Raw genomic sequence first — 70,754 nt, forward strand, 5'->3', positions numbered from 1 at the left:
TTTTTAAATGCAGCTGGACTCAGTCGAGACCAGGTGGAGTATTTGGGGAGACCAATGGTTAAGACCGAGTACTAAGGAATCCAAGAATCCAAGACAAGTCCAAAACAATAAAAAAGACTGGACTCAAGTACTACAGCCCTGGCAATAATCATGTGAATTAAAGGGCTCCTCAATGTAAACATTTCTGTTATCATCATAAATAAAGAGTAAGTATGGACACCATTCACCCCGCAACCTTCATTTCAAAGTCAGTTCAGTCAATTGTTTATTTGCCACACGACCAAGGCAGGTGGAATTTGTTTCTGGTACAGTGTATTATATTATTCCTTATACAATATATAAATGGACCACAGCAGACTCTTCACATATTAAGTGCAAACTCAGTCCTATTATAGAGCTGGTTTTCCTTAAAAGGTTCTCCAGCCTCCCAGTATCCTCAAGAAAACAGCCCTGGTGGCAGCTATCAACAGCTCTTTTCTTCACCTGAAGACCAACTCATTTGTCATTCAGACATTGAGCTGAGATGTTTCTCCTTACACCACCAAACTAATATTTCCACCAGACTTCAATGCTCTTCTCTTCCTCTACTGGGACATCTTATAGTCACCGAGTCATCGAAGAACTTTTGAAGATGGCATGAGCTCGAGTCGTACAAAGTTAACGGGAAGGGTGGCAGTTCTGTCCATTGATGTACCTTCATGTTAATAAAAGCCACATCAGATGTGCCGTCACTGATACAGGTGACAATGTCCAGGTATGAGCCAGTTCTTTGAAGCAGGTAGTAGATGGCATCTTACACACTTTTGTGGGTAATGCTTTACAGTAACTATACCTTCATTATGAATTCATTGAATATTATAAGCAACATGTAAGTATACCTTAACAGCTTTAATATACATTAAGAAGAAACATGATATGATAATAAACAACATTATAATTGTATAATGTTTGTTTTTAATATATAGTAAAGGTGTTAAGGTATGATAGGATGTTACGGTATGCTGCTTATGAATGTTCTATGAATGCCTTATGAAGGTGCACTGAATGTTCCATGAATGCATTATGAAGGTGCAGTTCATGTAGATTGCTACCCTTATGTGTGCCTAGTACATGAACTGTAATACATCTAGGAAAAGCCTCATGAGATTTTGGAGAACGAGCTTTCTCTTCCAAAGTCCTCTGGTAGCTCGCCGTGATCGTATAGTGGTTAGTACTCTGCGTTGTGGCCGCAGCAACCCCGGTTCGAGTCCGGGTCACGGCAGGGATAAATGTGGCAGGGAGGACTGATGTTTTGTGGTGGTTTGATGGTTAGGGAAGCGCCCTTGTAATTGAAAGATTGCAGGTTCAAATCCCCGACCAGCAAGGCACCACTGATGTACCCTGAGCAAGGTACTGCTCCCCGGGTGCTGAATTAGCTGCCCCCTGCTATGTCACATTGTCACATATGGGTTAAATGCAGAGGACAGATTTTGTTGTTGTGCACTGTGTGCTGTGGTGTGTCAACAATGACAATTAAACACTTTAGAAAAAAAAACGTCTTCATTATATGAGATAACACTGATGTGCAGGCATTATGGACTTTGAAGCTTCCCTTCTTTGGCACAGGGATGAAATATGACATTTTACAGAGAGGAATATGAACTTTTCATAGGGACAGATTAAACATACTTTACAGAAAGCTTGTAGCGTGCGTGGAGATTACAAGATATTTACTATTTCAACTAGGAGGACAAATGAAAATATTGTTAACATGCAGCATTTTGTTTTGCAATGGAGTCTTACTAAACCATAAAAATACTTAATAACACATTGAAATGACAAGGAAATTTAAATATTACAGAGCAAAATACAACAAGGGTATTTTACCCAGTAAAATATATGTAAAGCTGTTGATATAAAAGAGTCCAATTTGTCACTATTTGGTAATTTGATTTTTAAAGATCATTCAGCATTAAAGTAGCAAAGGAATTTCAAGGTATTGGTTTTCACAAGGTTTGCTGCTTCAGTGTTTGTAGATCTTTTTGTCAGATGTTTCTATGGTATACTGAAGTATAATTGCAAGCATTTCGTAAGTGTCAAAGGCTTTTATTGACAATTATATTAAGTTTAAGCAAAGAGACAATATTTGCAGTATTGGTCCTTCTTTTTCAAGACCTCTGCAATTCACCCTGGCATGCTGTTAATCAACTTCTAAGCTAAATCCTGACTGATGGCAGCCCAGTCTTGCATAATCAATGCTTGGAGTTTGTCAGAATTTATGGGTTTTTTGGTTGTCCACCTGCCTTTTCCTGGCTATGGACCCAAAATGTCAATGTTTTGATCCCCGAGCCACTTAGTTATCACTTTTGCCTTATGACACAGGGCTGGAAAAGACATTGTTTGTCACCAAACTGTTCTTGGATGGTTGGGAGAAGTTCCTCTTGGGGGATGTTTTGGTACCATTCTTCATTCATGGCTGTGTTCTTAGGCAAAATTGTGAGTGAGCTCACTCCCTTGGCTGAGAAGCAACCCCACACATGAATGGTCTCAGGATGCTTTACTGTTGGCATAACACAGGACTGATGGTAGTGCTCACCTTTTCTTCTCTGGACAATCTTTTTTTCTGGATGCCCCAAATAATCGGAAAGGGGATTCATCATCAAAATGACTTTACCCCAGTCATCAGCGGTCCAATCCCTGTACCTTTTGCAGAATATCAGTCTGTCCCTGATGTTTTTCTTGGAGAGAAGTGGCTTCTTTGCTGCCCTTCTTGACACTCACTGAACTTTCATCTGCCTGCTGCCATTCCTAAGCAAGCTCTGCACTGGTGGTGCCCCGATTCCGCAGCTGAATCAACTTTAGGAGAAGGTTCTGGCACTTGCTGGACGTTCTTGGGCACCCTGAAGCCTTCTTCACAACAACTGAGCCTCTCTCCGTGAAGTTCTTAGGTTCAATCTTACTAGCAGCAATATCCTTGCCTGTGAAGCCCTTTTTGTGCAAAGCAGTGATGACTGCACATGTTTCCTTGTGGGTAACCATGGTTACAGAGGAAGAACAATGATTTCAAGCATCACCTTCCTTTTAAAGAATCCAGTCTGCTATTGTAACTCAATCAGCATGACAGAGTGAACTCCAGCCTTATCCTCATCAACACTCTCACCTGTGTTAATGGGAGAATCACTGAAATTATGTCAGCAGGTCCTTTTGTGGCAAAGCTGAAATGTAGTGGAAATGGGTTTTTTGGGATTAAGTTCATTTTCATGGCAAAGAGAGACTTTGCTATTAATTGCAATTCATCTGATCACTCTTCATAACATTCTGGAGTATATGCAAATTGGCATCATAAAAATTGAGGCAAAAACTGAGACAACTAACAAGGCATACAACTCCACTTAAGCTCTTTTACTGAAACTAACTTACTATAGTTCACTAGAGTTAGCTGCTGCTCATGTTCTCAAATTTAAGTACAGATTGGACTAATAATACCATACATCCATCCATTCATCGTTCTTACCTGCTTGTCCTACCCAAGTCTATCCTGAAAGCTATTAGTACAAGGCAAGGAATAACCCAGGACACTGCAAGGCACACACGCACATGTCGAGTAAACATATCCTTATGGGGACCCCTCATTCATTTCTATAGGAAAAATGCTAACGCTAACTATGACAACCTTAACCCCTACCCAGCCCTAACCATAACCATAAGTAACCAAGCAAAATACAAGAGTTTTTGCATTTTTAGCTTTTTCACTGCAGTCACAGATTTTTTTTAAATTGAGTAAGGTAAGGTATACCCACTCACGTGCGTGCATGCACACACACACACACACACACACACACCATTCACACACACATTCACACCTATGAACAATTTGGCAACTCCATTTCACCTGTGCATGCTTTTTGACTGTGGGGGCACCCCCACAAAATTACATGGGGAGTACATGCAATCTCCATACATGTACAGCAGGGGCCAGTGTATGAAAATTCATATCCTTGATGACATGGTTAAATCTAACTACATTTTATGGAATGTAAGCAAATTATACCTATGCTTCAGATATTAAAACTGTCAAGATCCATACACAGGTATCATTCTAGAACATAGTTAAACTTTCTAAACTTTATGGTGGGAGATTGAGGTTTCATATGAGTTCATGTGAGTTCATGTTATGTTTTGAAGTACGCATTGTTTTCAATATTTATTTTTCGCCTGACGTAGTGCTATGACCCCAAAAGAGTGGCTCTTCTGTAAAGCAAACAAAAAACCAATGGATTCTTATTTGCCTTTTACAAATGGCAAATAAAAACTCCAAAATAGCCTCCACCTTCTTATAAAACATTTAAGTTTTCTCATTACACCAATCACTCCATCATAGTATCACACTCAAACGTCACAAAAACACACAAATTTTATGCTGCATTTACACAAGATCTTTTGAAGGTCTTTGAAGGTAAATCCTAGAATCTCCTGCCGTTTGTTACCTCAGAATTTTATCATCAATCTAATTGAAAGCTGTTTTCTTATCCTGCTGATAAAGAGCTAGACTGAATAAACCAGGAGCCTGTATATAAAAGCTGAACCTTCAGTTTTTCCAACAGCTTTCCTTTGAGTGGAGACAAGTATTCACAGCCATGATGAAGCTAGCCTTTCTGCTGTTCGCCCTGGTGGCCCTCTCCGAGTGCCTGCACAAGTAAGACCTTCATTCAATTGCTTACCATGCTTTCTTTTAAATTCTGAAAAGACTACAAACAGGAAACCAGAGTTGATGAAGGGTTATCAGTTGGTTAAGGGTTTATCTGAAAGACTCTGTCTGTGATGCTCCTACAGGATTCCCCTGATAAAGGGGAAGACCGTGAGGCAAAAAATGAAGGAGAATGGTCTATGGGAACTCTTCAGGCAATTGTATCCCTACAACCCCATGGCCAAGTTTGACAGCAGCTTTGCAGTTGGCACTGAATCTATGACTAATGATGCTGATGTAAGTAAAACTGAGATTCCCTTCTGGCAATCTTTGTATAAATGCTATGACACAAAGTGTATTTCTGGTTAAATTTTGGAGATTCAAAATGCAATGTTCAATGTATTCTGCATTTTACCTCTCTGTGAACATTCTGTCCATGGATTTCAAAGGCATTTAACTTATGTTCTGCTAAACACATCTGCCATATTCCTTTGCTAATGCAGCTGTCATATTATGGTGAGATCTCCATTGGAACTCCAGCCCAGTCCTTCAAAGTCATTTTTGATACTGGCTCTGCTAACCTGTGGGTTCCCTCCACCTACTGTTCCAGCCAAGCCTGCAGTGAGTGAGGGCCATTGCACTTGTTGGGAGTCGGGGTTAATGTTATAGCTAAGCTTCAGTATTCAAGACATGGAGGGTCAGTTCTTTATCAGAGGCTGTATGGCCAGCAGATTATCTTACAGGGGTATTAGACATCAGGCATGGATTCAGCAAAAGCACAACCCAACAATTTAGAATTTGGTGGTCAGTGATCATTGTTGACACTACAACAAAATGTGTCCTTTGCATTTAACCCATATGTGACATCATGACATAGTAGGGGCAGCTAATTCAGCACCAGGGGAGCAGTGATTGGGGGTGGTACCTTGCTGATTGGGGATTCAAACCAGCAATTTTTCAATTACAAGTGCATATTCCTAACCATTAGGCCACCACTGCCCGCATTTTAGGTGTCTCTAAGTGCTAAATAGAGCCTATGGACAGTGGGCATGATTTTATTTATGAAATGTGGAAATGCATTCTGCTAAATTTGGAGCTCCTATTCCTTTTTTGGTAGTTATCGCCTCTTAAAGGGAATTGATCCTTAGAAATACAACAGTTACATTAGAAATGACACCTCGAGGATATAAGTGTTCAAGTGTTGAATTGAAACCCCCTCGAGAATTTGAACTGTAGGTTAGAAACCCCACTCTCTAATGATCATTCACTGACTTCCGTTGAATGTTCCTTCTAGCCACCCACACAAAATTTGATCCTGAGCAGTCTTCTACCTATGAGTCCACCAACCAGACGCTGTCAATTGAATACGGCACTGGAAGCATGACAGGGGTCCTGGGATACGATACAGTTCAGGTGAGACTTGCAGGAATTATACCACAATCCATCTCATATACCACTGTCCCTTTGTTAAATGAATACCGGCATACCATAAAAAGGTTTGCTGGTACCTTTTTTGTCATTTTAGCTACCTTTTTCATTTTTAACAAGACCTAAAGCAAGCCAGTCATCTGAAACTTGATCGTTGTTGTGACAGATCAGGGCAAAATTGGTATATCAGACCTGCAACAATGATGCCATGTGCATGGAGCCTGGTATATTTCTATATTAATATTACACAGTAAGTAAATTCCCCCACGATGATAATATTCTGGTTTTTTTTTCTGCCATAGGTTGGCGGGATCTCCATTAGCCAGCAGATCTTTGGTCTGAGTGAGACGGAGGCCGACTTTATGAACTACATGACAGCTGATGGGATCCTGGGTCTCGCATACCCCGAATGTGCTGCCTCAGACGCCACCCCGGTCTTTGACAACATGATGACCCAGGAGCTGGTTTCTCAGGACCTGTTCTCCATCTACCTGAGCAGGTGGGGCCAGACCATCCATCGATTATCCATGAACTTATGCTGCCAAGTTACCAAGTCACTAAAGCTGATGTCACTCTTTCAGTAATTCCGAAGAAGGCAGCGTGGTGATTTTTGGAGGCATTGACTCGTCATATTACACGGGTTCCATCTCATGGATTCCAGTGTCCTCTGAGTACTACTGGCAAGTCAACATGACCAGGTCAGTGCCTGGCTGCTCCTTGAAATCACATTGTTAAATGGAAAGAAGTAAAAGGAGACTAATTTAATGAATGTTCTTGTCACAAGCCTTTCCACATCCATGCCCCCATACAATATTCATGTAATGACAAATCCAATCAGGAATCTTCAACTAAGCTGCAAATCATTCTGGCATCTGAAAATGGTTAAGGTTACAAATTATGTGAAGCTCATGTAGCTTCCCGCTAGAGCTTTGTCCCGCTAAAACAAAGGTCACAGGTTCAAGTGTCAGGAAGTGCATGTAAATTGCAACCTTCTGCTGTAATTATTTTTGGATGAACATGTCTAGTAAATAGTCAGCTTACCAAGAAATCATGCAATGCTAGGACAATCAGAATTATCTGTGCTAAAAGTTTACTTTAATTCCACATTATTAAAATTAAACGTCAAATGACCCTGTCCCCAGTAAAGAAGACGATTGTGTAAAATTCCTGGAAAACAGTTGAAAGGAGAAATGCAAGAGTAAGTAACATAGAGAAGAATCTCTCTCAGGTATGGCAGCAGCTGGGGAAGAGCAACCCTGCTGATGACTGAATCATTACTAAAGACCATTCTCTCTACAGTCTTGGAAGATAGATATCTGTCAACAGCTGAGCTGGCCTCATCAATGGCTGTTATGTCTTCATCTACGGTCAACTAGCCTTTTTCCCCATTGCAGTGTGACTAGCAATGGAGAGACTGTCGCTTGCGCTGGTGGTTGCCAGACTATTGTGGATACAGGCACCTCCAGCATCGTTGGACCAAGCAGTGACATTCAAAACCTCCTGTCCTATTTGGGAGCTTCTGAGGATCAAAACGGAGATGTAAGTAGCTTTATTTGTTCTGTTTTGACCTTCAGACAGTGCAGAATGCATAGAACTAACACGAGGAATTGTGTCCCAAAGGCATTTGTGAACTGCAGCAGTGTTGAATCTATGCCTGACCTGACCTTTGTCCTCAATGGACAATCCTTCACCATCCCCCCATCTGCTTATGTTTCTGAGGTATGAGTCACATGACTAGAGTTTCGCTTCACTGTCTCATTTTTATATAACTGTGATGTGAGTGATAGTGGAACATCTGCAAACTGCATACTGCCAGGTTTGCAATAGAAATCTCGGTGTGTCACAACTGATGCAATACAACAGTTACTTTGCACGCAAATATGTTTTATATGCTATTCAAGCATCAGCACAAGGAACAGAGATCAGAAAAGTCTATTACCTTTCTTCTGCATGTTTTTTCCTACAAGAATATTTTTCCATGTTATATTGTGTCGTTCCACTAATCACACATTAGTTAGTGATGTAATTCAGATGGAGAGCAGAGCTGATTGGCTGAACAGGGAAGGAATTTCCCTCATTACTCCCACATTTCTGCTACAGCAATATGACATTTTTCTCCTTTTTCATCTCATAATATGCATTAAATTAAAGATAATAATGAAGAACCGAGTCACACAAAGCTGGATGAATAATTAATGCTGACTTTTCCGTTCTAGTCTGATGGTTGCACCCTTGGCCTTGAGGATGGTGGCAGCAGCCAGCTCTGGATCCTGGGTGACGTCTTCATCAGAGAGTTCTACACCATCTTTGACAGGGGCAACAATCAAGTGGGTCTTGCTACAGTTGTGTGATGCACATGAAGAGGTGTGGAAACAGCATAATAAATCTACAATAAATCTACAATGCATGCTATTCAATAAATGCATATAGTGATTCATTTAAATGTCTCCGAGTGGACCTCAAATTGATTGGACACTTTGTGTTTTGTTCGCAACACTGCAGCCTGTCTGGGTTTCAACATACAGTATAAGACAAAAATTAGCCGACCACCTTTTCATTATTATGGGAATTATTCGAATCTCAGACCAGTCATTGTGTAGATATTAGCAATTAGATTGCGAGCTTAAAGGGTTATTTCAAACTATAACACTACAAATCATTATTGCTCCTACATTGCTATTGTTTTTACAGCAACCACAGTGCTCGCATACCTCCTGGGATGCGGGTTTGAATTCCTACACCTAGCCATGAATTTGGAGTCTCTATGGTTACCTCTGGTTTCCCCCCACAATCCAAATACATGTGGAATAGCTGAAAGAGTCTCTCTAAATTGCCCAATTTAACTGGCCATATGAATGAGCAAAATATTAAAATACAGGACAGAATAAAAATCAGCTGACAACAAAAGACAAAAGTAATTGGGATTCAATCAAAACTTCACATTTACCAAGTAGAGTAAACCAAAAAAAAAACATGGAAATGTTTCCCTTAACAGACAACAACCCAACATGAAAGAGCAGCTTTTTAAAATTTGATAGCTGTGTGTCAGATAGGATCAGATAAAATAATACCCAATAAATAAAACAGAAAGCGAGGCAGGCCTCAGGTCAGCCTTGGACTAGAGGGGTATCAGCTTCAGAGCTGCTCACTCAACCCATACAGCTAAGCAGCGTCCTGGGGAGCAGGGGAACACACTAGGGACTTAGGGCTACAATTGATCTGACCAACGCTTATTACTAAGTAGCTTTGAATAAAGACTGTAGCGACCTCACAGCATTCATCACCCATGACGGATTGTTCCATTTCTGCCATATACCCAATGGACTGGCTTCAGCACCGGCTGCATTTCAGAAAATGACTAGCATTGTCCTCGCTGATCTGTCATGGGCAGAGAACTATTTGGGTGACATCATAGTGCATGGCTGGGAGATGCCTACTCACAAGGCCCTTGTCTTACATGGCTTGAAGTCTGCCGGCCTGCAGCTTCATGAACAGAAGTGCCGTTTCCGCCCAGCCAGTCTCCCTTTCCTAGTACATATTGTCTCAGCCGATGGTCTTCTTCTGGACACAGGACGTATACAGGCCAATGCTGATGCTCCTGCGCCAAGTTTCTGCCAAACCATGCTACTGTGGTGGAACCTATGCATGCATGTCTGAGATTGACTGACAGTGCTTTCCAGTGGACAGATACGCGTAATGCACAGGCTTTTCATTCATGCAGTGAAGAAACTGTTGGTGGATAGCCAGGCTTTAGCACTATTTGACCCCACACTGCATCCTGAAGTGTCCACGGATGCATCAGACTATGCGCTAGGTGCCATATTGGGCCCAGACAAGGTTTAAATGGACTGTGGCATTTGCATCACGAACTTTGTCTGCTGCTGAGGGATAATGCCACTGTCCTAGAAGCCCATAGAAAGGTGTCGTACTTACCAGTGGGGTGCCGTTTACGGATAGACCATCAGACAACCATGCTGGCTACAAAAGGTATAGGTACTCTGGTCTATGTGTGTCAAGACGGTCTGCTTGTCTTATGTCCTTCAGTTATGACATGATCTGCTGTCCCGGTGCTGAAAATGCCTCAGCTGGGTGCACTAACCTCTACCTGCTGCCCCATTGGCTGATGGCTGCCATAACCCACGTGACCTCAAGCTCCCAAACACATAGCATTCAACCTGCATTTGTGGTAGATTTAAAAATTTCACAAACAACTCTGGTCAGGCTGTCATTGGACACTGCCGCATATGTCAGTGGCTGAACACCAAGCCGGTTCTGTGCTGGTAAAGAGTCCAACAGCTTTTACTCCTAAGCATGGTGCAATGCTTTGCCAGTTCATTCCAAGGAATGATTTGCCCTCCTGAAATGCTGTATCAAGGTCTGCCTTGATGTCCAGTTATGACAGGTGGAGGCAACAGGATATAAATGTTTTCAGACCTGGTTTTTTGTCTGGTTAAATAAGCAGTCTGCAAAAAAAAGAGCAAGTTGAAAGAGGCATAAAGGCAATTTCCCCACGGGGATCAATAAAAGTATCAATTGTCATTATTATGAGAGTGAAAATGTATATATGTGGAAGGTGAATATATGTTTGTAAAAGGGGAATGTATGTGTGTGAGAGGGCAGGAATGAATTATGGTTTGCATGGCTCTTATACTAGTGAATTCCCTTACATTACCCAAGAACACTGTTATCGACTTAATGACGCATATATGTGGTAACTTTCAAGATATATGATAAAACATTTTGTTTACCTTCCAAAACAAAGATTGAGATAAAAAAAAAAAAGATTTCTAAAACACATGCATAATGATGTTGTCCTGCATCATGTTTGAGTCCCTGTCCCTCAAGAAAGCTATTCGACTCTACGGGTCCCTGTTATCTGCAAAGCCTGCATATTCACTGTAATATCTGTGTTTGCCAGTGGGCAAAGCTTTCATTAGTGCCGGCTTGCAGAAGATTAGATGCCGTTACTCATTCATACACTCAACAAAAGGAGCTGAGAGCAACGTGCTGAATAAATATTATAGTTTATTTTCAGGGTGTCACATCCCGCCCACCTCGTCTGCCTGACCCTCCTGTCTGTTTCCTCACATGGCCTTGATGGGCCACACCTGATGCTTTCTGCCTCTCAATACTCTATGTAGTTAAGTACTGTGTTGGCCTGATTATAAGAGAAATATGTCTGAAAAAGTGATGGCGTCTCATATTTGGAGTCTAGACAAAAATACGAAGCATTTTGACTTACCGTATTGATCGGAATAGACGGTATTCCCTCCAAAATTCGAAACAAGCTAGGGTTGTTTTATATCCGGGGGTTAGAATTAATAAATCATCGTACACATACAACAGCAGATGATGTAAATTATCGGCCTGCTGGCCAAAGGTGGCTGCATACTGTAATTCAAATGTAATTGATGGAATTGATGTCATTTTAGCAATACGACATCACATGAGCAGTGATCCCAACCTCTGTCCACAACTGGCTGCCATAATGTAACACCACGGGGTTGATTAGCAACACTGTTTGCAGTTACCGGCATGCCGTGCACCTCACGCAACTGTATATAGTTTAAATTAATGTGTACTCATGTATTTATGCTAATTGTAAATCTCGGAACGGTGTAACATGTGCCGTGCAATGCAGGGTTGTCAACTTTGGTCAGCTGGCTGGCGTGAGATTTTCAATTCGAGACAAGTCTGCACACTCATTTATGTGTATGTAACAGTTTCATAACCTTGTAAATAGTCAGCAAGGTTTGTCAACTACCCCAACCCTTTTAATGTAGCTAATTTTAGGTTTATAATGGAATAATGTAGATTTAGCGTAAGATTTCTTGCGTGAGTGTGAGTCAAAAAGCATGAATGTCACACCAAATGCGTGACAAGTGGCAACCCTAGCAATGCGTGCTTAACGTGTATCCCTGAGTGTCGTGTAAATTGCTGGCTTCCCTGGCTGTGGTGCTGCTAGTATTAAACGAATAGTGGCTGTTAAAAAAGATCGTAACATTAATTTTAAAGGAGCTGTCATATCATTTATTAATATGCCCAACTTTTCTCCGCAATAGTTTTTTACCCTCTTCATGCGGGTCTGCAGCATCGAAAACATTCTGCACCCTCAAGTGTTGTGGATATCATAATATTCACTATCTACTACCCACTCGCCAATTTGTTTTTTGTAATGTTTGCAGTTTAATATACTTCTTGTAAACTGATTGCCTGTGGTTACTGGTTGATTTACATGTTCTTTTTTATAAAGGTAATATTCGATATTCCAAAAACTTTTTTTCTAAAAATAGTTGCCAAAAAGTGTGGGGAGGGTCCTCTTACAAAAATGGTGTCGTCTTATATTCAGGTCAGAACAGTTCCTGTTTGTCTCGTCATCGCTAGTCCGGTCATTAACGTCACTCCTCCTGTTAGCCCATGTCTGTCCCTGGTCTAACCTTCTTGTTTCGATCCCTCACAATCTTAATTTCCAGTTCCTGTTTAAGTTCAATAAAACACCTTTTGTTTCACCAAACATGTTTCAGTCGTCAGATTCCCCATCTGAAACAAAATCCAATCCCTGTCCACCAAGGCAGGACATTAAAGAAAATGTTGTGTTCCAGACTCTTGATGTTAATTGTTTTGAGAAAAAAAAAATTGTTATAGAGCACAGGTGGGCCGGTGTGTATGCAGATTTTTGGGAAAACCTTTAGGTCAGCTGTTCAAACCCAGGTGTGAGGACTCTTCAGTCAGTCAGTCCTCAAATTAGTAATCTAATTAGGGAGTTGCAGCGAATATCCGCATACACAGCGGCCCTTTCTGCATAAGACTGCCCACCCCTGGTATAGAAGGATGACACAGCAGTCAGGTGGTTCCACCTAAAGTTTTTAGGTTATCCCTGTGTTTCGTCACACCGTCCAAATACTGTACACACACTTAGGTCAATTGCCCATAGTGTGTGATTGTGTTTGTGACTGTATGTCCTTTGCAATGGACTGGCATTCTGTCCATGCTGTACCCCAGTTTTCTGGCCAATGATGCCTGGGATACAGGCCACTCCCTCCCCAACCAGGAGAAGCAGCCAGAAGATGGTTGGATGGATTAATATTATGGCAATACACAGGTTTTGCAACCACCTTGTCATCCCTCTCCTGATAATGAATGTGACTGATTAATGTTCTGATTAACAATCAGATTTATCAGAGAACATTTGTTTAAAAGGGAAGGCCAAAGTTTTGTGTGCTCAATAAATTATGAATGTTAGCCCAGTGCATTACAATTCCAAGAAACCCATCCCCAAATACGACAACAGGGCCCGGTGATACTGCAGCATAACAAAGGGCGTAGATTTGGATATGGACAATAGGCGCATGTCCTAACCAATATTGCAGGAGTACTGTGTGTGTTAAGGAGGGCGGGAGGTTCGAGGCTGATTTGGTCTATACCAGTGTTGAAACCACACTCACACCCTTGAGTATAGCCCAGGAAGCAAAAGCCCCCCCTCCCCCCCTATTTTTAAGGCTACATAATTCTTGTTCTTCCATCCATCTTTGTGCATAATTATCCAACAAATTATCTGATGCAGGATCACAGCAAGCGCGTGGGTGATGCCACAAAGTGCAGGATACGGGGACTGCTGATGCTGTCAATTTCTGACACTAACTTCCAGGAAAAGCAGCAAGACTAAGTACAGTAAGCATGTACCTTGGCTTGTACCATCAGCTACTACTGTGTTTTCCAAAGGTCCCATTTTCCCACTGATCAAACGCAGTTGTTTTCACTGTATTTTTTAAATGGCAATTTCCCTTGGAGATTCATTTCCTCAGGCTCACAGGGACACACTGCATATCCCGTAATACATTAATAATATTCATTATTATTATGCACTATCAGTATAAGAATGTTCAATTGATATTTTTTCAAGCGCAATGAGGATTCCTGCTGTCATTACTGCCCCAAACTGTTTACTTCTCAATGAAAGCTTGCGCTGTTTTTCTTACCGCCCAGATAAAGAAGTGAGTAAACAGTGACCCAGTATATAAGAGCCAGAGCAAAGCCAGAGTCCGCAGTCGCCCAGTGAAGACTAGTGGACACAGTCACGATGAAGCTAGCCTTTCTGCTGTTCGCCCTCGTGGCCCTCTCCGAGTGCCTGCACAAGTAAGACCTTCATTCTACCTCTTTGAATTATTTACATTCTTGCAGAAACTGTAGTTTGATAGTTTCAAGTCTGCTGTTACGTCCAACTTAGCCATAATGAAGTGTTAAGATTCAGCAGGGTGAATCTGACAATTTTAAGGGTTTTTAACGAAGAGTCAGGGTACACCTGAAATTCTTTGAGTGTTTCGTGGTAATGTGTTGGAGCACAGCCAGGCTAATATGACTGTGATGTACTTGCAGGATTCCGCTGAAAAAGGGAAAGACGGCGAGGGAGGTGCTGCAGGAGCAGGGACTGTGGGAGGAGTTTAGGAAGAAACACCCCTACAACCCTATGGTCAAGTTTACCAGCAACTCTGCTGGCACTGAACAAATGACCAACGATGCTGACGTAAGTGACCTTTATGAATTCTAAAATCTCAGACTGAATCAATGGCTTTCCGGTCTGTCTGAAAGGCAGCTACATTCATAGGAAACACAAATTGTGCAGCTGAAGAGGCACAAAAACACATGGGCACAGTCACTGGGGTATGTGGCCAGTACTGATCTGCTGTGCCCCAGTAAAATCTCACGGGCGAGTTTTAGCAAGCTCCTATATTTGGCAGTGTATTAATTTAAGACGATTGTCACGGGAAAATAATGGATTTTTTTCTAATCGACAATGTCAAAGAAACACAGTTTAACCCATAGTACAAGCTGAGGCATGCACCTTGCAGTCCGGGTCAGTACTCCAGGGTGCACTGATTACTGTCCCTGCACTGCAGTATAAATCTCGTATCCAGTGCACTGCAACACGCACACAGTAATCAGTGTATCGGCATGTGAAACAAGAATCAGGATTAAGGAATAACAACATGACGTCACTGAAGTTTTTAAATAATGCTGATGATCTTATTTTGATTTCAATTCGACTCAGATATTATTGACTCCTGTAGATGAACATCAGCATGGCAGTGGCATTAACTGTGGGCTAAGCAAGGGAAGTTCAAATAGCACACTGTATAGCACACTGTATAGCACACTGTATAGCACATCTGTTAAACAGTAAAAAAACATTATTTGACTAATGTGTGTGGGGGGAGGGGTGGGCTGTGCCCCAGTAAAGATAAATGTCTAGTAATGGCCCTGGGCACAATTATAGAACAGGCAGATATTTAGAAGATGAGGGGTGAATAATAAGCAGTTTAATCAGGAGTTAGGATTGTATACTACAGGTACTATATATGAGACACAGGTTGTCTGCAGCTTATGAATAAGATTGTCTGTCTTTGAGTCGACTTTCTAGGCAAGTCGGAAAAATAATAATGCAGTACAATACATAATAATAATACAATAATAATAAAAGCAATTACAGACAGTACTGCACTGTACCCAACAAACCACTGAAGCCTAATAATGTTTTCATGAGTGTCACAAAGTAGTGCGTATGTTCGTTATTACGAAACAATGTATTGAGCCGGAATTTTTTATATTTTAGTCTTTATGGCAGTTTGTTCGTAAGCACAAGTTGTACATAAATCAGACATTGTTAAGCCAGGGACTGCCTGTATTTTTAGAAGTAATTTACCAGGTAGACAGATGCATCAGGAATTTGTCAAAAAAGGCTAATGTTACAGGACAACTGCCTCATCCCTCCAAGACCGGGGGTTTGAATCTCTGCTCGGAATAGGTGAACCTTGCATGTTCCCACTGGTTTGTGTGGGTTTTCTCTGGGCACTTCAGTTTCCCCCTGTACGTGCTCTGAGGTGGACTGTCCAGGGTGTACCCCAGCTCTGTACCCTGTGGTGCCTGTGATAGACTCCAGGCTTCCTGGTAAGGTCCCTGACCGGGTTAAGCTATTAGAGAATGACTGGATGAATAAAGCAGGGTTAGGATGAGGTGTAATTGATGTAAGTGACGAACAATCTTAATGAAAATACAGAATTACATTTTTAAAAATACACTCAGTAACAAAAAAAGTTAAGCACCTAGACGGAGTGGTGGAAATGAAATTAATCTGCACGTGGTGAAAGGTCATGTGACTGTATCGCAATGATTATAATATCAGATCAAATAGACAACAAGAGTTGGCAGTATGGGCACACTGCTGGTCCCATGTCAGTAGGATGTGGCACCCCCCAGACCTGGATCCATGAGGCGATACGGTGCGGAAGGGAGTCGTACAGCGGCTGTATCTCCTGCAGCAAGTCGGCCCACAGCTGTTGTAACTGGCCCTCGAGATCCTGCAGATTGGCACTGGGTCTGAGTTGACGTCAGCTGATCCCACACATGTTCGATTGGGGAAAGACTGGGGGACCTGGCTGGCCACAGGAGGACCTCAGCATGACGCAGACAGTCCATAGACACATGTGCCCTGTGTGGAAAGGCGTTGTCTTGTTGAAAGACTGTACCAGGGTGCTGTGTCAGGAGGGGTAAGACATGCGGATGCAGGATGTCAGTGATGTAACACTGTGCTGTCAGGGTCCCCCGAATCACTAGCAGAGATGACATGAAGTCTTACCCTATGGCTCCCTATACCATGATGCCAGGAGTAACGCCGGTGTCTCTCCACAACATCGGCAGGATTGGTCCTGTCACCTTAGAGCCACCATATGAACACACGATTCATCACTGAACATGGTTTGACGCCACTTGTCATCAGTCCATGCCTTCCAGTTTCCGCTCCACTCCAAATGTAGCCGTCTCTGTGCTGGTGTTAATGGCAGCCTATGCATGGGACAGTAAACTCGTAGACTGGCTGATGCCAGTCCAGTACCTGTGCCCGGATGGCAGGTACAGATGTCATGGGGTTCTGTAATGCTTGGCGCACAATACTATGATCCTCGCTTTGTGTGGTCATGGTTTGGGCGACCGGAACCTTCATGACGTGTGTGGGTGCCCTCATGTGCCCATTGGTTCCAACATCGGGCGACTGTGACATCTGCATGCTCCACATGCCAGGCAATTGCACGATACGACCACCCAGCCTCATGCAAACCCACAATGCGACCCCTATCAAACTCCGTCAAGTGCTGGTAATGCTGTCTAATGTATCCATGAGGCAACCTCTGTGTCTGGTGACTAGACGTGCCAACTTCTTGGAAATCGAATCATTTACATACCCATCGCTGGTCTGCACGTGTAACAAATTACATGCAAATCGGACCACTACTTCTGGGTGCTTAACCTTTTTGTCACTGAGTGTATATGAGCTGGGATTAAAGTCCTTCCATTTCCTTTATGTCCACTTCAAATGTCAGTCATTATAAATGACTGTTAAAATTTAAACATTTTATATAATTAGAAGTGTAAATTTTGCATATAGACGATGTGTTTGTATAGCTGAACATTTGACAGAGATGGGGACAAATGCATCAAAACTATATTGTTTCAAATTACGAATACTTGCTCATCAAATGCAACAAAATAAAAAATACTGCTGTGAGAAAATGTATTTAATTAAAATACAAGTAATTTGTCATTTGAAAATACAAAAGTACGTGTGAAATAGTAACGGTACATGAGAAATACTTAGTAATGTGTAGTACTTACAAAATATACAACTCGCTCTAACTTTAGATGGAATAATAACATTGTGATTTACAGGCGTTAAACTTATATCCAGTGTTTCCCACAGAATTAGTGGCAACAGCGGACAGGGTTGCTGGTGTGTGCACACATAAGGAGGCATAAATAAATTAAATGATATATTTCATTAAGTATTTTAAATACATAAAATACAATCTCTCAAAGCTTTTTGTTACAATTTACATCTGATTATTTTTCCGTCCAGAAAAATACAAATTACAAAATACTTAAAAGTGATTAAATATGTCTGCAGTGTGTTGGCACCTGCCCAGGGTTGGTGCCCGCCTGCGCCCGTTGTTCCCAGGATAGGCTCCGGCCCTCCGCAACCCCAGTGGGGATTAAGCGGTTACAATAATGGATGGATGGATGGATGGATGGATTAAATATGTATTTTAAGTACATTTAATTGAAATACCGCCCATCTCTGACAGCTGATTTACTGAATAAAGGCAAGACCTTCGGGAGAGTTCAAGAGTTCGGGAGCTCATTCTTGACATCATGAATAGAACTTGACTGAGCCTTATTTAACTCAACTTATTTAACTTAACTCAAATCATTGATTCTTATTTTTTCTAAATCACGGCTTGAACATTTAACTGACTATATCAGTGTGTTTCTAAGAGAAACGTATGCTTAATACAGCTGTTATTCATAACAAATTTGATTTTAAAAAATAAAACTTTTATTGTTAATTAAATAATTATATGTAATAGAGAGATGTATAGTTAAAACAATAACCACACATCTGATACTTGTGATAAACTTCCAGTATCTTTCTTCCTGTACAGCTGTCATACTATGGTGTCATCTCCATTGGAAATCCACCACAGTCCTTCACTGTCATCTTTGACACTGGATCCTCCAACCTATGGGTACCATCCATCTACTGCTCCAGCCCGGCTTGCAGTGAGTGAGGGCTATCATTGTTGCCTTGGTTACGGGTCAAGTCTCTGTCATTTCTATAGTGCTGTCCTGTGTTGGGTCCATGTTTAAAGGCTCCCATGATTCATGCTTGTCCCAGTGAGGTAGCAGAGTCGCAGAGGAGGTAAGAATATAATCCATGACATACAGTAGCAGTCACATTAGTTCATAGTTCTGGCAGCTGCAGAAATTTATGCAACACAGCAGCAAGAGTAGGATTTATGTACTGAGTGACCTCACAAACCAGTATTTCTATAGTACCACCCAAAAAGTATGATTACATTGGTCTTAGATTTTTTTTTCAAAAGTTCAAATCCCTAATCACAATTTTATCTGTCCATCAATTTAGATAAAAAATTCAAAGTAAAAAATCCTTCAAGCAGATATGTTTTTCGACTTTTCCAGGCAACCATGCTAAATTCAACCCTAAAGGGTCCAGCTCTTTCAAGTTCACATCTGAGTCAGTGGCCATCCAGTATGGGACTGGGAGCATGACTGGAGTGCTGGGATATGACACCGTTGAGGTAAACCGATGTGCTAAGATACACAGCGTTGTGCTGGCTACACATGGTGAACAAATTCACATGCAGATTATTACTAATTGCACATTATGCAATTAGTATATTTGCTCAATGTCAAATATTTGTATGGAATGAATGAAATGTAAAATCTGTTATCCTGAGCCATCAGACTCCGAGTTCTGGCTACTGAGTTTATGTTGGCACAGGCTTATTACATCAACATGAAGCATCATCTGCAAATATTGTACCATAAACCATTAATCTTTCCTCCCTTCCCAAAGTAAAATGGACTAGATGCAAACATCTAGTATGATACAAATGACAAGTAGTTATAGATGTTATTGCCTGTCTTTAGCAGAATAGTGTCTTGTGTTTTTCATCACCTTAAAAGTGCCATAGAATGCAGTTCTTTTCTCAAATTGTTCTCTGGTGTTTACACAGAAGGTATGTGAACTTGGTTTGTGCCCATTTACAACCATATAATATGGCCCTAGAATGAAACAAGCTGCTAGCAATGTTAGCAACTCAAACAGTTAGAGCCATGCAACGGAACAGTTCCAACTATGTAAGATGTTAATGGGAGGTCTTGAGAAACGTATGCCTGACTTACCTGTTAAAGATGAACATCAACCATGCCTGTACGGTTCCTTGGGTAGGGTATGGAAAGAGCCCACATCCCCATCACAGCCTGGCACACACTCATGCATACAGCCTGCCATTTTCATTGTCATCCTCCGCTTCATTCTTCACAATATCTGCAGAATAATGGTGCGGCATTTGCGACTTAATCATTCTCAGGGATTACAGGAACTAATCACTAATCACTCACGTCCACTTCCCTGCAAAGATTTGTTCTTTTTGTTTGTCTGCTTTTCCTTAGAGATATGATGTGAAGTCCCTCCTCGACCAGTGAGAGCCAGTGAGGCATGTAAGGGTGTGCTGTAAGCGAGCATATGATTGGCTGGAGACTAAACCTGCAACTGAATATATATGCCTACAGTGAACAAATGACAGAGAGTCTAGTTCAGTTCTGAATGAGAGACCCGAAGGAGTGAACTCGTTGGTGGGCGAGTTGGTGAATGAGAGACTCAGAAAGGCTACTGAATGAGAGAGCTGTAGCTCGGTTGTGACTGAAATACACCATCTACTGGTGTAGTATACAGCCTACAGGTACAGCGGCTACCTGTATGCTGCAGATGGATTTTAAAGATGCAACATTTTCACAATCTAAAACGATTTTAACTGAGGTTTGTTAGCATTTGGGCTAGTCAGTTGACTATGTAATGAACTGTTTCTTACAGAATCGCTAAGGTACAATATTCAAAAACGAAGGCTATAATTCAATAACAAATATTCTTATCACATGACTTATTAGTGGTATTTACTTTACTCCTTAGCATTATTTAACCTAAATAATATATTTTTCTTTTTTTTTACATAACGGATGATGTGCTCCTGATATATTTTACGCAAACAGGAAGTGCCACTGAACATGTCAGTGAACGAATCAGAACAAATCTTTTAGCTGAATTGAATCAAATGAATTGTGTCCCCAAAAAAGTCATTTTGCCCATCACTGCTGCAGAACTCTGTCATGTTTAGGGGCGTGGTTAAAACTGTTACAGTCTAGGAATTTCAAAAAACAGCCCGTTACGCTTCCTACTTTCACGTATTCAGGAATTATATTTTAAAAAGGGAACAACAGTGTTTGAGATTCACGGTACTGTATGTCATTTCCATGTACTGTACTTAACTCTCCTTTTTCAACTATGGCAAAGTCAGATTTTCCTTCTATGGCACCTTTAACTAATGCATCTGTTTCTTGGCACTTCAGCTAAGTTTTACATTTGGGACACTGCCATGTTCAGTGACACTTCCTGTATATCAGGAACACATTTTCCGTTATGTTTAAAAAAAATCAACATATTATTTATGTTAAATAATGCTAAGGAGTAAACTAAATCTGCAACTTGACTATGGTCCCTAAGGATCAAATTCAAACTTCACTTATCTCCATATGACATTACATTGCAAACCTATTTATCTGCAGTGTTAATAATCTGTTTTTTCCTGTCTAAGGTTGGTGGGATCATCGTTCCCAACCAAATCTTTGGTCTGAGTGAGACGGAGGCCGATTTCATGTATTACATGAAAGCTGATGGGATCCTTGGACTCGCCTTCCCTTCAATTTCTTCATCTGGTGCCACCCCAGTCTTTGATAATATGATGAGCCAGACGCTGGTTTCTCAAAGCTTGTTCTCTGTCTACCTGAGCAGGTGAGGCCTGACCATTGGTGAACTAGGTATGAAATCATACAGCTATGCGCTGTTGAGGAGTAGCTATACTATAACTAGCGACGCTACTACCTTAACTACTTTTTCTAGTAGCTTATTAGTAGTGCAGCTGCTTTTAAAATGCTGTGGCTTTTCCAGTAAGCAGCTAATTTTTTTTACAAATAGCGATGTAGCGTGGCAAAACGCAACACCTTTAAAAAACGTTACGGGTCGTCATCAACTTCCGACTGACCGACTTTACGAACGTATCGAAATATGTGACCACGACTGCGCCGCGTCTGGTAGCACAAGTGTTGCTCCGCGTGAGTGTATGACAGTTTCCGCCCCAACTGCCGGTGTTCTGTCGATATATGCTGCCTTGTCGAAAAATGCTACCGTAGTGCTAATAGATAGCCCTAACCCTAACTCTTACCCTAACCCTAACCCCCCAAAACCCCTAAAACCCTTACCTTAACCCTAACCCTAACCCCTAAAACCTAACCCTAATCCCAAAACGGTGGACCTGCACATGCGCAGAAAGGCTCGATAGCACGTCTCGATAGGTAGTATTTTTCGACAGAACACCGGCAGCGCGAGATGCTCGTTTATTCCTCGTACAGTGTACGTTCGTATACGTTCGTGTAACAATAATTAACTAAGGAAATGGTGATTAAAAAGGTTATAACAATAATGAACTATGAAAATTGTGATAGAAAGGTTGAAAAAACACAAACAATATGACTTAAAGATATAATTTTATCACACAGTATAATATACAGTACATATGATTTTACGTATAAAATAAAGAACCAACTTGCAACCAGATCGGAACAGATCATGGTCGTTTTTTGTTTTATAATGTCCTTCTGATTAACACTTCAGTAACGACCTGTATATTATTTTTTTCTTTCTTTGCAAAGATGCGTATTTGTATAGTGTATAGTGTTTCTGATTGGTGCGTTTTATTTGAATATATAGTCTGCGGATGGATGTTAAATGGCTGAAAAACTTAACGGTTTTTTTAGACACTTTAATTAAAATGCTTTGGAGCACTTTGGTATCAAAATCTGTCTTTTTTTTGTTGTTGTAACCCTTCTGATTTTCACACAGTAATTGTGAAGTACTCTTGGTTTACACCAAACAAAGAAACTTTTTTGAAACCTTATTGTGATTTGACATTACATTGGAAAAGTATACTGATTTTCATATTAACATATAACATCATGTTTAACGTTTTTAAAATAAATTTCTTTAATAAATTCGTTTAAGAGTAGCCTATCCTACAGCACAAATGTTAAATATTAACCGATGAAATAGCTTCGGTGTAGTTGGCTACTTTTTCTCTGTAGCTTGTAGTGTAGCTAATTACTATATTAAAACAGTAGCGTGGCTGTAGCTTAGCTAGTTTTAATCATAAGCAGTTTGAAAAGCTACCGTGTAAAAGTAGCTTCCCCAACACTGCAGCTCTGACACTAAACAATAGTTTTCTCTTGCAGAAATTCTGAGGAAGGCAGTGTGGTCATCTTTGGAGGGATTGACCCTTCATATTTCACCGGTACTATCTTCTGGCTGCCACTCACCTCTGAGACCTACTGGCAAATCAGCATGGACAGGTCATAGTGCCTAAAAGGCTTCTTTTGACACAAGCATCTCTCTATCTCCAGAATACATTAGTGGTTTTCCCTGGTACACAGTCAACTGATTGGACCACTCTAAATAACATTGGTCAACAAATTTTTACTTTCCTTCTGCTGAATGAACAGCAGTAAAATAGTGAAATCTTACAAATAGTGAATCTTACACTACTTTTGCACTGAATTTAAAAACCTAATTTGGAATTTCCCTATCACGTAAGGATTTTGAGTGACACACAAACTTTACATAATACTTATATTAACAGTATATGTGCATGGTGGAAGTAACTCGTGTAAAAGGTAGAAGTGTATGATTTTCTGCTGTACTTAGCCTCAGAAACATTCCTCTTAAGGGCCCAGCAGAAGTCAGCCAGCATCCTGGGACTCCGCTTTCCTTGATATCGTTTTTCCATATCAGAGAGAGAGCAGGATCCTGTCTCAACATGTCCAAACGTGTTACAGCCTGTAAACTCTACCAATAGAGACTTACAGTACTTTGCACCCTTCTGTAAAGTCTTAAAAATGTTCACAAAACATTTTTTTTTTCTAAACTGAACTTTGATTTATTCATACATTCTTAATAAGGAATTATATACTAACAATCCATCCATCCATTACCATCCGCTTGTCCGGGGTTCGGGTCGCAGAGGTAGCAGCTTCAGGAGGGATACCCAGACCACCCTCTCCCCAGCCACCTGGACCAGCTCTTCGGGGGGGATGCTGAGGCATTCCGAGGCCAGCCAAGAGATATGATCCCTCCAGCGCGTCCTGGGTCTGTAGGACATACACGGAAAACCTGTCTAGGTAGCCGCCCAGGAGGCATCCGCGCCAGGTGTCCAAACCACTGGCTCCTTTCGTCGTGGAGAACCTGAGACTCTCCCGGATATCCAAACTTCTCAAAGGGAGATCTCAGACACCTTACGGAGAAACCTCATTTCGGCCGCTTGTATCTGCAATCTCATTCTTTCGGTCACTACCCACAGCTCATGACCATAGGTGATGGTAGAAACGAAGATGGACCAATAGATCAAGAGCTTTGCTTTCAGGCTCAGTTCACGACAAACCGTTTATGCGCCTGCAAAACTTCAGACGCCGCTCCGATCCATCTGTCCGGCTCTCGATCTCTTCTACCCTGACTCGTAAATATTATAAACAGCACCTGTAACAAAGGGCAGCCCTGGCGGAGCCCAACCCACACTGGGAACACGTCCAACTTATTTCCGGCAATGTGGACCAAGCTTCTGCTCCGTTCATATAGGGACCCAATCCCACAGTAGTGGGCCCCGAACCCCATACTCCCAAAGCACCCCCCAGAGAGCACCTCGGGGAACCCGGTCGTAAGCCTTCTTCAAGTCCACAAAACACATGTAGACTGGATGCGCAAACTCCCAGGCCCCCTCCAGTACCCTCACAAGGGTATTAAGCTGGTCCAGTGTTCCACGGCCAGGACGAAAACCGCATTGTTCCTCTTGAATACGAGAGTCGACTTGATCTCACCCTCCTCTCCAGTACCCTGGAAGGCTGAGAAGTGTGATCCCCCTGCAGTTGGAACACACTCTCCGGTCCCCTTCCTTAAATAAGGGGACCACCACCCCGGTATACCAATCCAGTCCCTGACCTCCATGCACTGTTGAGAAGGCGTGTCAGCCATGACAGCCCCACAGCATCCAGAGCCTTCAGGTACATCTCCTTGGATTGGCACCTTATCGTGGTGGAGGGGTTTGTGTGCCTCAGTGACCCTGGGGGCTAGGTTGTCGGGGGCAATTGCCCCTGGTAGGGTCTCCTAAGGCAAAAAGGTCCCAGGTGAGGAGCCAGACAAAGAGCAATCCTAAAAAACCCCTGATGAAAGAGTATTACAGCAAGGTCTCGTTACCCACGCCTGGACTAGGTTCACCAGGGCCCCACCCTGGAGACAGGCCTGGGGAAAGGGCCCGTTGGAGAGCGCCTGGTGGCTGGGCTTTGACCCGAAAGAGTCACATGGGACCGTCACCAGGTGGGCCCACCACCCGCAATAGGAATGTCAGGGGTTCGGTGCTATGTGGATTGGGTGCCAGCTAAGGGAGGCCCTGGCAGACCGACCCCCGGCTGACAAAACTGGCTATATACTAACAATATAGCCTAAAATTTATGTCACTCAAAAATTATGGGTGATAGCAAAAATTCTTAAATCAGCAAAACAAAATACATAAAAGACATCTTCCTGTGGGCAATTGTTTGTTGACCAGTGTAATTTATGTTCACAGTAGTTAAATGTTTGTTTTTTACTCAGTATTCTCCTGCTAAATTATGTGAAGAGCTATTCTCTCAAGACACGTCTGTGATATGTTAGGCACCAAGAATATCCATTAAGTATAGAAAGCCTCAGAAAGAGATTATAGCAAACTTATGGGTTTTATTAGCTGACCATTGATTTTCTCAATTGTAGTGTGACCGTCAATGGAAACATTGTAGCTTGCGCTGGAGGTTGCCAGGCAATTGTGGATACAGGAACCTCTTTAATCGTTGGACCAAGCACTGACATCGCAAACATCAATTCATGGGTTGGGGCTCTGACAGATGAGTATGGAGATGTAGGTGGCTTTTTCTACTCTGCCTTTGACCTCCATGGGGCCCTCTATGCACAGACCTGACATGAAGGACTGTTCTCCTCAGGTAACTGTGACCTGCAGCAACATCCAGAGAATGCCAAATGTGACCTTCTCCTTGAATGGATACACCTTCGAAATCCCTGCCTCTGCCTATGTATCTCAGGTAAAATTCTCTATCTGTCTATCTGTCTGTCTGTCTGTCTGTCTGTCATTATGGGCCTATTCATGTCAATGAAAGGTCCATATTACTCTTCACCTAGTAAACTATATTTTCCGAATTTGCGTTTAGCCAGTGAAATGGACGGAGCTCAAGTCATAGTGCTGGCCTAGCCGGACAGATTGATATATCAATTGTGTCCGTACTCCTTACGGATCACGTGCAATTCCCTCTCAAAATCGAAAAAAACTTTATTTATTATTTTTCTGTGATTTTCGACAATTAATGCGGGTCGTACCGTAGCCTGCAGCCAGGCAATCTATATATCAAAAGTGAGTTCTTCATGGTGTGATGTGTGCTATTACTTTTCTCCGCAGATCATGTTACCATGGCGATGTTATTCACGGTCAAACGCACTAAAAATCCCATAGGAATGCATTGAATGCTAACTTTTACCTAGCATTAGCCTATATCTAACTAACCATGTGAAGAGTAATATGGATCGATCTTTTTCATTGCATTGAATGGCCCATTGACTTCAGTCAAAGTGTTTCCACTTGGCCAGTGTTCATATGACAACTATAAGACTCGGTATTCAACCTCAGGCCTCATCACCCAACACTTTAAGACCACCATCTTGACCGGCACTCATCTTTCATCCCTCGTTCTCTCCCATTGACTTCAATGCATTTCAGTCCAAGTTCTCCCACTCGGCCACTGTTCATGCGACAACTATAAGACTTGATAGTCAACATCAGCCCTTATCACCCAACACCTTATGACCACCATCTTGACCCGCACTCGTCTTTCATCCCTCGTTCTCTCCCATTCACTTCAATTCATTTTAGTCAAAGTTTTCCTACTCGGCCAGTGTTCTTGCCCCAGCTACAAGACTCAATAATCAACCTCAGGCCTCATTACCCAACACCTAGCAACACCTTAGCAACCACCTTGCAGCACCTAGCAACCATTTAGCAACACCCTAGCAACCACTTAGCATTGAATAGCAACACCCTAGCAACCACCTAGCCACCAGCTACTGACACCCTAGAAACGTCTTCCGACACCCTTGCAACACCCTAGCAACCACCTAGAATTGCATAGCAACAGCCTAGCAACCATTTAGCTATGCCTAGCAACCACCTAGCAACCAGCTACTGGGACCCTAGCAATGCCTTCTGACACCTTAGCAACACCCTAGCAACCACCTAGCAATACCCTAGCAACCACCTAGAATTGTATAGCAACACCCTAGCAACCACCTAGCAACACCCTAGCAACCACCTAGAATTGTATAGCAACACCCTAGCAACTGCCTAGCAATGCCTAGCAACCAGCTACCAACACCCTACCAACGCCTTCCGACACCCTAGCAACCACCATGCAACACCCTAGGAACCACCTATAATTGCATAGCAACACCCTAGCAACTATCTAGCAATGCCTAGCAACCAGCTACCGAAACCCTACCAATGCCTTCCGACACCCTAGCAACCACTTACAATTGCATAGCAACACCATAGCAACCACATAGCAACGCCTAGCAACCACTTAGCAACCAGCCGAAACCACCCTTGCAACCACTTAAAATTGCATAGCAACCATCTAGCTACGCCTAGCAACCAGCTATTGAGACCCTAATAACGCCTTCTGACACCCTAGCAACCACCTTGCAGCACCTAGCAACCACCTAGCAACACCCTAGCATCCACCTAGAATTGCATAGCAACACCCTAGCAACCGCCTAACAACCACCTAGCAACCAGCTACTGACACCGTAGGAACGCCTTCCGACACCCTAGGAACCACCTAGCAACACCCTAGCAACCACCTAGAATTGCAGAGCAACACTCTAGCAACCACTTAGCTACGCCTAGCAACCACCTTGCAACCAGCTACTAAGACATCAGCAATGCCTTCTGACACCCTAGCAACCACCTAGCAACACCTTAGCAACCAGCTACCGACACCCTAACAACACCTTCTGACACCCTAGCAACCACCTAGGAACAGCTTAGCAACCACCTACAATTGCAAAGCAATACCCTAGCAACCACCTAGGAATGCCTGGCAACCACCTAGCAACCAACTACAGACCAGCCAATTAATTAGATGCACCAGCTCTTCCACGGTTAGCAGAATAGGCCCATCTCAAAATTTCTTCAGGAATTTTCATTCTAGTTATATTTATCATTGTTATACTTTGGACAAAAGGCAACAGCGTTATCCAGTGAGCCAACTATTACTAATTATTCTGTTTCTTGTCATAATACTTACTTAAAAATGCAAGACATTTTTTTTCACAAATAAAATAATGATTAACCTTCGCCCATTTGACTTTGCCTTTATAGTCCAGTTCTAGCTGCAGCGTTGGTTTTGGCTACGGCGGCACAGAGCAGCTCTGGATCCTGGGTGACGTCTTCATTAGACAATACTACGCCATCTTTGACAGGGGTAACAATCAAGTAGGTCTGGCTCTAGGTGTGTGATTTACACCAACTTGATTTAACAGTGTTGAAACATCGAGTTTACCGACTTGAAATTGTCTTGTGATGGTATAAATCTTCTACAGTCTAAATATACTGTGTCATTGGCACAATAAGCCATATACAAGTAAAATTTTATTTCCAGCTTTGACAATATTGTGGTAGATCATTCTTAGTCATAATTGTGTACTTTTTATTGCCTCCTCATATATAATGATTTTCCTGTATATTGATGCTATTTAACAAATTTAGCCAGCACAATAATTAATTTTATTTTCCGTATCAGTCCTCCAAAATACAGTGACTGTGTATGTAACACAATGGTTTGAGTTATAAAATTAAATAAATAAAATTTTGAAATTTGTTTGCTGTTTACATTAAACAAATTTTGTTTGGTGTTTATGTAGTTGATACTGAATACAGGGGCAGCACGTGACACAGTTGTCAGCACTGTTGCCTCACACCTCTGGGACCAGGATTTGAGTGTCTGCCTTGGTTCTATGTGTGCATGTTCAAAAACATGCTGAGGTGAGTTGCCAAATTGGCCATAAGTGTGAATGGTGTGTGACTGAGCCCTGCGATTGGCTGGCTTGTTCCCTGCCTTGAGCCTGTAGCCTCCAGGATAGGCTCAGGATCCCCCATGACCCCGAGTAGGAAAAGCGGTTACAGAAAATGGGTGGATGGATACGAAGTTTCTGGAGGTTAGATAACTGGGTATTCACAATAGGGGGGGGGGGGGCATTGGCCCACACATCCAGCAGAGATTAATTTGAGTTTCAATCCTACCTCTGCTCTGTATGTTGGATCGTGTTCTCCCTGGGATTCCTCTAGGTGCCTCATCTCCCACAACGTCAAAACCATTAACTTTCTGAATCACCAATAGTACTTGAGTGTGTCCCCAGTCTTGTTTCCTGTGCTTCTTGGGATAGGCTCAAGGCTCCCAGATACCCTGTACCAGATGAAATCTAATGGATGGATGGTACATGGCTTGTTTCCAAAAACCACTCAAGCATTATGCAACTGAGCATCAACACTTGTTTTTATGAAATATTTACACTTGCTGTTCTTTGGCATCACAGATATAAATCACAGTAACGTCTGTAGGTTACAAAAATGATGTACAAAACACAATAAAGATCAATGACATTTAAAAATCAATAAAAATGAATGACATTTAGTTTAAAAAATCCACCTGTACACACACACACAGTTCAAATCATTTAAGTTCAGCTACTAGAATGAGCAAATTTTATCAAAGCAGTAAATACATGTATAAATTTGTTCTGAGTGGTATGAACAGTGGGAAAATCTGTTTGTCGCACTTCTTTTATCGACACTGATGGTTGATTACATTGGCGCAGATCCTTAGTGTTTAGACAGGCGGAGTCTTCCACTATTTTGGTTAACAGTACAGATGAACGAAAACAGACTCTCACCCCCAGTGACTGCAGCCAAATTCACTGGGTTGTGTTGGAGAGTTTATGGGTTGATTCTTGATTACTTTGAAGATATATATTCCTTTATCCGAGCTTGTCAACTCTCCAACACTCTCCAGAGTCTTTTGGTTAGTGGAACATTAGTGGAACATTAAATTAGCAAACGGAGAAAGGTTCCACTTCGCATAATCAAAATATGATCTTACAAATTAAATAAATCCTTTATTTTCCATTTGCATAAGTAATTCTTTTCTTTACCTGCCCCATCTTGCTGTCCCTAAAACAGGGGTCAGCCAATGTGTGGCCCCCCTGGAGCTGAGGGTTAAGAGCCTTACTCAAGGGCCCATAGGCATGCGCCTGTTCCAGATGAGGCCGGGTCTCAAACTGCCGGCCTCCTGATCATGGACACAGAGGTGCAGCCCACTTACCCCTCACTTTCGGTTATACCTTCCCAAACTTCACTGAATGGGTAGCATTGGGAACACTTGCCATGTGCAAATGCTTCTATACCCATATTATACGAACGATGCCTGGCCACACCAGCCACCCAAAAAAGTCACCAATGTATTTTAACCGCAAATACCCACGTGGACAAACTGAACAATGTGATATAATCAGTTGGGAATAAAAATAAGGTTTATATCTAGATAAAGCACCCTGGTATGGTGGGTCAGTGAGTAGCACTGCGGCCTCTTGTGTTATGGGTCCTGTCAGAGGCAGAGGGGAGGCCAATAGGAAAAAATCTGCTGACCGGGATGGGGAGTACATTTTGCAGTGGCCCCCCCTGCCATGAAATCTCTGCTTCTGAGTCTGTCCCCAGCTCTCTCTGCAAGGTGTCTGCATGTTCCCCAGTGTTAATGTGCGCTTCTCTGTGCTACAAAACCATGAAGTGAAATGGAGACTTAACTGGACCATAATGTCTCACCGTGACTCTGTGCTGCATAAGCAATGAAAAATAGACAGATAAAACTGCAAGCACATTTTTAAGCAGTATATTTAGTCTTTTCATTCAACACTGGAACAGTTATATTGCAAAACCAAGTAATGCTTTGGGACAGGGATAAATGTAAATGTGATTCCCCTCCTCCAAACTTAAAGGGGATTTATCTACCCTCTGCTGGTAGTCTCCTTGCGCATTTCAAATTTCATAAACTCGCTGAAATTGGTCTCTGCAGCATTGATATGACTGTTTTACCAGCCGGGGACTTGCATTTTACGCTGAGAATTTACTCAGAACACATATTGTGCCAAAAATGCTCATTTAAACAATGCAATCATTTAGCTTTCGGAATAAAGTCAACTGTTTATCAAAGAACACAAAAGAAATTCCTGCAGTCCTGGAGATCCTTCTGTCAAAGATGTGAGCACCTCACAGGTCTTCGTACCTCACACTCAGCTGCTTACGTCACTTCACAGATACAAGGAAGAGTGCTTGTAAAAAGGCAAGAGAAACTGCAGAGAAATATGAAGTAAAACTAGTTCCAGAACATTCTTGTGTAAAAACTTTTTATTTGATTTAAATTCACACACACACAACTGTGGAAAAAATTAAGAGACCACTTTTTAAAACCATATCTTTTTAAATAAATCTGCATTCTTAAATCATAGTTAAATCGTGGTTCTGTTGGCAGGAGGCTAGCTGAGCAGCAGGTTGTTTCCAGGTTAAAAATTTCTAAGACAGCAGCACAAGAACAAGGTGAAGCAGGAGACACTGGGAACGACAAGAAACCAGCCAGGTAAAGTGAAGAAGCAACATTCTAATGCCAGACATGACCGTCAACTTATCCGGCAGTTTCTCACGGATCGGAGGATGACATCAAGTGACCTTTGAAAGGTTGGGAAACATTAAGTGCAGGTGTGAAATGCACTGCTAGGACAGTTCGTATCAGGCTCCGAGAGGCAGGACTGAAGACCCATAAAGCAAGGAAGAAGCCCTTGATTAATGAGAAGCAGGGAGTTTGCAAAAAAATACATTATTCACAGAAGCAAATCCATAAATTGTGCTGTGGTCTCATTTTTTTCCCCATGTCAGTGTGTGTGTGTGTGTGTGTGTGTGTGTGTATACATTATATAAAAATCACACCAAATAAAAACAAATAAGGAGAATACGTACTGGAATTTATACAGATATATAGTCGTGTGTATACACACACACACACACACACACACAAAATTACTTTCAGTTCATCTAATCCCGTTACTATGCACCATTTTTTTCTCAGAGCAAAAGTAATTTGTCCTTATCCAAGGATTATGTACTGGATGACATACAGTTCAGGAGCCAGGAATTCCAGCTTGTCAAATTCATCATAGCTGCTGTGACTGTCTGCTGTGAGCCTGCTGGTGTATTTTAAGGTAAAACAGGCGTGTAAAACTCTTGCTACACTGGGTACAGCCGAACGGCTTCTCCCCCGTGTGTATCAGTTGGTGTCTTCTGAGGTTGCTTTGCTGCGTGAAGCACTTCCCACAAGCGGCACAGCAGAATGGTCTCTCTCCAGTATGTATCCGCATGTGCTTGTACACATTACTTTGGTGGCTGAATTGTTTTCCGCACTGAGCACAGCTGTACAGTTTCGCCCCTGTGACAGGATTTCTCCGAGTCCTGTTTTTCATACTGAGGTTACTGCTGTTTGCATGCTCCTTCTCCGCACTCGCGTCCTCAGGGAGCTTCTCTCTATCTTGTCTGTCTAATGGCCGATGCTGCTGTGAGCCCCAGCCCTCCGCCTTGACGTCTCGCGGCCTTCCGCCGCTGTGCCCGGGTTTCGCGTGAAGCCCCTCTATCGCAGCCTCCTCACTGCACACAGGCTGCATCTCAGCTTCCTCTTTAACGACCACTAAAGTCAGCAGGTCAGCTTCGGGTTTCTGCTCAGCTAAAACTTTAGCGGGCCGGCTGACAGCAGAGCCCCCTGCTGGAGGGGGTATCTCTGCAGAAGAGTGGTCATAAATGCCCACATCACCAAAGTCTTGCACAGAGTTAAGTCCATCTTGACTATCAACTGCTGTGAAAAGTGTAAAAACATATACACTTCAAGACAACTGCAAGAGATACAGACCTTCAATCCCTGAACAAGCAACACATCCATAAGCCAACAGCTATTTCAATTTGGTTTTATATAATTAACGATAGGTGAAAAAACATGAAAAATTATTCCTATGGCCTACTGGCCCATAATGCCTCATAGCCGTGTTTAGGAATATTTTGGTCACCTACCCAATCCTGGTGCAGGGATACTGGTCAGGCAGGAGTCCTGCAGCCTCTTCTCTCTCAACAGTGCCGTCTGTTGCATGTCCTCTCCTAAGTATGTTACCTGCAACCAGTAGCAGTTGTAGCTTGTAAGTCTCTTGTAAATCCCCCCCCCCCCCTTCAAATAAAAAAAAGCACCATTAGTCACTTAATGTCATTTTTAAGACATTTGGAATGATACAAACAATGATGAAATCTTAAGCTGATTTTACTAATCACATTAGTACTGCACATCTCGTAGTTATGCCAAGCTCACAAACACTAGAATCAGGGCAACCACGCCAAGGTTAACCGACCCAAATGGTGACATGATCGATGTGACACGAAAATGAGCGACGGAACACCGACCTCTCATATCAGCCATGCCTAAATCCGCCAGTGCCTGCAACCACCACCATCATTATAAGGACGACACCCGGACATCAACCCATAAACTCTCCAACACAACCCGGAGAATTTGGCTGCAATGCCTTACAGGAGGAAGCGTCTCAGGTGAGGATCCCTCATGAACCTTAAACAGCAAACACTCACCGCATCCATGGGAAAACTGGACTGCAACACGTCCCCTTCCAAAGCTGGATCCACACCTGCAGCATCTCCCCAAACATCCATGTCCCAAGTCCTCCCACAGAGAGCCATCTCCTCTGGAACGGGATACAAATATACATGGATATCTTCACTAAATCACTCATGGTCTGGATCTACCATATAGGCAAGGGGCACTGTGTCAAGCGCCCTTTGAATATACCAGATAGAACCACACCCCCGGTTTACAGCTATTACTGCTGCACAAAATATTTGAGATGATCATTCAAGAAGCTCTGGGGCCTCAGTGAATGCCTATACGCCTCTGAAATCACCGAATAATATCAATATAAAACTTATGCCGTATAACGTACATGTAAATGCCGTGAGAAAATAACACCGTAGTTATATATGCGTGCTTTTGCGTCTGATGGGTCTAAATCTGAACAGTGTTTTACACACGTGTTTCAAAAGCAAATACACTGCATGGGAATGACTGGCTAAGGACTTTGTTACATGATCTACCTTTCTCTTCCTCCTCCAGGACGCGGACGGTGCTGTGTAACTCCACGCACTGATCCTGGGGGCTGTCCGGCCGCTTCGGCCGCCTGCTCAGCTCCCCCTCCATCAGCTTCAGCTTCATCCTCAGCGTTTCGTTCTCGCTGCGGCTCCGCGACATTTCCGAGCGCAGCGCGGCGCAGCTCTCATCCACAAGTTTAATTATCTCCGCAACGGCGGTCTTGGTAAGGATTTCCATGATGGATGTTAAATGGCTCTGGAATATAACAGAATCCGACATTTCAGAAGCGGATTTCACATACCCTAATACGGAAATATGTTTAAAATCGCACACGCCAAGTAGGCAGCTGGCGACTTGAATTACGCAAGCATGACACAACTATCGAAAGTGAAGTTTAACAGAACGGCAGCCAGCATCCGAAACCCCATTTCCTTCGTGAAAAGGAGGATGGCCCTTTTCCGGCATTATCTCCGTGTCTGTCCCCTTGGTGGAGCTGTTGACCAATTTATATCAACATGTTTTTAAACACCGTCAGATCGGACAAATCACATACGCACTGCATTCTACGGAAAGCCCCGAAGCCCAAACATAATTCCGCATACAGACAGAATTCAATTTAATTTATAACGCTTTTCAAGTTTTTGTTTGTCACACACACACAATAAGACACTTCACAACTGTGCAGTGAGAAGCTTTTTCGCCTGCTTCATGGATTGTGCTCGACGAAATGCGCAATACAAAGAAAAGAGCAAACCCGTAATTACAGACTGTAAGTAGACAATTAAATAGAGAACAGCATATCAACAATTGAAAAAGGTGGAACGACAGGTGGTTGATAAAGAATGTAAAGTGATTCTTTAGCTATGGGAGTCCTCATTCAGAATATGAATGGCTTGAAAGTTTAAGCTTTTCCTCTATCTCAGGTTGTGATAGTGTATCCCTGACCACAGCAGGGAGAGATGGTTGTTGTGGGGGTGAGTAAGGTCTAATTTTTATTTTCAATGCCTTTTCCCTGCAATGCTACCTGCAAGTGGCCTGCAGGTTCACGGGGCTGTGCTGTCCTACTTGGTGCAACTACCAAACCAGGTGACAATGCTCCCAGCCAGGATTCTCCCAATGGTGCAGGTGTAGAATGATTTTAACCAGCATTTTGAATATGAGTGGTGAAGCTGACACTTAAAATGACTCAATCCTGGTGGTTTTCTATATGTAGCGCCGAACAGTCTGTTTCTGACGTAGCTGATCCCAGCAGTGGTGGGTTAAAATGATTGTTGATACCATTATTTGAATCGAGATTTCCCCTGACTGCATTAATTATGATAATTAAGATTCTTATGATTAGCTGGCCAGGTTTGAATTATTTCTTAGTTTTATTTCCTACATAGAGTTCACTGGATCATGATATAGAAAACCGACATCAAGAAAATATGCATATAGGAATCACTAATTTTATTATTACATGCTGTCAGGTCAATATTGTGTCATTCCTCCAAAACGTTCTGTCTTCTATTCAGGTCATGAGGGACGTTCATTGCTGTGACGTTCTTTAACAATGTCATGAAGTGTAAATGGAAGGACCAGAATAAGGGAGCAAGGAAATCTAAATGAAAACACACGAAGAACAAATCTAAAGGCCTGTGATTCTTTTTTTCCAATTTGTTCTTTCGTATAAAGCAGAGAGATGGAAAATGAGCAGGATAAAAATCATAACAGTTACAGCTCATGAAAATCGATCCATCATCCAGCAGCTTATTCAGCACAAAGTGCTTGAGAGTTTGGGGCCTAATCGAAGAAGCACAGGGCACAAGGCAGGGGGACTTCCTGGATGGGATGTCAGTCTGTAACAGGACACACACACTCACTCATTATGGGCAATTTAGAGGCTCCAATGCTCCTAACCACACATTTCTGGACTGCAGGCCGAGACCCCCACAACAAAATGAGAACATGCAATCTGCACAAAACAGAGAGAGAGAGAGAGCAGAATTCAATTACAGTGAACTGCAAATGGTGAATCAATGGAGGTAAAAGCTAAGACAAGGAAACTAAAACCAAGAAGGGTAAAATCCATTACTGTTAAATGGACATTAAGCAGGAATCCACAAGGACCATCAGAAAACTACACATTGGGTGAAGGCAGATCATACAAACAAGCAACATGAAACTGAATGTGATGGATGTGTCCTGTGTCCTATGCACTGACACTTGGAAACAGTGGGAAAAAAATATGTGCATCCTATCATTTATAATCTATTGTGAATGCTAATGAAAGTAGCTATTATCATGCGTTATAAACCACTAATTTGTTTAACTTACTTAGATACATTATTGCTTCACATTGAGTTAAATCAGACAGTGCTTAAGATTCTCTCCCACAGTGAGTTTCAAAGTCTGTTAAATGGACCGGCAGAGCCAAAGACGCCAGAGGCATATCTACGCGAATTGCTGTACTATAACATACACAAGCATGCAAATTGATTAAAAAAAAAATCATATTTGAGGAAAATGCATGAGTTGTCCTACACACCATTAGTTTTGAACACATATTTATTCTATCTGTAGTTTCAACTATGTCGAAAAACAAATGTATTGATATATGCATGTAGAATACATATATTTTCCTCGATTTTATATTGATTACCTGATTATTAAAATCTGCCGCTCTAAAGGCAGCGTGTGCACTATATCCACAAGTCGAAGGTCTCTCAAATGACAGTCTTTGCCCGACGACCCAGTGGCCCGGAAGTAGCGCGTGATTAGCTGTTAGCCACTTAGCTCCCGAACTGTTCCGGCTAGTGTATCACCGTTAGCTAGCACAGGCAAATGAGACTGGTGTAACCGCAAGAACCTTTTTCTAGTCTGAAGTGTTGCAGATTGTCGGCTATCCAGACAGTGCCGATAATCCCACACAGATCCTAAAGCGTGTGATGCGAGCTAGCTTCCTAAAAAATGTCGACTTCTGTTGCTTTCCGGGGACAGTTAACATCCGTCATGGAAATCCTGACCAAGACCGCCGTGGCGGAGATAATCAAACTTGTGGATGAGAGCTGCGCCGCGCTGCGCTCGGAAATGTCGCGGAGCCGCAGCGAGAACGAAGCGCTGCGGATGAAGCTGAAGCTGATGGAGGGGGAGCTGAGCAGGCGGCCGAAGCGGCCGGACAGCCCCCAGGATCAGTGCGTGGAGTTACACAGCACCGTCCGCGTCCTGGAGGAGGAAGAGAAAGGTAGATCATGTAACAGCCACAAAAACATGTTATATTAATACGAACGTTTCTGCAAGACACTGACGTTAGAAGTGTAGACATGTCATTTTGTTTGCTGGTTACTTGCTGTTTTCTATGAAAACTAGCTATTTATATATCTATCATCCATCCATCCATAAACACAACGTCCAGTTGCCTTTCCTGGTCATAATCAGAAGTACTAAATTTACCTTTTGGAGTATCAGGAATCTGCTCCACATAAATCCACACAAATCAAACTTTAACATAAGATAATATGTAAAGAAACTTCAGGGAGACACAAAACAGACACAGATGTGTTGGTTACGGTAGTAGGAGAGAGTTTGATATTGGGATGGAAAAAAACTTACTGATTTAAAGGCAAAGGTCTATTTTCTGAAGGGGGAGGGTGAAGGCAAAAAAATATTGGGGGGTACATGCCCCCCCTCCCCCCAAACCCCCACCCCCCCATTTCCCTTGGTTCTACATCCCTGGTATTAATGGCTCAAAACATAGACATCAGAGTATGAATAAGACATGAGCACAAAACCTGTCAGAGAAGCACAAGTGTGCAAACAATTGACATTGGATGTGGTAAATTGTAATTTTGGACAAGATGTTAAACTAGGCAGTAATAGCATGAAAGAAGGAAACTGCACAGGTGTGTATTTTTGATTGCTTTAAAATGCAAGTTATCTGGAGGGAAGCTTTTGAAATGAAAGATGACCAGGGTAAGAGTTTGTCTGCGACAATACTGGGGCCCCTGTTCACTGCGGTTGGTTTGTACGGCACTTCTGGGGATGGAAGACTGCAGCCAGTCACATCCCTGATGATGTTCAGTAGCATAACCAAACCAGACGGTGACAGGAGATATAATCGCACTTTCAGTAACGTCTCTCCGGTACTACAATGCGAACTGTATTTGGACAGTGACACATTTTATCGTTCTTTGCGTTCCGCATTTCAGCACATTGGATTTTAAATGGAATAATGGTTAGAATATTAAGTGATAATATTCTAACCATTATTCCATTTAAAATAAGTCATACTTTTCATTTGAGTGAATTTATATCAATATCAAAAGAACTGTATGGGGACTAAAAAGATCATTTATGCAGGTTTAATGGCATTGAAATCCAGCATTTGAGAAGCACGACACATCGTCAGGCAATCCACCTACTTCCTGTACCGGGTCTAATTGCCATTTACGATGAGCTTTATTAGTGTGGTATTGTCTGCAAACTTAAGCAATTTAATCAAGGAGTCGGTGTAAATGCAGTAACTGGTGTGCATGCCCTAATAGCATGGAAAGCCGAATGATCGAGCCCTAGTCAAACATACTGCTCCCAGTGAGTCAGAAAACTGAGAATTAATTTGCAAATGGACTGAATAACATTCACATGTGAGAGTTTGCTCAGTGGGAAGTCAGGAATGATTGTGTTAAAAACGATGAGCACGTCTGGATTCTAGCATATGTGTCTCCAAGACCATGATGTTGCAGGACAATGTGTAGGCCGATGTTCTCAGCATCGTCCACTGAACTGTTGGCCTTATGTACAAAAATGCAGGGGATTCAGGGGAGTAGCACTGACGTTTATCAGGTAGCTGAGAATCAGACATTAAGGTTTTGTCCTTATCCCACTGACTGCAGCTGATTGTGTGAAGTTTCCATTTTCTTGCTGGGGTTTCTTCCCAAAAGCCTGAAGTTAGGCTAAGCGGAATCTCTGATTTTCCCATTCTGTATGAATATCTGTGTGTCTGTGTCCCCTTTAATAAACTGGCGTCCTGTCTAAGGCGGGCCCTAGCCTAGTATCCTGCGCTGACTGGGATCGGCTCCAGGTAGCCCTGCAACAAGTTTCAAGATGGATGATGTTAGTGTGATGTGCCTATAGTGATTAAGGCCGGTTATTTTTATCCTTTTTTGGAACAGGTACAGGAAGAGAATATTTGAAACGGTCTGGCACTGGGCACTGGGACAATGATTGATTGAAAATATCTGAAAAGACTGGAGCAAGTTGGCCGGCCCTGTGTTTTACTGTAGCTAGAGATACACAGTCAGTCCCTGCTGCCTTTTTACGGTTCTGCTTGTCAAATAGCAAGTTAAATACGTCCCAGTCTAGGCCAAAGAGTCTATGAGCTGCTCAGTAGCAGTAGTGGTGAATAGGGATTTCTTACTGGGTTTTCTCATTTTAAGGTTTTGGTTATTTGTGTGGAGCTGTTGTGGTGTATTGCTGTACACATCTTTTGTAGCGTGATAGAAATGATCTAATGTTTGACCGACTGTGTTATTTTATGAGACAACGGCTGCTGTACATGCAAAGCGTTTATAGTATACATGCAAAACTTTATAGGAGAGTAAAGTGGTTTGTAGTTAACTGGCAAAAGCTCTTAATAATTTGCTGTTCATGTAAGAAAATCTTTTCTTTTGTTGCTGCATATGTGTCTTTGTCAGCACCCAGCAGGCAAGACCTCCTTAGACAGTGCTGAAGTAGGTGTTATGGATGTCTTCCATGTCGTAATAGAACAGAAAGTCATCGTGAAAGCGTATCCTTTAATAGCATTAAGCAAGTAGTGAGCAGTAGTTTGTCCAGGTTAATTTCCAGAGATCTAACAGCATGAAGAAATATTCCTGGTAATGATGTTTGAAAACCACGTCTCCTAAAGCAAATCGGCACGCCCTTTCCCGAAAGTCTCCCTCTTTGGGTCACCGTTGTTTTATTTGTGCCCCGAAACTGTGAGGCCGGCTGGTAGAGTCCTGGGTCTCGTGACCTTGAGATTCACGGGAATTTATAAAAACTCCACAGAATAGCTGTGTGAATTTACAGCAGTATTTATGTGTGCATGTGCCCACAATGGACTGGCATCCCATGCGGAGTGTCCCGCTGCGTTGTGTCCTGTGCTACCTGACAGGCTGCATCGCAACCCTGACTAGGATAAGTGGTTGGAAGATGCATGGATGGTTGAATGTTCTACGGAACATTTTATCCAGTGTTTATCCAAACTTCATTAACCCAATTCTATGAAATCACAGCATGTTTTTATGGGTAAAGTTGAATTAAGTTAACGTCCTTGAACATTTGTGTCCCTTTCCCGGCGGCCCCAGCGAAGGACCAGCCCCCCGTGGAGGTGACTCTGTGTGGGAGGACTTGGGACATGGACGTCTGGGGAGACGCAGCAGGCGCGGATCCAGCTTCAGAAGAGGACGTGCTGCAGTCCGCCTTTCCCAGGGACGCGGTAAGGGTGCAGCACTCTTTACGGGGGGCGGGTTACATGAGGGATTCGCGTAATGGCGACCTGGAGGGGGCGTCAGGCCGACCCAGCGCCTCACGCTGTCACTGATGGCTGGTCTAGGTGATGTACTGGGGGGAGGAAGAGCAGGAGGCGACTCTGATGAGGGGGAAGAAGCTGCAGGACTCCTGTCTGACCAGCGTCCCTCCCCCAGGAGGGAACATCTGTGTCCAGGGTAGGTGACCCGGATGACCCTAAATACTGCGAGTGATGCATCATGGGTCAGAAATAACTAACAGCTAAATAAAAATGGAAATGTTAGCTTTTGTTTTTCTGTTATTGTTGTTGTATATTTTAATGAAAGTCATTACTTATTTTGTAAAAAAAAATTTGTGAGATGCCTGTTCTATAAAAGTCTATTTAAATTTTTATTGGGTTATATGAATTATCAGTTTCAGGTGAAATTTTATTAAGCTGTTTGTGATCCTGATCCCCGCACAGGGACAGACGCTCAGGAGAGACTCCGCACTGCACATGGCTTCAGTGATACGGGGACTGAGGGTGCAGGCGACTGCCACTCTTCAGAAAGATCCAGAGAATCGGGGCTTCAGGACCCTTATACCCGCCCCTGTACTGAGACATCCCCTCCAGCAGGGGGCTCTGCTGTCAGCCGGTCCGCTAAAGGTTTAGCCGAGGAGAAGCCCGAAGCTGACCTGCTGACTTTAGTGGTCGTTAAAGAGGAAGCTGAGATGCAGCCTGTGTGCAGTGAGGAGGCTGCGATAGAGGGGCTTCACGCGAAACCCGGGCACAGCGGCGGAAGGCCGCGAGACGTCAAGGCGGAGGGCTGGGGCTCACAGCAGCATCGGCCATTAGACAGACAAGATAGAGAGAAGCTCCCTGAGGACGCGAGTGCGGAGAAGGAGCATGCAAACAGCAGTAACCTCAACAGCACAAAGACTCAAAATAAGCCTGTTACATCAAAGACTACATCAAACGGTACTGACGACGAGGATGGTGCAGCCCATCTCAATAACCTGTTTGTACACTTTGAGCACCAAACTGGAAAGAAGCTGTTTAGCTGCACAATGTGTGGGAAAAGTTTTAGCCATCGCAATAACCTCTACCGCCACCAGAGGATTCACACGGGGGAGAAACCGTACAGCTGCATTCACTGCGGCAAGCATTTCGCCCATCAGAGCAACCTGTACGAGCACCTTCGAATCCACACGGGCGAGAAGCCGTACCGCTGCGCCGTGTGCAGCAAGTGTTTCACCCAGCAGAGCAACCTGAAGCGGCACCAGCGGATACACACCGGAGAGCGGCCCTTCGGCTGCACCCAGTGCGGCAAGAGCTTCACGCGGCACTTCTACCTTAAAATCCACCAGCAGGCTCACACGCGAGAGAAACAGGACGGCTTTAAGTTCGGGAGAAGCTGGCATTTTTAATTACTTTTTTGTTTATAGGTTTCTCTAGTTAGCATAATCATGAAAAAATGCTGTACTTTATTCAGAGTCATTGAAAGGGCATCGTCTTCTAAGGGGTGAAATGTAGCACCTGACAAATTAAAATATTACTTGTTCTGCAACACTGTCATGAAATAAATACATTTTCATGTGATTAAAGAATTATTGGATATTTTTGAAGAGACAAACCTCAGTCTCTCTTTTGCTTGCAACGGGTGCTCTGGTTGGTCATCCATCTTCCAATCACATACTTTGGTTTGGTTTGGGTGGAGCCTATCCCAAGCAGCATAGTGTAGAAGGCTGGGGTACAGGGTGGCAGGCCGTCGCAGGACGCATACCTACTGTAGGCAGTTTAAGGATGCTGAATAAATAAATCGCTAACTTTATGGAACCATACAAAAGGTGTGTGCCTGATTTGAACGATATAGGGTACCCAGGTGGACGTCTGATTGGACGATGTAGGTTACCCGGGTGGACGTCTGATTGGACGATGTAGGGTACCCAGGTGGACGTCTGATTGGACGATGTAGGTTACCCGGGTGCACGTCTGATTGGACATGCTCATTTGGGCCTTTTCCTCATAGTTAAGGACACAGCTTATTTTCTGCAAGATGTTTATAAATAATTTATATATTTAAAAAAATTTCCTGTCCTTTTTTCAACAGTAACTTTTAGTTTGCCCATGATTGGCATGTACCTTGTAACTATACATGTAATTTACATCTTAATCTGTACATTATGTAATTCAGGAATTACTCTATCAGTTATTCTGAAGCAATCAGAAGAACGTTAATTTATTTTTATTGGAAAATTGGAGTTTTGACTCCAGTCGACACCTTCATTGTGGAAGAGAAAAGCAAGATTGATTGATTTTATTAAATTTATTTTAAAATCAAATAAGCTTCTTTTGAGTCATTGAATCTCGTCACCAAATTTCCAGGAAGATTCGGGTCCATGAGTTCCGCTTCGTGTCACGCTCAAGAATTCAACTTTATAATTCTGGTCCCAAGTCATTAAAGTCTCACATATTTTCAAGTGATGGGGCCATATTGAATAGTTTTATTCTCTATTTGGTCAGTGTGATTTAAATAATTGTTGTATAAGTTGGCCATTGCAAGCCACATTTTTTTTTTTTTTACATTTCTTTTTGGCAGATGGTTTAATGCAAATTAGTTGGGACGTTAATGCATAGCGCTGAGAGAAAGTCTTGGGACGCTTGCTTAATTCTCTTAAAATATTGCACATTTGGTTGGTTTCATAACAAAAGTCCATTGACCAACAATGTTTAACATACCTGCACATGTCCTCCATACAGGCACTTTCTTTTTATTAAGTGTCATAATTTTTGTGACTGACTCATTCATTTCTGTTCTTTAGTTGCAGTTACAGTTGTAGTCACTGGCTGCCAAAGGGACACCAAACACAAATGTTTGGCATTATTACTAATTAAAAAGCACCCGATGATTTCTAATGTGATATATCCTTTTTTGTAAACAAATGGATAAAGTAATATTTTTGTTATAAAACTAATTTTTACTGAATTAATCAAGCATCCCCAGACTCTCTGTGAGCGTTGCATACAGCCATGCCGGTTTGTGAACTGAGCAACTGAAAGTAATTGGCCGGAATACGTTATTGTGAAGCGGTACCAGTCTGGGTGCCCTGCATCCAGTACACGGTGTTAAAAATACAGCAGCCTAAAAGTCATTCATATTCCAAGAACTACTCATTCAGTCAGGCCTTGTCACAGCAAGGCCCCGACCGGGATGCAGCCTGGGAAGGACGCCGGCTAAAACAGCACAAGCATCTTAAAGCACCATATTCTCCTTATCTTTCACAGGCTAAAACAGCACAAGCATCTTAAAGCACCATATTCTCCGTATCTTTCACAGGCTAAAACAGCACAAGCATCTTAAAGCACCATATTCTCCGTATCTTTCACAGGCTAAAACAGCACAAGCATCTTAAAGCACCATATTCTCCTTATCTTTCACAGGCTAAAACAGCACAAGCATCTTAAAGCACCATATTCTCCGTATCTTTCACAGGCTAAAACAGCACAAGCATCTTAAAGCACCATATTCTCCTTATCTTTCACAGGCTAAAACAGCACAAGCATCTTAAAGCACCATATTCTTCTTATCTTTCACAGGTGCAGTCAAGCTATTAAGCTCAACTTATTAAAGTCAATTTCTGGTTGCAGTTTTGTTTTGATATATTCAGTGTATGTTTTATTGACTTTGAATTTGAGGGTTAGGTCTTATCCTGCCCAGCTGAGGATGACAGCAGTAGGGTGGGGGTAGGAAGCCCTGCAGCGTGAATCCGGAAACTCGCCATATCAGTCGAGGGTAGTCTGGACAGAGCGGTCTACACACTGTGTGCCGAAGGGGGAAACACACACAAAGACAGGAAGAGCACACTGACTCGAGTGGGAGTCAGGGGGGGGGGGGGGGAGTCAGAGCCACAGCCCTGGAGGGGGTCAAGCTAATATTCAGCACTTTCAATTTTTACATGGTTCATACAAAAATGAAAATCAAGCTGTAGTGAAACAGGAATCTTAGTCTTGTAGCAGTTTTAATGTAGTATACAAATTATACCATATATATATATAACATATTTTTGTTTATGCATCTGTCAGAATGGGAGATGCGAGTTAGGGGATTTCTTGACGTGCGCAATTTTCAATAGAACAAAATTGAAGGAACAAAAAAAATTCAAATCCTTAGTGAGAAAGACTTAATGAGCATGGAGTCCTGAAAAACTATGTTGTTTCAGACCACTTTTGTGTGCCATGTGTCAGTGACAGAATTAACTCAAGAAATACTTTGTTAAAGCAACTTTGCAGAACCCTGAGGAAGGGCTAAAATAGCTATATTAAAATTTGGATACTGATGTCACTTTAGATTTTACCACAAATGTAAATGCTGCGGTACCTATTTGAGAACCACTTATTAATGCTTTTACCAAGTTTTATTTTGGGAGGAAACTATGCAGAAAAAATATGCAAATAAATATATTCAGTAATATTCAAGTAACGTGAACTGTCTGGATTAGAGAATCTGAGGAAAATTTACAAACTTGCACAGAGGACCATCCAAAATACCCGCGTTTGTCAAACCAGGTCTCGTAGTTCAGCGTGAAGACAGGAAGCTTGCTATGAAGGTATTCCATTTCATGCTCTCATCCTCCTTTTGTAATGCAACTCTGGACACATGAAAGTAAATTCAAAAATAGACACAGAATTTCTGCTAACAGCCCGTCTACACTACACATCTAAAACCAGCATTCATTTATTGCCGGCTTCAAATGGTTTGGATTGAGTAAAATGTATTTTGCCAAAGATGAATGTGGATTATATGTAATATTTCCAGACACTGATTTTACTTCTCTAGCAGAGGGTGACAGTGTTCCTGGAGCCCACCACAGGGCACAAGGTGAGGGACATACCCAGTCACACTTTATGGGCCATTCAGAGCTTTGGAGTCTTTGGACTACAGAAGGAAATCCACGTTTCACAAGAACATGCAGGTTCCACATAATCAAAGCCAGAGACAAAAACCCTAGAGATGTGAAGCTAAGCTGCTGACCACCGAGGCACCAGCGCACAGCAGAGTTAGCGCGACACAAAAGGGTCCTAATATCTGTAGGAACCATTATTTCCCACTTACATGGTGTAACAGCCAAATAGCTACTTTGAGGTACAAGTTATTTTCGCTCCAAACGCTCTTTTATTATCATCCTTAGGATGAATCGGAGATGCTTTATGAACACTGACCGCGGAGACGGAAATTTAATCCTCTGCCATATTTAACGCAGCCGTCCGTTTTCTCTTTGGCGTGAAGCTGCTGGTGCATTTTCAGGTAGGTGAAGCGCGTGAAGCTCCTGCCACAGTGGGAGCAGCTGAAGGGCCGTTCGCCCGTGTGCACGCGCTGGTGCCGTTTCAGGCTGCTTTGCTGCGTGAAGCGCTTGCCGCACACGGGGCAGCTGAAGGGTTTCTCCCCGGTGTGGATGCGCATGTGTTCTTGCAGATTACTCTGGTGAGTGAACTTCCTTCCACAGTATGTGCAGCTGTACGGTTTCTCCCCAGTATGTATCCGCATGTGCTTGTAGACGTTACTCTGGTAACTAAATTGTTTTCCGCACTGAGCACAGCTGTACAGTTTCGCCCCTGTGACAGGATTTCTCCGAGTCCTGTTTTTCATACTGAGGTTACTGCTGTTTGCATGCTCCTTCTCCACACTCGCGTCCTCAGGGAGCTTCTCTCTATCTTGTCTGTCTAATGGCCGATGCTGCTGTGAGCCCCAGCCCTCCGCCTTGACGTCTCGCTGCCTTCCGCCGCTGAGCCCGGGTTTCGCGTGAAGCCCCTCTATCGCCGCCTCCTCACTGCACACAGGCTGCATCTCAGCTTCCTCTTTAACGACCACTAAAGTCAGCAGGTCAGCTTCGGGCTTCTCCTCGGCTAAACCTTTAGCGGACCGGCTGACAGCAGAGCCCCCTGCTGGAGGGGATGTCTCAGTACAGGGGCGGGTATAAGGGTCCTGAAGCCCCGATTCTCTGGATCTTTCTGAAGAGGGGCAGTCGCCTGCACCCTCAGTCCCCGTATCACTGAAGCCATGTGCAGTGCGGAGTCTCTCCTGAGCGTCTGTCCCTGTGCGGGGATCAGGATCACAAACAGCTTAATACAATTTCACCTGAAACTGATAATTCATATAACCCAATAAAAATTTAAATAGACTTTTATAGAACAGGTATCTCACAATTTATTTTTTACAAAATTAGTAATGACTTTCATTAAAATATACAACAACAATAACAGAAAAACAAAAGCTAACATTTCCATTTTTATTTAGCTGTTAGTTATTTCTGACCCATGATGCATCACTCGCAGTATTTAGGGTCATCCGGGTCACCTACCCTGGACACAGATGTTCCCTCCTAGGGGAGGGATACTGGTCAGACAGGAGTCCTGCAGCTTCTTCCCCCTCATCAGGGTCGCCTCCTGCTCTTCCTCCCCCCAGTACATCACCTAGACCAGCCATCAGTGACAGCGTGAGGCGCTGGGTCGGCCTGACGCCCCCTCCAGGTCGCCATTACGCGAATCCCTCATGTAACCCGCCCCCCGTAAAGAGTGCTGCACCCTTACCGCGTCCCTGGGAAAGGCGGACTGCAGCACGTCCTCTTCTGAAGCTGGATCCGCGCCTGCTGCGTCTCCCCAGACGTCCATGTCCCAAGTCCTCCCACACAGAGTCACCTCCACGGGGGGCTGGTCCTTTGCTGGGGCCGCCAGGAAAGGGACACAAATGTTCAAGGACGTTAACTTAATTCAACTTTACCCATAAAAACATGCAGTACACTTTAATACTTAGGTAGTTTAACGTACTTTTTATACACATTATAGCAAGATCCCATTATGCAAAATGCCATTTTGAGATACATTTGCACCGAAACTGCGTGTGCATTTCACAGCCTTTTGCAGAAGTGTTTATTAACTAGACGCACTACCTTTCCTCCCGTGAGCGTAGCAGTGCAGCTCTGCACGGCGATCGTGAGGGCTGTCCGGCCGCTTCGGCCGCCTGCTCAGCTCCCCCTCCACTAGCTTCAGCTTCATCCTCAGCGCTTCGTTCTCGCTGCGGCTCCGCGACATTTCCGAGCGCAGCGCGGCGCAGCTTTCATCCACAAGTTTGATTATCTCCGCCACGGCACTTCTGGCTAAAATTTCCATAATGGAGGTTACTTGCGCCTGAAGGGTAGCGGCGCTTGACATTGTTTATGAGCGATTTCACAACAGAGTCTATGTTTTTAAAGATGGCTTTTGCAGTACCCACTCCAAATAGTGATCGCGGGTGCTTTGAGTCTAAAAACAATATCGCATGGATGCATTAGCTTGAACAATGTTGCTTGCCGGTAAACATCGACTGTTTCCGGTTAACCGAAGAAGACACAGCGCAAAGACCGTCGTGTGTTTAGACACCCGCGACTTGTGAATGACCTCAAGTGCCTTTTCCTCCCCGAGCACCCTGCATTGCCAGTTCTCATCAACATCGTTGATGCACATTCGCGTATTCCAGTGTGGAAAACTCTCGAAAATACGTTTGGTAAAATAATAATATTTGCTGACTGACATAGGAGGGTGCTCTGTACTGTACACTTCGAAAAGACGCTTGTTGATTAGCAGCTGTCGATATTACACTTTGATGACTTGTGATACTAAGTCACACGTCCACAATAATTTTTTGATATAGGATATTCGAAACAGGACATGTATTTCACTATGCTGGTTTAACCGTAATCCGTTTTCCTATACCGCCGGTTAATGGTGATTCCTGCAGGATATCCCCAGATAAACCACACATGAACACAGATTGCTCTTTACAAACGATTTTAGGAACGGGTACCTGAGACTTCGACTGGAGAAGATTTTCTTCAAAAGAAAAGATGGGATGGATTGAAGAGGGCATTGGAGGGTTTTTGAAACGGGGGGGGGGGGGGGGGGGGGACACAACTTAATTTAAATACAAAGCTTTGTTTATTGGAGTGGTGAATGAATCCAAATTAAAATATTTGGATTCTAGTTCTGATGCCCTAGTAGAGAAAGATTCATAGATACGTCAGATAAATATTGTTGCAGATGCAGAAACACAGACCGTCCTGGATAAGAAGGTAATTAATGGCCAGCATGAGATCTGACATGCCATCAGCATTGTGGATGAGATCACTTCTGCAGGATGTTCCCCCGCCAAAAACATAAGTATCACTGGATAACATTAAATGCCATTCCAACATCTCAGAGACAGAGGGTAGATAATTCTCTTATTCATCTAACAGCAATTTCCAAAGCAGTGTGTAACAAAAATCTGAGATTGTATGGAATATGCAGATTGTCAATGAAGGAGAGAGAGTCATTGTCAGGGAAAGATACACCCGTAAAATACGGGGTGTTTCAAATTGCCCCCCAGCACTGCAGCAGTGACAGAGCTTAAACAATTACTGCAGATGCAATACCCAGACACAAGGAACAGATAAAAAACAAGCAAGTCGGCCCCCTTATAGATCCTTGTTTACTGGCCATAGCCCAGTCCTATGACAGAATGCATATAACTTGAGAGGACTGGTTGAAAAAAAGATAAAAGTACCTTTCGACATGCACCTCACTGTAAACTGTGTAAATGATCAGTCTCTATGGGGAATGATACCCAAATAATTCTGTGATCAGAACTGACACCATTATTAAAGAAAGCTGCGCCTAGAACAACAGCAGATGAACTTAGACAAATAATGGATCAAACTGGTTCTAAAACAGGGCTAACAGTAACTGGAGTTGAAACCAGAATACATGTTAGAATACAAATTTCATAGTTAATAATAGAACCATTTGAGTATAAAAGACTTATCTTTGGTGTGTCCTAAACTAGTCAACAATAAAACATGGATATGCTTTATATAGATCATTTAAGCTTTATGGGCATTTCGTTCAGACAGAAGAACAGCAGACCCAGAGAGGAAGGATGCAGTGATGCAGTGAAGGCTGGAGGAACTGAAAACATGTCAGCGGTAAGAAGCTTTCTTCACCTTGTCGACTACCGCAGTAGGAGTGTTGTACAGTTTGAGATGTTGGAGCCCTTGATATGCATAATTAGAAAAGACACAAAATTCAATTTTGGACCAGTATGACCAGTATACTGAATACTGTCTCGTGTTATACAAGTATGAGGGGCAACAGCCAGAACGTTAGCTTACTTTCACATGGACACACCAACCCAAACTGCTGATGCAAGTCCAGTATACAGTTAGGTGCTGGGAAGTTTACCCACGACTCGGAAATAAGGTTGCAGTTTGTTTTGTCAGCAGAAGGTGAGAAAAGATGCTCTCAAGCTGAGTAAAAGGCTTTGCCTGTCTTACGAGCTCATCAAAAATTATACCCTTTAACATACTGATGACAGTTTGTTCTTGTAGCTGATCGCAAGCCATTGGAATCCATCTATAATCCAAGAATTGTGTTTAAATTGAGCACTGGCTTCCGCATCGACAACTGTTGAATGTTAGAGTTGCAAACGTACCAGGAAGAGACATATTTGTAGACCCACTGATACTTCTGTCCGGTAAAAGAGCAATGAAGGAGAGTCACTGCCCTGACTCAGAGGAGCAGATATCTTGTCCTGTTTACATGTATGGAGTAACAGAGAGCACTATGGGTAAGAGCACTCATGCTAACTCCTGAGGGATGCTTAGGAATGGTAGGAGCTGAGCAACATTTAAGGAGTAAAGTATGGTGGCCTGCCATGGACAAAGTAGCAGAGAGAAATTGTAAAGTCTATCATGGATGCCAACTTGGCCCTAGAGTTGATGCAGTTAATACCACTGCCACAAGTACTTTTTACATTTTACTTATTTTAACTTACACCTTTATCCAAAGTGATGTGCAATTGAGGAAGAATTTTACTTACACAAGAATGTGAAAATGACATCAAACACTTCACGCCCACTCCAAGACAGGCTGAGGCAAACAGAGAAGTGGAGCGCCAGAATCGAGAGACATATTCCAAGGGACTTGCGTGAGAAAAGAAGCTCAGAAAGAATGTCAGGGTGCAGAGAGGAACCGTGCACAACTGGGCGTGTAAAAGTACCACCCGGCTGCAGACCAAGGCCCAAGCAGCCATCCACACACTCAGACACACACAGAACAAGAGGAGGAGTGCAAATTGTCTGCAGGGGGCAGCACAAAGTGGCATATGCTCATGTGACTGCAAGCAGATCAATTTTTAATCAGACGGGAGAAAGTTCAGCACATAGTTCAACGCTATGCCACACACAGCCTTGCATAAGAGGGCAACTAGAGTGATTTGACCCAGAGGAGCTCAGTCGTAACACCACCTTTACGAAGAGGTACTTTGCTGTTTTAAATACCCTGAGCCCATGTCTGATTGTATTAAATCTACAGCACATCATGTACGGTCACAAAGGCAGAAAAGATTGCTCCAGAAAGTGAGCCTTGGCCATTAGTTTAAAATAGAAAATAATTATAATAATCGATACTTTATTGATCCCCGTGGGGAAATTGTCTTTACGCTTCCCTCAACTTGCTCTTTGTAGAGTAAGCTGTCCATGAAGGGCAGCCACCCATAGCAGCGCCCAGGGAGCTGGGGGTTAAGGGCCTTGCTCAAGGACCCACAGACATGCTGAGGCTGGGTTTGAACCGACGACCTTCTGATTACAGGCACACAGATATGTGGATAGAAGGAAAATTTGATTATCTCCGGAAAATTTGTTGAATCAGTTTAGGTTCCGGTAAAGGTGGCTGTTGTGCGCTGGAATGCATAGCCTGTACCTCATCTGTTTTAGATGATGCCACCAGAAAAGGAGTCTATATTCTATAGTATAGTATATACAAGGAAGAAAATGAAGAGTTGGCATGTATGTGATATAGAAAAACTGAAAAATAATGTGGAGTAAGTTTTTTTTTTAAATCAGCCACTCGGTACTCCACCGTGTACTACGTATAATCCTTCACTTCATCATCATCATCATCATCATCACCTTTTTGCCCAGTGTTAGGCTCACAAAAACACACACACACACACACACACACACACACACACACGCACATACACAGACACACACACGCACACGGGCGCCCAAGACTGAGGACAGACATGGAGACAGTTGGTATGTAAAGAACATGGTAAAACTGTCCTGTCACTGAGTGAAAACACATTTATTGGTAACAAACATGGGGACTAATCACACATCTCCAGTCTTGGATGAGCTAACATGCACATACAACAGAGAACATTAAATCATTATACTATATACAGAGCAGTGTCCCTGACAGTAATACAGAGGGACGATGCATATAACCCGGATATTATAGATAACGCTATATCTGGCTGTCATACACAGGATTATGAATTATAACCATGATATTATGCACATATTTATATGTGACTGTCATGCACAGAAACACAGAATATAACATGGAATTATACATAATGATGTATGTGATGTTATACACAGGACTAAGAGACATAACTATGCTAATATAGATAATGATGTTTGTGTTAATTGCACAAACAGCCCCCTCCCCCCAGACAGAGAGTTCCATTACACAGGACCCAGTGACAGTGACAGACCACATGAATGAAGCGTTATGGAAAGGCTACCAGTCCTGTAGATTGCCCTAAGTGACTTCTTCTTGGATGTCTTGAGGTCCCAGGTCCTATCTGCCGGCTCCCTGCCAATGGCCAATGGGATTCAGGTCTTGGGGGGCCCACGCTAGTGGGTCTCTCAGGACTCAGACGGCACACACATGGACGAGGCCAAAATCATAGGCTGTCTGGAAGAACGTGCTGAGACACGGTGGAGACCTGACATTAAAAACTAACGGGTGTGAAAATGTGTGTAAAGAGCGGCGTGGCATCGACTCCATCAAAGTATTAATACAGGCTGCAGAAAAGTACAAGTGCAGCCCCAGCAGCTGGTTAACAGTATCCTGCATCGTAATCCTGCAGTCCAGTAAGCTACAATCGCATCAAGACTTCTACAATCTGATTTTCAAGGCTGAAACGCTGTTTTGTTTCTGCCGACTGCAGCCCAGAAACCAGTACCCCGTTCTCTGATGAGTACTGTTGCCATGGGATACCATTTATTACTACACCTGTACTGCTCATTATGGGTAGTCAAATGGCTGGATATTCTACTGTCACAATCGTGGCTAAGTAGCTCAGGGAGCCTTTGATGGGAACCTGGATCCATACTGTTTCACTGCCAGTAAAAATCACACCTCGAAGGAGGTTACAGGCAACTGGGAAATGAAAAGTAGATCGACTTGCTGTATTCCAGAGGAGTGAGTTACGGTCTGTCCGCCACTCAAAATGGCTTCTGCTGGCCACAAGCCTGAAAGAACATATGGCGATAAGGCTCCAAGCTCAATAAAGGCAGAGGAGTGTATCTTATCTACATCGCTCACAGCTGCCATCAGTGTTAAACACGAGAGTGAGCGAACTAATGCAGCAATCAGACGAACCAATCTACAACACCTGGGATGCTGGGATGGACTCAGCACCTAGATCCCAAAGGGAAAATAACATTTTATTGGAAATTAATTCAGCTCTATTGCATTGTGGATAAAACTGCCAAAACTCACGCTCTCAGGTGTCACATTCCAGAAGTCAACAGAAGATACTGTTTTTTCAGTCTGTAACCAAGCTTTAGGCTCATGGGAGTTCTGCTTACACAAAAATGTTGAGGGCAGAAGGAAGATGATTCGTTCAGAGAGATAACCAACCAGATTGTACAGGAAGTGGATCCAAGCAATTTGGGCAGGTGGGACAAAGATATTTGATTGGTTGGCCCCACCTCCTGTAGTTTCTTGGATCTGCCTCTACAATCTGATTGGTTATTTCTAGAAATGGGCCAATCCACTGTTTTTTCAGTTCCAATCCAATTCCGATACACAACTGCCGATATTGATACAGATTCCGATACATGAACTCTATTTCCTTTAATATTTTAATAGAATAAATATATATATTTATACTGTATATATTATTAATATTTTAAGCTAGTAAATACAGATGAAAAACAAATGCCAAAAAATCTTTAATTAGGCCACTAGAAACATAGATAACATACTGTTCCAACTCGTTTGTGCGTCTTGTTTTAAGCGTTTTTGTGCCATTTGCAGTTCAGTTTGAGAATCTTCCAAGTGAGGATATGCAAGTGGCAAATGCTTAAAATGCCCTACAATTTTTCTCCCTCTGGCAACAGCCTCACTCACACTTCGGTGTGATAGCGGCCCCCCCTGTATCACAAGCTACAGCGAGTAGTAAAACAGCCCAAGCTAGTGACTCCCAAATCAGCCATTGCATTTTTCATATTACTGCCTGTGCTTTGTTTGCTGGAATTATCCACTAAATGCTACTCCCACCTCTCAAAACTTTGTTTTTACAAAGATTGCAACTCACTGTGCTACTAGTTACTGTTAAAAGCGTGAAGTACTCTTATATGATTTTCTTACGCTCCCCCTACTGCGAAGGGTATGCACATGACGTCACAGCAGGTGCGCTCACACCCACTGAGGGGCAAATGATGCAATGGCAGCCTTAATATTCAGCTTGAATGTCACAAAAACACATCAAAAATGAGATAGAGCTGTCGTGCAATTCATTGTGCAAACAGATTTAACACGAAATAGGAGCTATCTTTTTAGAGACAGCCAAAAACTAAATAAGTAAGTATCGGAGGTGGATCGGTCACGCATGGCCGATACCCGATCCGTTAAATAGGTCTGGAACGGTGCTGATACCAGTCCGAATATTGGATCTGTGCATCTCTAGTTATCTCTCTGAACCAACCATTTCTCCTTCTGTCCTCAGAACATTTTCATGTAACTAAAACTCAAATGAGTAACTTTAACTGTTGTCCTCCTACTAAACTGTTGGCAGTTTAGCATAGGTGTGATTTTACGTTGTGCCAAATGCACCCTGAGTTTTTTTTTTTTTGAGGTCACAACTTGTAATAACAATGAATGTCAACACTATGTTGCTAAATCCTGTTCTGGACTAAAAATTCTTGTACTAAACATTTTAAAATTACACAAATCAGAAATCCTTAAAATGTCCTAACAATAAACATCAAATATAAACACCCCCCTAAAAAGAATAAACAAAAATGTGTAGAAGATCACTATAGATCAAAACACTGGAAACAACTGACTCATGGATATTTTTGTCTGCCCACAGGCTTTCGTCTTGTCACTTTCTAATTCTGTGAGCGAAAGCAAAGCCTTTCTGTATGTGAAGCTCCAGACCTAATGCGCATGGAAAAAATGACCCCGTTTGATGGTCAACATGCTGTTGATTGGAAATGGCCCAACAGCATAGCGTGGGAGACCAGCAGATAAAAATGGAATGACCAATGACTCCTGGAGATCACAGATGTCTATATTTAATTCATCGGCCTCCAGCCTCCATCAATGACATCAGCTATAAGCCACACCTAGAACGATTGGATTATAGAACCTGCAGTTTCCATAATGGGCATAAAATACAGAAAAGCCCACAATGTTGCCATTATCCCTTGGAAGAACCATATTCTGAAACCCACAATATAGCCCATATCCCTCATAGGAGATGCATTTAAACCTCTGTCTTCCGCATTAGGGCAAAGCTCCCAGTGCAATCAAGCTTTCAAATGCGACTGACCACAGATCCATGGCAGCCATGTGAGAGATGCTTAGGACGTGATCCAGCACCGACATTAGGAGGAGACATGTAACAAAGTTAACAGCAACATGAAGGGAAGACGTCCGACGTCCGCATGAGAGAGTTTGAAGGTGACGAGAAACAAAGACCAAACTAGCAGCTTCCCCATGCTGATCATGCTAAGCTAGCACACGCTAACAGCCTCGAGTCAGGGGATCACGGTCGACCCGAGGCAGGCCATGTATCATTCATCAGCCATTGCTGCTGTGTCAGGTTTCAGGATCCCACAATCTAGCTATAGCAGGACCATGCATCTTAAATCAGCTCCTGCTCCATTTAGATTTATAGCTATTGCAAAGTTAAGCTGCCAAATTTGTCCACATTGACATTTGCTTAACCTATTTTTCCAAATCAAACACTCTCTACATTTGAAATATGAAAATGCAAACCATGACCTAGGCAAACCTGAAGCATTAAAATATAAAACATGCTCCCTGATATGTGGTCTCCCTGATATGATGGAACTGTGAATTCTCCAGGCTAAACTCTGGTCAGGGCTACATCACAAACTGGAAACCTGAACTAGCAGAAAGCATTCTCCTATTTCACAGCGAAATGCATTTTTCTCTGTCTGAGCGCCTCCTACAGGCCTTCTAAGCTACTGCAATGTACTAGTCACCAGCAGTAAGAGAGAGTGTTAGCAGTTATGCACGGCAAGGTACTCTATCGATAAAGCCATGAGCTTGGCAAGAGAGAGGTCCCAAAGGAAGGCATTGGGGGCAACGGTTCAAATGTAGAAAACTCAACTCACACAGCATGCACAAGTAGATGTTCACTCTTATACACTCAGTCCTGCAGCCCTGATCATTGTTCAGCTCTGACTTGAGCCATTCTCTTATTATGACTTGGGGCCATCAGGGCAGAATAAATGGCCTTCACTGCAACTAGAGAAAGAAAGGAAAACGTCTGTGATTTATTACTTGGTTCCCCGCAGCACACAGCTTCATCAAGTCCATTAGGCATCTGTCAGTTACTGCTGGTTCCCGATGGCAACTGTCCCATGGTTCCTCTAAGGGACCCAGTGGTCCTGTGAAGTGCTGTCTGATTGCTTATCTAAAAAATAATGTGGAGTGGATGGAACATGAATGGCATATGAACGAGCCAGCCGCCCTCGACATCTCCTATCAGGACCTAGCCCTCTGACACGCCGTCACCCGATTTGCTATGTGAAAAGTGGGCGGAGTCAGGGATGTGTTACCCAGAGAGACAGTTTTAAGGGGCTTCACCTGGCCTCTGTGACCAGCCAATCAGATACTGAATGGAAAAACAACAAAATCTGCAAATCTCTGATAAAAAAAAAAAGAAATGAATAACATCTTATCAAACTGGTGTGGAAAAATATTAAAGAAAAAGTAGACAACAAAAATGCATGTATTCAATGAATTAATGTATTCATCTTTATACTTTATCGGCAGCATGAAGTTTTCAGATTCAGATGAACATTCGTTTGTGCTCCTCCAACATGCCGAGTCTCCTTCTACTAAGACACACGAAAAGACTCCACTTTCACTAACTCAGTAAATTTCTGTTCTGCGGCTTCCTGCTGTAGCCGTGCTGCACGGCCCAACCCATAACCTAGTTCAGATGTTTACTGTACAACACATAAGCACATAAACACAGCTATGGTCTCTACTGTCTATATCCATGTTTTCTGTGGTGTAAAGCTTGATTGGGAGGGGGTGGGTAAAGGTGTGTACAGTAGATAAAAGGATACGGCATGTGTGGTACATTCTTATGCGCTAGTTACAGCACTGACAAAAAGTCTTGGAACGCTTGCTTAATTCTGTTGCAAATTTACAACTTTCATGACAATCACTAATTAAAAAGCACCCAGAATGCTTATCAATTACATGTTTTAACACGGAACAACTCCTTTAGAACTAGAATGTAGGTTTCAATTTATTACAGATTTTTTACTTTAAACTACTGGTTGTTCCTAATGTGATTTTTTTTTGTAAACAAATGGATGAAGTAATGATTTTTCTTACAAAACCGATAAATTTGCAATATGTTCACTGAATTAAGCAAAGTCCCACGACCTCCTGTGAGTTCTGTATGTAATGATATTTATATGCTTATTATAATTTCCAGAGTGACCTTCATGATCCTAACAGGTTCTCTGCATTTATGATGCAGTAGTATGGTTGTGTTGGTAGGGGGGTGATATGTGACGTCAGTTAAACTGTGGCTACTCCCCCGAGCCCTCACACAACCTCTGTGGTGGGGGGGAAGGTCACCCTGAGCTAAGGGTCCTACCGGAACAAAATATCCCTGCCATGCTCTCACTGGTCAACAAAGCCCACACTACAGTTTGCGGTCTTTCTGCTTTTCTCCCATCTCACTCCTTCAATGCCCAAATATGGTTGGACATCACCCCCCCCCTCCACCCCACCACGGAGCTGCTTCACAGTATACATCCTTAAGTGCTACAGGTAAAATGCTGGAAAGTTCTCATCTGTTTCATATTCCTCTAAAGGTTAATGACAGAAACGGTTTGCGCATTACAACATGCCTAGTAAAATCGAGCTCCGCATTTGGGCTCCTATCCCCGACCGAGTGGCGCTCTTCCGATCCCACGCATCCGGGAAGCCGCAGCAGTTCTGAAAGCCCCGCTCGGCGTGGCTGATGCCTGTTCCGCCACACGCTCCGCCCAGCGTTCTCAGACCACAATGGGAGTGTCCGAGCAGACGGAGCTGACGGACTCTGCGTCCGACGTCTTCCTGCGATTGCCATCCCGCCGGTCCTCCGGCTCACACTGCTCCCCCGCTGCTCCTGGGCTCACTTTGCCGTTCTGGCCCTGCAGCTCCTTGGGGTCGATGAAGGCCACGTGGCGGGCGAGGCCGGCCCTTCCACTGGGCTCTCCGTGGCTGGGCGTGGAGCTCAGGGCAGACGAATGGACGCTGTCCTCACGGTGCGCCTTGGCCCGGCAGCAGCCCGGGCAGCAAAAGCACCGGCACGGAGTCAGGTACAGATAGACCAGCACCAGCACCACGCTGGCCAGGCAGCCCACCAGCGTGGTGTAGGCCGTGTTCATGGAGTCGTGGCCGGCAGCTAAGGTGAAGTTATGCACCCTCACTGACACATAGATCGTCTCGTTTAGCACCTGGCCCGTGGCGAAGCAGGCGTAGATGCCAGAGTCCTCGAGGACAACGGGACTGATCTGCAAGTTGCCGTCTTTGAGCACCACCACGCTCTCGTTGCCATCTGGAGGCACCGGCATATTTCCTGGCCTCATCCAGGTCTTGGCCATGTCCCGCTGCCGCGTGTCACAGTTGAGGACGAGCGTCTGGCCCAGGTAGGCCTCTTGGTCAGCCGCCTTCACGGAGCTGCAGTTTAGGTAGTCCCTGTTGAGGTCAAAGATGTTCACCGTAGCCTTCTGCAGGCCAGGGAGGGAGCAGGTGTGGTCATCCTTGTAGTCTACAGCAGAGCTGAGATGCCGGAGGTGCCACTGGGCCACCAGGCTGTACAGCTCGCAGGAGCAGGGCAGAGAGTTGTTGTGAAAGAACAGGCCATTCTTGATCCAGGCAGGCAGGGCCTGGAGCTCCTGGATGGGTAGGACCTTGATCCTGTTGGAGGACACGTCCAGCAGAATCAGCTGCTCCAGCCGCGTCTTCTCCTTGACCAGCTCCAGGGGGAAGCGGGCCACCTGATTTTGACTCAGGTAGAGTTTCTGCAGGCTGACCAAGCCCGAGAAGGCGGAGCGGTCGATCTGGGAGATGTGGTTGTTGTATAGCAGCAGAACTTCCAGCTGCTCTAGCGGCTCGAAGATGTACTCGTCCAGCTGCCGCAGGGCATTGGAGGACAGGTCCAGGTGGCGCAGCTGCCTGACGTAGAGGAAAGCCTCAGTGGAGATGAAGGTCAGGCCGTTGTGGCTGAGCAGTAGGCTGTGAAGCTTGGCCAGCTTGACGGTGGTCCACTCAGCCCGCAGCCGTGTGATGCTGTTGTAGCTCAGGTCCAGCACGGCCGTGTACTGGGGCAGACCCACGGGCACGACAGTCAGGTTCGTCCTGGAGCAGCTGACGATGTTGCTGGCACAGACACAGGTCATGTGACAGTTCAGGGCGGAGCCGGCGGCCCAGGGGAGCAGCAGGGTAAGGCTCAGCAAGACAGCGGGGCTGGGAGGGTGCCGAGCCGGCTGGCACTCGGCGCTGGGACAAAGCATTACGGCTGCTCCTGCGGGTTCGGGGGCGTCTTCCGTCAGCAGGGAGTCTCACTACAGCCCCAGGCAGCGGGGGCCGGATGCTCCGGCATTGTTAGCAGACAGCTGCAAGGAAAAGAAAAGTAATGCCTGTCAGTGACGGGCAGGACGTGAATAACATCGTCACACACGCGTGTGCCCTCACAGACAGCTCCACGTGCTCTTGCACACAAAAAAGTGTCAGCCTCTGCTTTCCATTTACCCAATGCATGATCCACGCACAGTAGCACTGGTTGGGGGTTCGAATCCTGCCTCCGCTCTGTGTGCATCGAGTTTGCATGATCTCTGTCACACAGCTATCCTCCCACGATGCTAAATTGGTGTCTCTAAATTTCCCATGTGTACGTGCCTGGTGACGGATTGGCACCCTGTCTCGCATGTTTCCCCCCCCCCCCCCCCCCCCCCCCCCCCCCGCCTCGGGCCCTATGCTGGCTATAACAGGCTCACTGTGACCCTGACTAGGACAAGTTATTAAAAGATGGATGATGATCTATGCAAATGGAACCTATTTAAGGTGACAGTAGGACTGGCAAGCACGGTTTTTTGGCAAGCAGGCAAAGAAACACGAAACGTTTCATGGTGACCAGCCCACGTGCTGCTGGTATATGTCCAGCTAACTAGCAGCTCCTGGACGGCCCCTCACGAGAGGTGGAAGTGTTGCATTGCACCATTTTGTATATGCAAACAATCCCACTGTCCTGTCCCCGTAAAAGTCGCCCTTTTTAAAGTTCAGTAACAGCATGAATCACGTTAATCCTTATTTTCGGCAGGATTTTCACGCTCGTTGCATATAAAGTTAGTTGAAGCACATAACGCGTTTGTTTATTACCAGCCTTCTCACTGGGATTGGCTACGCCAAATAAAGTTATGATGTGCTCTTAGAAGAAAAACAAAATCACAAACGCGGACCGGACAAAACACGCCCCAGGGTGACTGAAATGTAACGGTACCATGCATTTCGCTAGAATAATCTGTTTGGTTATTAAGGATGACATTACGAAAGAACAAGATGACGGAAAGGAATGCAAACGCATCTCTGTCTTTGGCACCCCCTTTAAATTCGCGCACTCTTCTGCTTTATCCGCTCTCCGGATAAATGCGTTGCAAGTGCATTAAATAATTCCCGGGAATATTCGGCATGCGCCCTTGAATTAAAACAATTGCCCGAAAAGGTCTCAGTCACAGCGTTACCTCTTGTAGGTGTCCGGAACATACTGGATCGGATCGGAACGCGGTACGCGGAATCAGTTCAGGCTTTTTCATATGCGGTCAGCGGGGCCTCGCAAGCAAACGTCCCTCCCATCTGGAAGGAAACAAGACAGAACAGCCGTGTAATGGGACTGCGACAGCTGTATTTCTTATGCGAGATGATGTTTCTTATTCCCTCTCCGTGCGGCGTCTAGGCGAGGCTTGCGGTCTTTGCGTTTATTTCTAAGAGGCGCCACTGCTGCCGCTGTGCCCAGCACGCTGCGGATCCATGCGGAGGACGGGCGGTGAGGCGCCGCTGGTCAGCACTCGCTCCGGCGCTGAGCGCAGCACACAGACGGCGTCGTACCCGGCAGGTGTCCGTCCAGCTGCTGGCAGTACAACAAAGCCAGCGATCCGCGGTCCTGTGACGCAAACCTCATCCCTGACAGTTTGGCCAATGTCAAGACTGGGGATGAGCAACTGTGATTTCCGTGTCCCAAGACTAATAGAAAAGACGCAGGGCGGGGAAGGTCGCTTTGGTGAAAAGGGATGCACCCCATTATATGTGATTTTTTTCAGCTCAGCCTTCCCAGTCTGGCTGCTTCTTTGAGCTTCCTGTTCCCATTATTTATCGTGTGTCAGATCAGCGCGCTTAAATCGCCGTAGATTGTGCTCGGTATCACTACGCTGGAGTTTCCTTTCACTGTTATTGCCGTCTTCAGCGCTTGCATTACTGATTATGGAAATAAAACTATACAAAATGATGAAGATGGCTCTTATGATGTGAATTTTAAAGAAATCGTCAATAACAGCACATAAACATACTGGGCATATACTAGAGACAATTTTTAAATTCGTTTAAAATGCATTTTTAGCGCTTGATATAATAAAAATTCAGCTACGTACTTATTACATTAAAACGGAATGTAATCACGCATATTTTGCGCACCCCACTGGAATATTTTTTTATTAATATTTATCTGCCACATTTTCATATCGTATATATGCGGTGAAATTATATTCCTTGCCAACCTTTAAATTTTAGAGTAATTGATTGGTTTTCAAAACATAATCGTACAATACTTGCCCACTGTTGATATCATACATTGTAAGTAAAATTAATACTGATAAACCGAAAAAATTTGTATTGAAACCTAATTAATCCCGCTATTACTTTCTTCCTGAGTATTTTTATTGCCTATTCTATTTTCTGGCGTGGTACAGCTCTATAAAACTGGGTTGACGGGAGCATTGACGTAGCTGAATCGTTAATTCAACAACGCTGGTAATATTTTGGTACGATACCACTCATTAAGAAGAGTGAGGAAACATTTAAGAACTCGCAGCGTGCGACTGCTTTGACTCCGTTCCGTTAATGGAAGCTTGATGGGGTGCATCGTGCACCTGAAACAGCCTAATCAAGACTAAAATGGACTAGGCACATCATTTACACGCCCATAAAGAGGCTGGGAAATGCATCCTCTAATTCTAAGCTAATCATGTCCCGAGCCAATACTTCCCGGCGGGCTGAGTGATGCAACATAGCCGTCCAAGCAAGACTGATCTTTTAAGATACTATACCAAAAGCAAAAGTGACATGTGATTGCCTTTGTATTAGTATGCGCTCCTAACGCCATCGTTCTGCTTCACTGGCGGTTCGATCGGAAAACACACGTAATACAAACGTAATACAAGAAACACTATCTGTACAGATTACACCATCTGTAATACAACAGACACTATTTGTATAGATAACTGAAATCCGGTGTCATTAAGAAGCTTTTAAATGTGATATGGTAATCAAACTTCATTGGTTTTGGACCACGAATCTCAATTCACACAAATACATCCCGGAGTTATATTGCATAAAAGTGCTTATCAATACACAGGACGCGAGACTTATTAAAACTCCGACAGTAAATGAATAACGGATGGTATAGGCCTATTCACACCTGAGAAAACCGGTGTGTAATTTAACTTAACGTGCCTCATTAGTGTTCTGATACTGTCGTATGTGTCCTTGATTAGTCATTCGGGTAATTGACCGTGTTCTGGGCTGGAGGCAATTAGACCCCAGTCTTATTTATTCTCCCTGATTAGAATTGCCTTTGCCCTTAGAGAGTAGTGCTTGGTTGGTTCTTATAGGCAGATGTTTGTTTTATGGGGGCCAGATGGAGTGGGTCTATTTACTTTGTGCTTGTCTGTCAGCAGGTGATGGTTTGGGTGGCTTGGGGGGGGGGGTCATGGTTTTTGTTGAGTGGCATCTTACTTTGAGCTTCTGGTTAGCCAGTTCCTGGTTTAGGGATTTATGACCCCTGGGAGCCCGAAGGTGGCATGAGTTGCCTAATGACATCACACTACCCTTCCATCTTCAAGAACCTCCAAGACTCATCTGATCCATGAATTCCTCTACTAGCCTGATCCCTTTTACGTTCCCTAAAATGTCCATAAGTTGCGCTTCTCATCACTGAATAGTCTTATTAGGTTTCTTGGTTTGTTAGTTGTTGTGTAGCTACGACACTGCTTACACGTCTACCTGATCGTTCACTGGAGGTTCAGCCTAGCCTCACCTATACTTTGTTGCGTCCTTGATGGGGGGCAGCATGTGACTCAGTGGGCTATGTCTCTGTGCCTGTGATCAGAAGATCACCAGTTCAAGCCCAGCCTTGGTATGTCTGTGGGTGCTTGAGCAAGGTCCTTAACCCCCTGGTCCCTGGACACTGCAACAGGTGGCCAGCTTGTTGTTCCCTACAGAGAACCGGGGGGGGGGTGTAAAGAGAATTTCCCCATGAGGATTTTAGGCTTATTTGCATCACTTGTATTGCTAATGTCTAAAGTGTCTGCTAAAAACATTGGAAAAACTTGCACAAATTGTCAGCTATATGATAGAGTGATTTTTACACTAGGCGTACATTTATACACGCTAAGATTCAGGTTAAGTTATTGACTTTCATGCTGACGTCAGCATATTATTTCAGCACCCTTTATCGTGGCGGGGGCAACGCTGTAAAAACGAAAAGAGCTTTCAGTCAAGACTGTCAAGTAAATATGGGAGTTACTGTGTCTGAGATCTAAACCCGCATTCGGTCACTGCTATTCAGATTCGTCTCTGAGTCGTATTGGCCAAGGTGTTGCATAAAATAATCCATCCATCCATCTCCTATAACCGTTGTCTGGAGCCTAGCCCAGGACGGGGCGCCAACCTACTGCAGTAAAATTAAAAATGAATTTATATATGGCATTTGATATATAGGAATATTTAATAGAATGAGCGCAGTCTCTATAAATGCTGTTCGCATATGCTGCAGTATTCCGCGAAATAAAACTAAATACATGCGTGGTTAGTGGCCTTTAAAATGGTGTTACTGTACCTTTAAATTTTGTTCGACTTTTTCAGTTCCTGGAATTTCCACGAACTTGCGTAAATTGCCTGTACTCCTGTTGTCTTTAAGAGACTCAGAAAAGGGGACTGATTAACGTCTCTTTCTCACTTAATTGGAGTTGGATTCGTCCCTGTGGGGCTACTGTATTAGTCAGAAAAGAACAATGCAATGTATTAATCTAAAAATTTTCAGCGGATGTCTGTAACGTGTAGGCATTGTTCATAGCGGGTCGGTTTTTACCGTGGTAATAAGTCTGCAGTCTGCACATACCAAAACGCGAGATTAACAAAGGAGACACATAACTACTAGTGTAACTATACAACATCTTACCGAATCCGCAACAATGGCAGGTGGTAAGTAGCTATTATGTTAACTAAGCAGTGTTATTGTGTAGTGCCGGTCCTGGCAGTTTTATGGTAGAAAACAGCATATGCAGTACAGTGGAGTTTCCACCCCCTCCTTTTCTATATTTAAGTTGTGAAATTACCACACGATGCCTTCATGAGCCTGACAGACCTTTCATAGAGATCACATATCTCTGTGACAGTATTACTGTATCGGTCAGCGATGTTTTTACTATCCGACAGCGCCGACGTCTGGGAGTTAGAGCATAAATAGTCTAATCCCGTCTACATTATTATCATTATACATTTTACTGTATATAGTATAATATGAGCTATAAGTAAAATAAAGAAATTAGGCCTAGCTGCCTAGTTTTGTTAGTATTAGGCCTATGTATCATTTCATGTGTAGGCAGTAAAAGGTTTGCATATAAATACTTGTTTATGGTCATAAAATTTTGATTTGTAGCACGGATTACCTTTCTAATTTATTAATCCTGATCCTGAACATGTTTTTTCCATTCTTACTAACTTACAGTTGGACAGAACACAAGTGCTATTTCTTAAGTTCATATAAATCCTGTTACATGTTTATTTTTAATTATTACTCTTTACAGTTCAGCTTGCTTAATGTCCTTTTATTGGTCTCCACATCTCATTCTAAAGTTCATAAACCTACGGTGAAAGAGAATGTCAGTGTGAGCTGTTATTTAAGTTTTGCTCGATTCTCATATACAATGCCGTGGTTGGGGAAGGAATTATAAGATAGGCCCTCACAAAATCATCCCCCCTCCGGGCAAATTCCCGATCTTCCCGATGGCCAGTTTACTCCTGCCCTTGTGAAAGTCGGGTAGCCATGTTTTCCTTTATCTTAAATATAGTAAAACGTGTGATTCCCATTGTCAAGAGGAGGACTGCATTCGGTCACTGTGTAATGTATTGAAACATAATGGGGGCTGAGCAGGTGGAGGAGGGTGGCGCCTGCTGGCAAAACGCGATCCGACAATGAAAGAAATTCAAGTTCAAGTCCCATGAATAATGACAAATACAATTGCTGCTTTCATGCCACCTAGTAAGATGGATGGCCGGGCAGTCCCCTGTCACCTGGGGCGCAGTTCCACCGGTCTGGGGCTTTTACTTCCCGTTTGATATGATTTCGCCAGCCTACTGTCTGCGTATATTCCTGCGGTCTGGGGCTTTGTCTTCTTTTTTTCTTGTGTGTGTCTCTCCAGTGTCATGCTATGTGCTCCTCTGCTGTCTGGGCCGTGCACCTCCTCCTGTCTCGCTGCTCATTACGGAGCCGTGACTCGATGATGTCTCTTCTCCGATACAAGAGGGCGCTGCTTCAACATTTTTTTCAACATTTTAAAATGCATCGCTAAAGTCAGCGCATGCACGTATCCTCGTAAGCCTCATAATCACTATAGCACGAGCGAGGAAGCCCACCTGCTCCGAGAGTCTGTGGTGCGTAAGCTGTGATTGCAGTTCTCAGCTTTGATACATGAATACTTCATATAAACCCTTCCCATTTCTCGCCTTCATTTTTCATAAGTGTTCTCCTGTTCATTTCTCCTGGCTTTTAATACCATGCGTATATGCTTCATCCCAGAACAACCAATGGTGTGTGAAAATGAGAGGGGGGGGGACTTCGGCTGTGCCGTGTTTCCCCCAGATTCCTGCGCCGTCTCAGTTACGCCACAGAGGAGAGTCGCGACTGAAAGCTGCAGTGTTACTCCGTCTCTTTATTTGGCAAATTTTACAAAGACTGTGGCAGAACAAAAGAGCAGAATGACGTACTCTAGACATATATGCTCTCTGTTCGTGAAATCAGAAAAACAATGTTAGGAACACTGAAAACATAATCTGGCTTTTTGCTTTGTAAAAGCATCCCTGTTTGGGATTACAAAGATTGGGGGGGAAGTAAAAAATAATCTGGTGAAAGATTATTAGGAACTTCTTACCTTTCTAGGTAGGTCCAAACATTAATGTAAGCACAGTAATTGTGGAATCTGGTTGGTGAGAACTCTGGGGTTTGATCTGGACAATGAAAAGAAGTGAAACAAGCAGGAGGTGGATGTGGGTCTCGAATGTATCCTGGTCACTGGGGCAGAAGCAAATCAGAACATATGGATGCGCTATTGATGAATGAAGGATACGTGAAACCGATAAGTACGGAGTTCCCAAGCTCTTGGCTTGGCCTTTCAAGACAGCCTGTCAACACACACGTGTATACAGTGCTTACTTATTAATGACTCAGTCTCTGAGCGCTGATGGGTCACTGTGGAGTGCCGGCAACCGGCAAAGCATGGAGGCAAAGTTACTGAAAATTGCTGGTTGACCGACATCATAAACTATCAAGTCACAGTCTCTTTAGAGGCCAGTGAGGACACAGTCGTCCGCATTCACAATCTGAGGCATAATTGGGGTCAGGCTTGCCTCCAGTTCCCGGAGAGACCCTGCCTCGTAACCTCGCAGTAATGGCCGCCCCAGATTCACGGACTTTACACAGCAGCTGCTGCCCTGGTTGCTATAGCAACTGCAAGTCACAGAACCCAGCGTGATTAGAGGAAATAGACGGATGCCCCTCAGTAAGGGGGGTGAGCGGGGCGGAGTCACCACTGCAGTCGGTGTCCTCTTCCTTGCCTCTGCAGTCCCCCCCCCCCCCCCCCCCCGCACCACTAGCAGCGCTGCTCTTCTGTGCGTTCTTCCTGTCCCCCTCCCCCACGCTCCATCCCTCGGCTCGGGACTGGCTCGTCCTCCAGACGCTACACACACACACACACACGCTCCCACGCCCCTCCACGCCTGCACACAGCAGCACCATGTCTTCCGGCCCGCCGTCCCTCCCCAGGCCCAGGTCCCCCTTGAGAAAAAGAGGCAGCCTTCAGAGTGCACTCAGCCCTGGTGAGTGTGTGTATGCGTGTCGGGGGGACCGGGGGGGGGGGGGGGGGGGGGAGTCTGTGAAATGCGTAACATACTGGCAGCTGGTGCATGCGGCAGGCTACGTCTGTGCCTGATGGGGGGGGGGGGGGGGGGGGGGACTCCAAGGGAACTGTGAATGAATTATTACTTACTCAGCAAAAGGAGACACTGTGGTCCTTCTAGGCTTGTATGCAGAGACTGAGTATGCTAATCAGACATCACGTAGCATGCTAACGCAGCCGCTATTTTAAACAGTACTTTAAATGGAGAGTGAACCATCACATAGTACGTTAGCATGCTATACACTCGAAGAGTGCTGTGAATGGGGAAATCTAATGAAACGTCACATAGCATGATTCCTGCTCCCCAGCTATGTGTGTGTGTGTGTGTGTGGAGTTTGTGTTTTCTCCATGTGTTTATATAGGCTACTTTCTGCTGCTCAAAGACACAGAGTTTAGGTTTATTGGTTTCTCTAAAATATCCATGATATGTATTGCTTGTGATGGACTGGCATCACCCGTCCAGGGTGTCCCCTTGCCCTGTGATTGACTGTCACCCCATCCAGGGTGTCCCCTGCCTTGTACCCTGTGATTGACTGTCACCCCATCCAGGGTGTCCCCTGCCTTGTACCCTGTGATGGGCTGGCATCCCGTCCAGGGTGTCCCCTGCCTTGTACCCTGTGATGGGCTGGCATCCCGTCCAGGGTGTCCCCTACCTTGTACCCTGTGATGGGCTGGTATCCCGTCCAGGGTGTCCCCTGCCTTGTACCCTGTGATGGACTGGCATCCCGTCCTGGGTGTCCCCTGCCTTGTACCCTGTGATTGACTGGTATCCCGTCTAGGGTGTCCCCCTGCCTTGTACCCTGTGATTGACTGGTATCCCGTCCAGGGTGTCCCCTGCCTTGTACCCTGTAATTGACTGGTATCCCGTCCAGGGTGTCCCCTGCCTTGTACCCTGTGATTGACTGGTATCCCGTCTAGGGTGTCCCCCTGCCTTGTACCCTGTGATTGACTGGCATCCCGTCCAGGGTGTCCCCTGCCTTGTACCCTGTGATTGACTGGTATCCCGTCTAGGGTGTCCCCTGCCTTGTACCCTGTGATTGACTGGTATCCTGTCCAGGGTGTCCCCTGCCTTGTACCCTGTGATTGACTGGTATCCATTCCAGGGTGTCCCCTGCCTTGTACCCTGTGATGGGCTGGTATCCCGTCCAGGGTTTCCCCTGCCTTTGCCCTGCGTTTCCTGGCATAGAATCCAGGCTCAATGCAGCAGTTGGAAGACGGGTGGTAGCATAAATGCATGGACATTTATAAAATACTGTAGATGAAGGTGTAGACCCATTTTTTTTTACTAGTTGGTAGAAATGTAATTTCATTAATACAATCTCATTGAAGAATAAAAAAATTATGATTTCTGAATGGGACTGTGTGACTGTTGTGTTTCTACCAATGATTAAGTTCAGCGGTCTTATTTCTTACTGATTGACAGTTCTTGGTTATATAAATGTTTCCACCGTACATTGTTTAACTATAAGTCACCTAACATTGTGAAAGAACTAAGAGGATTGATATAGTCCTGATCACTGGTATCCAGCGAATCAGCTGTGTCCTGTTGAATTAATTAAGCCACACTGTAGCCAATAGCCACCCGGTAATTCCTTTTATGTTGAGCGAATGACAGTGTCCAGCATAAGGCCCAGCCTGTCCCAGGGTAGAGTGACTTTGATCTCTGAGCTACTGTAAAACTTTTATCTCTGTATGTCAGAGCAGATCTGATGCATCTTCCCATAGCAGCTGACAAGTCTGCATCTTATCTGGCCATAAACATTACTGGTTAACGCACGTAAGCAATGGAGGCCAAACATTGGTGGGAGCACAAAATGTCCTGACCTGGGAGGTGTTTGGGTGCTTCTGCTGAGGTTTACAAGAGTATGTCAGGACTCAATACGCTGTTTTGTTTGATATATAGTGAAATGAAAAATCTATACTGGCCAACAAAGGAAAGAGAGTAACTGCATATTTGGCAGATCGGGGACCTGTACTACGAAGCGGGGTTACTGGCTTATCGGGGTAACTTGTCGGATTTAAGGTAGTCTGGGAGAAATGTAAGTCAACGAATATGAAGTCCATTTAAACTGTAGTACCTTAAATCTGATGTTACCCCGATAAGCCAGTAACCCTGCTTCGTAGTACAGGCCACCGATCTCATAGGCTTGGTTTTATCTTTTGGCAAATATCAACTGAGTGTAAAAATTACAGTAACTAGAAAATCTACAAAGTAAAACACATTTCTGATAGTTCCAGCGTCAGTGTAGTTATTGTGTTTTGCCTATGTGGGGCAGTGTAACATCAAGTTGGTTGAGATCTTATAGAAAAAATTAGATTGGTCCTGTATTTGTGACTTGACTGATAAACCACATTAGCCTAAAGGTTTCCTTTCGGTTTGACTGAGGTTGAATATCTTGTATGAGGAAAAACTAGTCTATAGCCTATAACTAGTCGATCTATTCGGAATTGCTTTCATGGTTGGTTTGTAGATCGTCATCCTCCAGAACAGTGTTCCTTCACGGAAGGTCTATACCGATGACCTTTGAGGGTGGATTCCCTTGCTCCCTATAGGTCTTCTCTCATGGGAGTACGGGAGTGTCCTTTGCCGGATCATTATGGCAGTACAGGAAAAGCGGCCTCACTCTGCCCCCGGTGGAAACTAGGAGAACCACCACACACATCCTCAAGCTCAAATGCTGGGTTTGTGACCATGCGTGCGGCCACCATTAAAGAATGCCTGTCAGTGACATTCATGGAAGCCCTTAGGTGAGGAACCGGATCAGAGAGTTACAATTCCAGTTCAGTGTTTCTGCCGTTACACCTCCGAGCACCTTGGGTACGTTTGCATTCACATGTGGTCTATATATCAGTGACTTCAGTGCAAACTGCATGTGGTATAGAAAACACACCAAATGGCAGACATGCGGCCATTGCTGCTTTGCTTCACATCTAAGATGCATAAATGCGAACTTATAGGGTTATTATTATTATTATTATTATTATTATTGTTATTATTATTATTATATTCATAATTCAATTTAAATTCAAAAACTTTATTGTCATCCTACATGTCCAATGAAATTGCAGATCGCTTCAACCTCAGATGGTACATTAACATTTAAAACCTCACACATAAATACAAAGAATAAATAAAATATAAAAAAATAAATATAGGAAATACCGACATAAAAATGCAAACTCTAAGCAATAAATACAAATTACAGGCAATATGAACTATAAAATACTAATAACTGTCACTAGGGTGCAAAAAGCACCATCAGCTATAGTGCAGTAAGAGCACAGTGTGAAAGATTTGGAATGGAAGCTTATTGGTGTGGTGGAATGACATGTGTGGTCGGTGTAGCCATTATTGTTGTTGTTGTTATTGTTATTCTCATTATTGTTGTCG

At 43.7% G+C, this 70,754-nt stretch overlaps 6 protein-coding genes and 1 non-coding gene across 11 annotated transcripts in view; 5 read left to right on the top strand and 2 right to left on the bottom strand.

The window, feature by feature from the left end:
- Positions 1–1,189: 1,189 nt before the first annotated feature.
- Positions 1,190–1,261, top strand: trnah-gug (transfer RNA histidin (anticodon GUG)). The gene has a single exon. It is a non-coding gene; the product is annotated as a tRNA-His (tRNA).
- Positions 1,262–4,603: 3,342 nt separating this feature from the next.
- LOC111855040 (pepsin A-like) lies at positions 4,604–8,465 on the top strand. Its single transcript, XM_023833642.1, has 9 exons — positions 4,604–4,675; positions 4,813–4,963; positions 5,170–5,287; positions 5,961–6,079; positions 6,397–6,593; positions 6,676–6,792; positions 7,489–7,633; positions 7,715–7,813; positions 8,311–8,465. The coding sequence occupies exons 1-9, from the start codon at positions 4,617–4,619 to the stop codon at positions 8,443–8,445; spliced, it is 1,140 nt and encodes a 379-aa protein (XP_023689410.1). The 5' UTR covers positions 4,604–4,616; the 3' UTR covers positions 8,446–8,465.
- Positions 8,466–14,146: 5,681 nt separating this feature from the next.
- On the top strand, positions 14,147–28,687 carry LOC111855041 (pepsin A-like). The gene is made up of 9 exons (XM_023833643.2): positions 14,147–14,230; positions 14,471–14,618; positions 18,583–18,700; positions 19,121–19,239; positions 21,316–21,512; positions 23,006–23,122; positions 25,569–25,713; positions 25,796–25,894; positions 28,240–28,687. The coding sequence occupies exons 1-9, from the start codon at positions 14,175–14,177 to the stop codon at positions 28,375–28,377; spliced, it is 1,137 nt and encodes a 378-aa protein (XP_023689411.2). The 5' UTR covers positions 14,147–14,174; the 3' UTR covers positions 28,378–28,687.
- Positions 28,688–31,299: 2,612 nt separating this feature from the next.
- On the bottom strand, positions 31,300–47,955 carry LOC111855038 (uncharacterized). Its single transcript, XM_072714917.1, has 8 exons — positions 47,513–47,955; positions 47,154–47,284; positions 46,925–47,036; positions 45,778–46,658; positions 34,105–34,477; positions 33,586–33,698; positions 33,022–33,118; positions 31,300–32,809 (listed from the first exon to the last, which is right to left on the bottom strand). Exons 1-8 carry the CDS (start codon positions 47,772–47,774, stop codon positions 32,118–32,120), a joined length of 2,661 nt encoding a protein of 886 aa, XP_072571018.1. The 5' UTR covers positions 47,775–47,955; the 3' UTR covers positions 31,300–32,117.
- Positions 36,845–42,132, top strand: LOC111855037 (uncharacterized). Its single transcript, XM_023833636.2, has 4 exons — positions 36,845–37,322; positions 40,423–40,553; positions 40,671–40,782; positions 41,049–42,132. Exons 1-4 carry the CDS (start codon positions 37,049–37,051, stop codon positions 41,990–41,992), a joined length of 1,461 nt encoding a protein of 486 aa, XP_023689404.2. The 5' UTR covers positions 36,845–37,048; the 3' UTR covers positions 41,993–42,132.
- A 1,587-nt stretch (positions 47,956–49,542) lies between the features above and the next one.
- Positions 49,543–70,754, top strand: part of LOC111855049 (AMP deaminase 2-like) — a 40,731-nt gene continuing 19,519 nt past the window's right edge. The window contains exon 1 of one of the 4 annotated variants that reach the window (XM_072715075.1): positions 49,543–49,561. Coding sequence is in view for 3 of the 4 variants with exons in the window: in XM_072715072.1 (XP_072571173.1) it covers positions 67,202–67,283 (82 nt within the window). In the remaining variant the exon portion in view is untranslated. Of the gene's footprint in view, positions 49,562–64,070; positions 64,392–67,063; positions 67,284–70,754 lie in introns of those variants that run through there. The other 3 variants (XM_023833657.2, XM_072715072.1, XM_072715073.1) reach the window with 3 other exon arrangements.
- Positions 56,636–61,298, bottom strand: LOC111855054 (amphoterin-induced protein 1-like). 2 transcript variants are annotated; one of them, XM_023833672.2, is made up of 3 exons: positions 61,023–61,298; positions 60,659–60,770; positions 56,636–59,533 (listed from the first exon to the last, which is right to left on the bottom strand). In XM_023833672.2, exon 3 carries the CDS (start codon positions 59,429–59,431, stop codon positions 57,929–57,931), a length of 1,503 nt encoding a protein of 500 aa, XP_023689440.2. In that variant the 5' UTR covers positions 59,432–59,533; positions 60,659–60,770; positions 61,023–61,298; the 3' UTR covers positions 56,636–57,928. The 2 variants fall into 2 exon arrangements, with proteins under 2 accessions (XP_023689440.2, XP_072571172.1); XM_072715071.1 differs by having other exon boundaries at positions 60,659–61,298.

Source organism: Paramormyrops kingsleyae, chromosome 8, assembly GCF_048594095.1.
Source record: "Paramormyrops kingsleyae isolate MSU_618 chromosome 8, PKINGS_0.4, whole genome shotgun sequence".
Classification (NCBI taxonomy): Eukaryota; Metazoa; Chordata; class Actinopteri; order Osteoglossiformes; family Mormyridae; genus Paramormyrops; species Paramormyrops kingsleyae.

Bases quoted from the DNA above. Each gene is read 5' to 3' on its own strand.
- LOC111855041 (XM_023833643.2), top strand. From the start codon at position 14,175: ATGAAGCTAGCCTTTCTGCTGTTCGCCCTCGTGGCCCTCTCCGAGTGC. The intron at 14,231-14,470 runs GTAAGACCTTCA...ATGTACTTGCAG, and splicing joins CTCTCCGAGTGCCTGCACAA to GATTCCGCTGAAAAAGGGAA. The intron at 25,895-28,239 runs GTAAAATTCTCT...TTGCCTTTATAG, and splicing joins CCTCTGCCTATGTATCTCAG to TCCAGTTCTAGCTGCAGCGT.
- LOC111855054 (XM_023833672.2), bottom strand. From the start codon at position 59,431: ATGCTTTGTCCCAGCGCCGAGTGCCAGCCGGCTCGGCACCCTCCCAGC.
- LOC111855038 (XM_072714917.1), bottom strand. From the start codon at position 47,774: ATGTCAAGCGCCGCTACCCTTCAGGCGCAAGTAACCTCCATTATGGAA. The intron at 47,285-47,512 runs GTAGTGCGTCTA...TGGCGGCCCCAG, and splicing joins CTACGCTCACGGGAGGAAAG to CAAAGGACCAGCCCCCCGTG. The intron at 33,699-34,104 runs GTAGATCATGTA...ATCCCGTTCCAG, and splicing joins CCTGGAGGAGGAAGAGAAAG to AGGAGATGGCTCTCTGTGGG.
- LOC111855037 (XM_023833636.2), top strand. From the start codon at position 37,049: ATGTCGACTTCTGTTGCTTTCCGGGGACAGTTAACATCCGTCATGGAA. The intron at 37,323-40,422 runs GTAGATCATGTA...CGGCGGCCCCAG, and splicing joins CCTGGAGGAGGAAGAGAAAG to CGAAGGACCAGCCCCCCGTG. The intron at 40,554-40,670 runs GTAAGGGTGCAG...TGGCTGGTCTAG, and splicing joins CCGCCTTTCCCAGGGACGCG to GTGATGTACTGGGGGGAGGA.
- LOC111855040 (XM_023833642.1), top strand. From the start codon at position 4,617: ATGATGAAGCTAGCCTTTCTGCTGTTCGCCCTGGTGGCCCTCTCCGAG. The intron at 4,676-4,812 runs GTAAGACCTTCA...ATGCTCCTACAG, and splicing joins CTCTCCGAGTGCCTGCACAA to GATTCCCCTGATAAAGGGGA. The intron at 7,634-7,714 runs GTAAGTAGCTTT...TGTGTCCCAAAG, and splicing joins CTGAGGATCAAAACGGAGAT to GCATTTGTGAACTGCAGCAG.